Source organism: Octopus sinensis, linkage group LG6 (genome assembly GCF_006345805.1).
Source record: "Octopus sinensis linkage group LG6, ASM634580v1, whole genome shotgun sequence".
NCBI lineage: Eukaryota > Metazoa > Mollusca > Cephalopoda > Octopoda > Octopodidae > Octopus > Octopus sinensis.
The window spans coordinates 19,310,245-19,382,333 of record NC_043002.1 but is presented as its reverse complement, the minus strand read 5'-3'; the positions used below and the strand labels follow the sequence as shown (position 1 = coordinate 19,382,333).

Sequence of the window (72,089 nt, the reverse complement as noted above, 5' to 3'; positions counted from 1 at the left end):
TCCATGAACGCTGATAGATACATGAGTAAAATGTATAGGAAGGTAAGAAATAAGAGTGAGTGAAAATGTTCTTGGAAGAGAGTAAAGAGCGACAGAGCGATTTGAGGAAGACTTTACATTAAATAACGGTAGTTGCATTGTCAAATGAAGAGGAGTGACAGAGTACTGGAGGAAATAGGGTGAGGTAGGAAGATGGCCCCCTAGCAACCACACATTTTAAGATAGGGATTTCTAAGGTAGCCCACGCGCATCGTCACCTCATTCTACATGTCCGTGTAAATTTTGGAGCGAATCGGACGGGATGTAGTGGCATTGAAAGCGAACCAAGCGGTAAAAACGCATTTCAGTTTTATATATAGAGATTTAGATATAGATATATATATATATATATATATATATTATATATATATGTGTGTGTGTGTGTGTGTGTGTGTGTGTGTGTGTGTGTGTGTGTGTGTATATATATATATATCTTATATATATTCTTTTAACAGCCAAGGGAAATAATCCATTCATTTTCCTAAATCATTTGGTATAAATCAAATTGAGTATGCTTATTTCTTAGTATTTGAACTGTTAGAGTTACTTTCGCAATTTATCTAGTACAAAAATTAATCAAGTAAATAGCATTTTCCTAAATAATAGATCCACTTATTTCTGTTAGTGACTTATTCACGAATATTCTAACACTAGCGTTGCTGAGGGTAATATTCTCTGGGAACGCACAAAAGCCCTTTTCAGAGTTATTTACGTTGAATTGTTATTATCTCATTATCTGATTAGCCTGTTATTACGTAACATACTTCACGATTTTAGTTTACATGCCTTATTAGTATTTCCTCCTAATTTCTATATACTCAGGGAACACATTAAATCCCATTTTGGTATAAGAGCCAATAATTTGAGTTCTTAGTATCGGGTAACTAATTTCATGTTATTACGTAACTGACTTCACCATTTGGGTATTCATAACTTATTGGGAATTCCTAAAAACAAGACCGTGTGTAACACAGTTCGGTATTCTCTGTAAATGCACAAAAACCGTTTTAAGGGCTGCATACTTTGTATCGTTGTTATTGGATTAGCGAAAGAATTAAGAGAACGGACCCAAAGTATAAGCCCCGTTTTCCCGGGAATTACCGGACACGTCAGCTATTATCGAATAAGAGAGACAAATACTGCCAGATCATTGATGTAGCTGTACCAAATGACATGAATGTTGTGAGTGAAGAGGTTGAAAAAAATCACCGAGTACTCCGAATTGAAAGTGGTAATGGCAAGACTGTATGAAATGCGAGAGGGTAATGTAAAAGTGATACCAGTGGTGACCGGAACGTTGGGCTCAATCCCATTGAAACTTCAAGACTTCTTAAGGCAACTGGAAATCCCAGGCAAAATTGATGCCTTGCAGCCTTATTGGGCACAGCGCACATCTTAAGGAAAGTATTATTTCTAATGAGGTCGTTGTTGTGACTTGACAAATGACTAAAGACTCTGGTGCATTTTTACCTACACTGTGTTATGAAGGAATAATAATAATAATAATAATAATGATAATAATAATAATAATAATAATAATAATAATAATAATAATAATAATAATAATAATAATAATAATAATAGTAATAATAATAATAATAATAATAATAATAATAATAATAATAATAATAATAATATGGAATCTGAATGTGGAATCTGAAAACAGAAACAATTCCTATCATAGTAGGTGCATTAGGCATGATAAAAAAATATTCAGACAAATACATAACAAAAACACCAGGACTTAGAAACACATATAACATACAGAAAATTGCACTACTAGGCACTGCACACATCCTACGCAGAACACTTTCCATACAATAACCATCAGAGCATCACAACAAATCACAGCACATACCCAAGGCACACAGAGCTGCGCTCGGTAGTGAAGTGAAAGCACGCTATAAAAATAAAACTACTGAATAATAATAATAATAATAATAATAATAATAATAATAATAATAATAATAATAATAATAATACAATCCCTTAAGCTTTGAAATTGCAAGAATTTGGAGTATGAAAATTGTAAAGATTGTACCTATAATAATTGGTGCAATGGGAATTGTAAGCAAAGATATAAACCAATGGTTAAAGGAGATTGAGGTTCTACAGGAAGTTTACCTCTTAGGGACAGGAAAGATTATCAGGAGGCTTCCAAGACTATTACAGGTAGTAACCCGCTACCAACATAAATCCTACCAGGAATAAGACTGATCCTAAGTCAAATCAATAATAATAATAATATAGTTACGAATTTCCAAAGATTAATTTTTTTTTAATAATTTTAGCCAATCAAACCATTCCAATGCAGAAAATCCACCATTTGTATTTGTTTCCATATCAGCTAATAGATACCATCAAGGGATTAGATGAGGGGTTTAGGGTTTAAGATTATGTTTGTGATTTATGGTTAAGGTGTGCAGTGCATAGCAAAGCCTCAAGTTGATTTGTTTTCTTTCATTAGGTGCTTCCATCTTTAAAGGTTTGTGTAACGTAAACTGAGTGGATTATGTTACAGGTTGTTACAGTCCTGCTGCGTTGTACTTGATTTTCATTGTACTTTGTTATCTATCTATCTATCTATCTATCTATCTATCTATCTATCTATCTATCTATCTATCTATCTATCTATCTATCTATCTATCTATTTTTTCCCCTCTTTTGTCTTCTTTTTTCATTTTTCTTTTCTTTTGGTCCTTTTCCCTTTTTTTCTCCTTTTTTTTCTTTTTTCCCTTTTGATCGAAAACCTACGCCATCTTTTTTTTTCTCCCCCAAAAGAAAAGCTCTACCTTGTAACTTGTCCCATCTGTGTGCAGTCCTGTGTGGCCAATAAAGAAACTTTATCTATCTATCTATCTATCTATCTATCTATCTATCTATCTATCTATATCTATCTATCTATCTATCTGTCTGTCTGTCTGTCTATCTATCTATCTATCTATCTATCTATCTATCTATCTATCTCTATCTATCTATCTATCTATCTATCTATCTATCTATCTATCTATCTGTCTGTCTGTCTGTCTGTCTATCTATCTATCTATCTATCTATCTATCTATCTATCTATCTATCTATATATATATATATATATATAATATATATATATATATATATTATATATATATATATAGTCTAAAAAAGTTAGTTGTCAGAATGAAAACATTAATAACCAAGAATTAGGCTGATTTTTCCATTTTATTTCTTTTCCGTAAAACCTCAACTTGTCAAAATGTGGTTATTAGTTGGCGTAAAGTTACGCTGTGTCAGTAGCGAAACCATTTAATTAATCTCCTGTTCATCTAACTGTAAACAGGCACTGTGTGAGAGTCACAACCTACAAATATAAGTAGTATGAGAGCTTTTGGTCCGCTTCCTATCATTGCTTTAACCCGTTTGATACCAATCCGATTGAAAGCGTCTCTGGCTCTGCAGTACAAATGTCATCCTTTCAAAAGTTCTGAATTAAAATCTTCCACCAAACCTTAGTCACAATTTACGTTACTAATACTAGCTTAATGATAAGTAAGTTATTTTACTAAATTCTTTGTTATATTTAAAATTAAGTAAAAGAAATACAGAGCATCTCAACAGAAATATGATAACAAGAGGGTTGGATTCGTTAGATCGCCATGCTATGTTTAACCACTTTACAACCTTGGGTCTGTGAAAAGCAACGAAACCACCCCAGTGAATGGTTATTCATTGGAAAGAGAGTTCGCAAGTATTTCCGTTAATTTTGTCATTGAAACTGTGTCTCAGTTTCTAATTAAAGGCTGAGTACGATGGCTGAAGATATATATGTGTGATGATTGATGATGTGTTGTAATACCATGTAATATATCATACGGTAATAAGGGGTTTATCTACAACAGTTAATACTATATCCTTCTCTTCATTCCGCGTCTCTATAGTTACCATTACGTCTTCCTGAGAAAACTTGATGCCTGGGTTGAAAATAAAAAGCAGCAGACAAACAGAAGATGGTGGAGATATTCCGTCACCAAAAATGCATTGCATTCTTTAAAACTAAAGAAAATTTTATTTTCATATAAACATGTACATCTTTAAGAACATTGTCATTTTATAAGATTTTGCTGGCAAATTTTTAAATTAACATAAACATTTATTTACATGAAAGAAAATTACTGGAGAACTTTCATCTAATTCTTCCCAATCTTTGTGTTTAAACTGTATTGAAAACATTTGTAGGGAATTTTAATTTTTTTTTTACAAACCAACTGGTCACACACCACAAGGTTTAATGGAACTTACTGAAGCAAGCCAGTAATCTCGCAGCATTACCATGGGCGATGGTGAGGCGTTGGGAAAGCTAAGCACCCTCACGAGCATCACCTGACACCTCGGTGATGCGAGCTGCCAAACTCTCAAAGGCTGAAGTCATCTGACTCTAAGAAGATTGTTACTGTTGCTTTTGGTTTTTGTTAATGCCCAACGCAGTTCTGATTGAGTAGATTCTGGCACCACAAGGAGGCCATCTACATATCTAACATTCCAGATATACCGTGCATCTACATACCGAAGGACCAGGACCGACTCCAGGAATTTTTGGTGCTCTGGGTTGACAAGAATTTCTAACGTCATTGATCGATAATTTTTTAAAAATTTACTTAAATTTTAAAAACATTTCAAACAGCAGACGTATAAAAAGTATTAAATGCAACAAGATGGTGAGCCTATAACAACAGAGTCACACTGCTCTGAACAGTTTCTCTCACTCGTCTTCTGACAAAGGGAGTTTAGTCCCGAAATATTAGGACAAATAGATAAAATAAATAACACACTAACATCTTTGTTGCCTTCGATTTTTCAAAATTTATTGTCCATTTCGCATTGTTGTAGCTTTCGAATAATACCACTTTATTTTTTGCATTATTTCTTTATGTTACCCTAAGTATTTCTTGGAATATTTCAAACACATGACGTGACGCCTCCAAATACATGGTGCCCCAGATGACTGCTTAAGTTGCTAGTACGTTCAACCAGCTCTGCGAATGACCATATTGTATACTGAGATATACATGGATTTTGTCTAACGAATACAGAAGTTTGGGTCGTGGCTTTTTCCCAATATCCTATCGGTATGTGTCTGTAGTTTCTGGTAGTGATCAAAATATAGATGGTCTTAGTCGAATCGCAACAATTGCTTCTCTTCAGTATTTATTATTGGTTCTTTGTATCCTTGATCTTTGACTGAGGCTAATGATATAGTTGAGGGTGGTATTACTGTTTAATGGGCATGTGTTTCTTTTATACATATAGAGCACAAGAAACCAGAGATAATCATTCGATTCATGTATCATAGGTAGGTTATTTCATTGCCGAGATTGTAATCGCAGTAAGAGAAAGAAACTAGAAATTTAGTGATAGATTATCGTCTGTCTGTGTTTCTTCTTGATTGCAACTAATTTTATCAGCGAACATTCAGTCCAATTGACAATACATAGCTCAGAGGCAGTTCTCCTTTGATTAGTCACTAATCAACTGTGCTTTCTCAATTTTTTAAAATTCAATATTTGTTATGATTTTAACGTTTTTGTTTCGTTGAATAAAATTTGACATCAACAACAGTAACAAGAACCCGAAGGAAAAAAATGGATGCATAGTGGTTACAACAGTAGATAATTGTGTGTGTGAGTACATACATAAATGTATGTATGTATGTATGTATGTATGTATGTATGTATGTATGTATACGTATACATACACACATATATATGTATGTATGTATATATGTATGTATACACATACTTACACATATGTATGTATTACATACACAAGTATGTATGCGTAGTATATATACATACATAAACAAATATATATGCATATGTACGTACGTGCGCGCGTGTGCGTGCATGTGTATGTGTGTGTGTGTGCGTGCGTGCGTGTGTTTGTGTGTGTGTGTGTGTGTGTGTGTGTAAAGTGATGAATTGGCAGAGTAGTTGGGACGTTGGAAAGAGTATCTCATGGTATTTGTTCCGACTCTCTTTGCTCTGTGTTCAAATCCTACCAAGGTCGATTTTGCCTTTCACTTTTTAAGGTCGATAAAAAAAAAGTACCAATCCAATTCAATCCAATCCAAAGCGATGGTTTGGCGGAACTGTTAGAGCTGTCCTCTGCATTCTTACAGCAACGCTTAGAATGACATTGGAGCCAATCTGTATAGGCTCTAAGGCTTTCTCTCGAATAGCATCAGTGGTGTGAAGTGGACTGACATGCTTTATTACACACACACACACACATACAAACATGTTCAGAGTTGTGCGTACACGAGCAGATACATAGAAAACTCTGACCCATGGCTAAACGTTATCTCTGGAAATCTAAATACGAATCGCGCATGCACGAAATTGGATCGTAAAATATTTTTGAAGGATCTTTTCTGTTTGGCTTTCATTCTTTGAAATTTTAAAAATAAATGAAAATTTTCAAATTTGGTATGTCGATGTAATTTTTCACGCTAATTCTTGTCCCAGAAAAATTTTTGAAAAATGCTCCAAAGGTTTAAAGTTTAATTATTTTTTCCTAATAAGAAAACAGGATTTGGAAGCTGGTATTTTCTGCGTGATAACTTTTGATAAACAAAACGAAAGTAATATATAACGACGACAAAAGATGAAAGAAGTTTTGAAGTTTCAGCTGAATACATGTCATTGATTGGCTGAAATTGCCGAATTAGGACTACTTTAACGTGAAATTACTTCGTAAATATAAGTGAAACGTTGGAATAGGCAATATAAAAAGGAAAAATTATCTATGAAATTTTTCTACTTTTTTTTTTTTTTGGCGGAAAATTACGAAATAACAAATTGTATGTTACACTACTGTAGTTCAGTTCATGTAAACAATCAATAGCGGAAATTCAAAACACCAAAGTTAGAGATAAACTAAGGTTAGAGCTAGGGTTTAGGGTTGGATTTTAGAGTTAGGGTTTAGGGTTGGAGTTTGGGGTTAGGATTTAGCGTTGGAGTTTAGGGTAAGGGTTTAGAGTTAGGGTTTAGGTTTGGAATTAAGGTTTAGGGTTAAAGTTAAGGTTTAAGTTTGGGGTTTAGTGTAAAAATTAAGGTTTAGAGTTAGAGATTAGGGTTGGGGTTTAGGGTGAGTATTAGGGTTTAGGGTTAGAATTAGGGTTAGAGTTAGGGTTGGAGTTTTGGATTAGAATTAATGTTTAGTGTTTGAGTTAGAGTTTAGCATTAGAAATAGGGTTTAGGGTAAATCAGACCAGTGAATGACTAGCGGTTAATACTAACGGTATCAGGGCGTGTATAAGTCTTGAAAAAATTACAAAAATCGATTCCAGGTGAGAATGCGATCGATAGAGCCGTGGGAACGTGCATTTGTACGCGCAAGTATATCAGTCGAAATCCGTCTTTTTCTGGTGTCTCAAATTTAGGTTAAATCAGTGTTTCTCAAAGGGGGCGGCCTATGGGACGGTCGGACAAGTTGTTTTGAGAAAATTTGGTTTAGATATTTGACAACTCAGTACCGTCCTTTGGACGGGGGGCATTTTGCTCGTCCTGTTATAAATTTGAGTGATGTTTGTCTGGTCGTTGCGTTTTTATATTCGTTAACTCCTCCTAGACCGTTGATGCAAGGATAATGAAACTCAAACCGGCAACTCCCTTAATCCCTGGGAATGTCCTATTTTTACTGCATTTACTTCGCTCCTACGCTTATTGATTAAACCATGATCAGCATCAGTGCTTCGTATATTTTCAGAAATAAATGTAACGTTTGAAGATTTGTTTGACGAAGGTTGAGATTTATTTGCAACGGCATGTTGTAAGATGTGAAAGATGAACAATGCATGAAGTTTTAAGGAAATATTTATTTTATCGTTACGTTATACAATACCTTGCCTCGACGGGCAGGGGATGAAAATCGTAAAGCATGCGAAGTAAAGTTAGATGTAGGTTTTCCTTGCACAGTTTGTGTTCTCATCATTGTTTAGTAGTAATTACAGAGAGAGATAGAATGATGTTGTAAGAGAACAGAATTAGAGCTAGTGAGAGTGAGAGAGTGTGGGACGTTGTTTTTCTTTTTCCCTCTGGCCGTTTGTCTGCCTGATTCCATGATTCTAGTGGTTGGTTCACTAACTGATGTTAGCTCTCTCTCAACTCAAGAGTTGTCACTAAAGTGACTAACTCATTGAGTCGTCACCAAATGACTAACTGGTTTTTGCTTGGGGTTCTTGCTTTTACAACTAACCAGAAGGATAGACATATCGTTGAGAACAATGGACTTCGTTGGTAGTGCTGTGATATCTCTCTTCTAGCTTTTGGTGAAATAGAAGAGGTTAGAAAAGGCCAAGTGGTGAAGACATTATTTCGGCCTAGCTAAGGCAATCTGGCAAATGTAAAACTGCTGTCACAGAAAAACTATTGTTTTACTGTGAGAAAAGTTCTGTTGAACTGTTAATTTTACCGGTGAGTGTGTTAAATTATAAGGCACAAAAAGAAAATGACTCTCCCTAGACACAACAAAATTGGAATAAATTTTACCTTTTCTCAAACATATGAAAATAGACTGCGAAATAGAAGGAAACGAACGAATTTATCTAACAACCCAATATAAGTGTATCAGTGATTTAAGTGGATAACGTTGTTGTGGTGGAAAAGGAGAGAAAATAAGCATATGTTTTGCGAAAAGCTGTTACAAGATGCGATACTGTGAACTGGGAAGAAGCGATACTGAGTTTATTCATTCAGCTTTAACATAATTAATATTTTTTATTTGCTGAAAAGAGATACATACAATGAAGAGAGTTTGTTGGTCCCTGTGAACGACTTTTTTTTAATTAATAAAATAAAGATAAAAAAAGTAAAACCGCTTACTAATGGTTCATGACTTGATAATCCTCGAACTTACTTTGCTATACTTGATTGCTTGTAAGACTTATTAGTAAAAAAAAAGAAAAAGAAAAAAGAGACTTATTAGTAACGGAGTTTTAACAGTAATAAAAGTGAGGTTGTGTGCTGTCTGTTTCCTACGATTTAGATTCCTAACTACTCCCACATTTTGCGGTGCAGTTTAACCAAAACCGGGTATCTTATAGTCGTGATTCATATCGAGCCTTTCTGGGTATTAGCGCGCGTCTACAATGAGTCTACGATTTTAAAAACAATTTACCATCAATTTTTCACATTTTTAATCCATTTTTGGCATATATAAGGGAAGTAACTCTCTAAAAATTTATTATTAAATCTCAGAACGTAAAAAGCTACAGTAACCCCCCCCCCTTTGTGGTTAGCCATATTGAGATGGCTATTATACTTTACATCTCTAAAAATGCTTATATAGTTATTTCCCTTACAAACCCGAGCAACGCCGGGTGATACTGCTAGTACGCAATAATTAATGAAATTGCAATTTGTTGCCTTTGACTGGAGTGATGTGCATACAACCTGTCGAAAGACTGACATGTCATAGCTGTCGAAGTTGCAATGGTCGTGACTATAATTTGGTGAATCCAAACGAAGCAATGTGCATGTAACTTATTGAAGTTTGTGTCGGAAATATAAAGAATTGTTGGTAAGGATAGCAACAATAATGAATTTTGTCAATTCTTTTTTTTTCTTTTATTTCCTACATACTAACGAAAATAGACCACTCCCGATCTTGTTCAGAGAGAGAGAGAGAGAAAGAGAGAGAGAGAGAGAGAGAGAGAGAGAGAGAGAGAGAGAGAGAGAGAGAGAGAGAGAGAGAGAGAGAGTATAAAATAATACGTCGGCACTCCGTCGGTTGCGACGACGAGGGTTCCAGTTGATCCGATCAACGGAACTGCCTGCTTCTGAAATTAACGTGCAAGTGGCTGTGCACTCAACAGACACATGTACCCTTAATGTAGCTCTCGGGGAGATTCAGCGTGACACAGAGTGTGACAAGGCTGGCTCTTTGAAATACGGGTACAACAGAAACAGGAAGAAAGAGTGAGAGAAAGTTGTGGTGAAAGAGTACAGCAGGGTTCGCCACCACCGGAGCCTCGTGGAGCCTTAGGTGTTTTCGCTCAATAAACACTCACAACGCCCAGTCTGGGAATCGAAACCGCGATCCGAATCTTTTCCTTTTGACCTACAGATTTAAAAAATAAATTTTTGTAACTAAACACTTTCAAACACTGGTAGAATGTATCATATAAAACATTTTTTACTCTTAGCATTTTTGAGAAAAACTTATATTTACGAAGTAATTTCACGTTAAAGTAGTCCTAATTCGGCAATTTCAACCAATCAATGACGCGTATTCAGCTGAATAAAATTACTGCTGTTGTTTGTCAACAACTATCGGCGGTGTATTTTTCGTTTGTCACTGTATTTTTCGTTATGACAACCTTAACCCTAACCCTAACCCTAAAACTCTAACCCTAAAACCCTAACTTTAACACCCTAATCCTAAAACCCTAACCCTAACCCTAAAAACCTTAAAGCTAAAACCAGTACAAACGCACGAACGAAGTCATAAATAACTGTGACAAACGAAAAATACACAGCCGATAGTTGTTGTTGACAAACAACGGCAGTAATTTATTCAACTGAATACACGTCATTGATTGGCTGAAATTGCCGAATTAGGACTACTTTAACGTGAAATTACTTCGTAAATATAAGTTTTTCTCAAAAATGCTAGGAGTAAAACATGTTTTATATGATACATTCTACCAGTATCCGAAGTTTGAAAGTGTTTAGTTACAAAAAATTATTTTTTAAATCTGTAGGTCAAAAGGTAAAGATCCGAGCGGACTCTACTGCGATTCCTTAAACCCAAGAGGACATCTCCTTTAACTAGTTAACGATGCACAGCGGCATGCGAGCAGAGGAGCGAACCCATACCATCTACTAACGACGGGACTAGTAGAGCCGTCCTGACCCGAAACCAGGACTATAATAATTATTATGGTAGTTTTGATTTTAAGAGTCCCTCCTAACGCGAGGCATTTATGTATAGTAATGCCCTTAATATAAATAAATATATTTAAAGGGAATAATTAATAAATTTTTCCCTAACAAGGTTTTTCACGCTAACAACTTGATAATTTCTTATAAAGATTTTATCCTATTTTAAAATTATATATATAGGCTACATATACATATATGTGTATTTGTGTGTGTGTGTTTTATGTATGCACACACATACACACACTATAGACATGGTCATGTGTGAGCGCTCGGGAAATATTGAAAAACTATCAAAATACCGAGGGCTCGTATAATGTAAGGGAGAAAACTCTGTACGACTATGTGTTTCTATGTCATTGCTTGTTTATTGTTCTTGGATCCAATTCATTAATTTTTTTTTATTTAAGCATTTTTCTTTTCCTTACCCACTACACATTTTGAACTTTTTCTGAAACAGGAATGCTAGAGAGAATTTTTATTTCTATCCTTTCACGGAACCCCACACTTCACTGTGATGATTTTGTGTCATTATGTGGATGATAGACAAATTTTAGGTAGACGTAAAGAATGTGGACCGCACTCGCTTTCGTTATTTAAAAAAAAAAAAATTTTACAGAATCTCCCTAATTTCGGGTACGGAGATTTATTCTGCAAAAAATAAAAAATGGCATTTAAAAATTTTTACCCTCCACCCCCATTCTTCAATTTTCACTTTTTTCAGAAAATTTTCTTAGCGGAATACGTAGAAAAATACGGAGATTATGATTGTAAAAAAAAAAAAATTCTGAAAAACGTGAAAATTGAAGAATTTGGTGGGTGGAGAATTAAAATTTTAAAATTTGTCTTTTTTTTTTTGCAGAATCTCCGTACTAAAAAAAAAAAAAGTGGAGTCCACATTCTTTACGTCTGCCCAAACTTTACGCAGCGGTACAACTTTTTATAAACATACCACGAGGTCTTTTCTCTTTTATTTGTTTCAGCAATGCTGGGGCACCACATTGAAGGGTTTTAGTTGAAGAAATCGATCTCAGGACTTATTTGTTAAGCCTAGTATTTATTCTAGCGGTCTCTTTCATCGAACCGGAGATGTAAATACACATACACCAGTTGTCAAGTGGTGGTCACACACACACACATGATGGGCTTCTTTCAGTTTCCGTCTACTAAATAAATTCATTCACAAGGGTTAGGTCGACTTGAGGTTACAGTAGGAGACACATTCGCCCACCATGTCATGTAGAAGGACTGAATCCTGAACCATGTGGTTAGAAAGCAAGCTTCCTACCACACCGAAGCTGTCCACATTTTTAGTCTCCCTTTAAGGCGGCGAGCTGGCAGAAACGTTAACACGCCGGGCGAAATGCGTAGCCGTATTTCGTCTGCTGTTACGTTCTGAGTTCAAATTCCGCCGAGGTCGACTTTGCCTTTCATCCTTTCGGGGTCGATAAATTAAGTACCAGTTACTCACTGAGATCGATATAATCGACTTAATCCGTTTGTCTGCCCTTGTTTGTCCCCTCTATTTTTAGCCCCTTGTGGGTAGTAAAGAAATAGGTATTTCGTCTGTCGCTATGTTCTGAGTTCAAATTCCGCCGAGGTCGACTTTGCCGTTCATCCTTCCGGGGTCGATTAAATAAGTACCAGTTACGCACTGGGATCGATATAATCGACTTAATCCGTTTGTCTGTCCTTGTTTGTCCTCTCTGTGTTTAGCTACTTGCGGGTTGTAAAGAAATAGGTATTTCGCCTGTCTTTATGTTCTGAGTTCAAATTCCGCCGAGGTCGACTTTGTCTTTCATCCTTTCGGGGTCGATAGAGTACTAGTTGTGAACTGGGGTCGATCTAATCGCCTGGAACCCACTTCCCCAAAATTTCGGGCCTTGTGCCTAGAGTAGAAAAGATTATTTTCAGTTTCTTTATTTTATGTAACTTTTCTTTTCGTTTCTTGGTTTCGCGACTAAAAAAAGGAAATTCCTTCTTGATTATCATTGCCTGATTAAATATACTTGACCATGAATATAGCATTTTATAACTACATATGTTATACTCTTTTACTATTTTTACTCTTTTATTTGTTTCAGTCATTTGACTGTGGCCATGCTGGAGCACCGCCTTTAGTCGAGCAAATCGACCCCAGGACTTATTCTTTGTAAGCTTAGTACTTATTCTATCCGTCTGTTTCGCCGAACCGCTAAGTTACGGGGACGTAAACACACCAGCATCGGTAGTCAAGCGATGTTGAGGAGACAAACACAGACACACTAACATATACACACATATGCATACATATATATATATATACATATACATATATACGACGGGCTTCTTTCAGTTTCCGTCCACCAAATCCACTCACAAGGCTTTGGTCGGCTCGAGGCTATAGTAGAAGACACTTGCCTAAGGTGCCACGCAGTGGGACCGAACCCGGAATCATGTGGTTGATAAGCAAGCTAGGCGATCTTTCCGTCGATTTCCGTAAAAAATTTTTTTTTTTACATATGGGCTTGCGGGAACTTTTGAAGTAATATACATACATATACACATACCGAGTAAAAAATTTCAGTTATCTCTTTCTTTCACACACACTAACAGAAGCACTTCACTTACACAACATACTGTCTGTCTCCCACACCCCATCAAACACACACATGTACGTCAATGCTTCCCTTGCACGGTAACTTCAAAAGAACTTCCCTCGTCATACAATCGCTTTCTCTTAGTCTCTTTCGCTCTCATTACTTCAAAAGTTCCCGCAATCCCATATGTAAAAAAAAAAAAAATTTTTACGGAAATCGACGGAAAGGTCTACTAGAGACGAAAGATTGCCGCAAGCTACTTACCATGCATCCACTCCTACGCACATATACCAATAAAATATTAATTCATCAGTTTGTCTATTTATTTCTCAGTCAATATTCCCATCCAGCCACCTATCTGTCTGTCTGTCCGTCTGTCCAGGATTGACCTGTAGCTACACAACAGCGGACAGCACAAGCTTCATAAATTCACCGGGTACACGAACTAGCGATAGATTTTCTATGCGCTCACGCAAACTACAAGAAAACTTTTAATCCCACACTAACACTTTAAAAGGAAAAGGAAGGTTGCATTAAATAACGTTGTTTTATATACACTGTATGGATTAAAAGCCAGGATGGGATCCGCTTGAATGTCTTTGATTAATATAGCATCGAACATTTACGTCGGTTGTCATGGAACCAGCCAGGGGCAGATCACTCTAGCACGTTTTATCGCTACATTGAAAATGGCTGACGACGTGGAGTCGGAGAACAGTCCGGTGGTTATTTCTGCCAAACAACATACGCAAAAGGTTTTTTCCGGAGGTAGTCTTTTAGATTTTGCTATGTTACCTAATCATATGAGTATTTTGTAATATTACTTTTATAATTTGATCTTCTCTTTCATATTATATCATATACACGTGTTTATGTTATGGGAAAGCGATGTCTCACACACGAGGTAAAATCGCAGTAAGCCGAAAAGGCAGAACGGTTTCTAACCTAGGTCAAAGATAGTTCAATTTACTAGGTTCTTTCGGAAAACATTGGGTCTTGTCTCAGCATCACTGCTCCCTGTTTTCTTTCTCCTTATATTTTGTCTTACATGTCTCTTAATTATTTAGTTTTTTATCAAGACAATCTTTCAGTAAAAGATCTCTAACATAATATGTACCTGATATTCAGTTCAATCAGCCGAGTGTTTGTTGTTTATAGCTCCAGCAACACGAAAAATACAGGATGATCAGGGCTGGAATGTCTTTTGTTCATAGATCTGCTTGGTCAGATCTAGTCTGGGGTTAAACAACGGCACATTCTCTCCACTGTCAACAACAGATAAACTTATTTAACTCACTTATTAGTCATTTCTTCTTTGTAAAAGAGAAAAGGAGTAATTGTGGATAAAAGAAACAATTATCTTGAAGTGCAACAAAAGATTATAGCTTGTTGTGATTTTACGTCTCAATTAAATGTAATTTAACCAACTTAGCAGCTCAAATAACCGTATCTTTCGTATATGTTTTGTTAAAGCTATTGTTGTTTAAATCCAGACTAGCTCTGCTCTATCAGAACTATGATCAAAGGTATTCCATTTGTGACCCTCCCCTCTTTTTGTATATCTATAACTACAGTATACAACACGTCCTTCCATTAAAAAAAAAGATAATAGAGTGTGATTTTAGGATATTTGTTTACTATTTCTAGCATACGGAGCAACTGCATAGAAGCTCCTTCTTTAAGCTATTTAATTAGTTATCTGAAACAGTTTATACATCTCACAATGTTTTTATATTCTGTTTGAAAACGAAAAAAAAAGCTGCTCTTATCCCAGAAGATCTAACTATGGCAAAAGGAAAGCATAAGTGATATTAATCAATGTTAATGCCGAAAGCAGGTTACAAAGGCAGCCTTCTGTTGACAAACCAATAAGGATAAGAAATTATTAAGGATTCTCCAGTTAATTCAATTGACCCAGTAATACAGTGATTCTTGTTTTATGAACCCCAGAAAACAAAAAGCAATCTTGGTGGGATTTTAACTAAAAAAATTACATCAACAGCTGTAACGAATTACTGATGGTTTACTAATTCTGACAATCTATTGTCCTGACAACAACAACAACAATAATAATAATATATTTCTTTATTGTTCACAGGGGGCTCAACATAGAGGGGGCAAACAAGGATAGACAATGGGATTAAGTCGATTACATCAACCCCAGTGCATAACTGGTACTTATTTAATTGACCCCAAAAGGGTGACAGGCAAAGTCAACCTTGTTCCTATTCTTTCACAGCGAGGTTGTCTGACATCTGCAACAGATTCAAAATCACAAGCCATGAACTAGTAATCTCACAACGGGATTATGTCGATTACATTAACCCCATTGCATAACTGGTACTTATTTAATTGACCCCAAAAGGGTGACAGGCAAAGTCAACCTTGTTCCTATTCTTTCACAGTGAGGTTGTCTGACATCTGCAACAGATTCAAAATCACAAGCCATGAACTAGTAATCTCACAACGGGATTATGTCGATTACATTAACCCCAGTGCATAACTGGTACTTATTTAATTGACCCCAAAAGGGTGACAGGCAAAGTCAACCTTGTTCCTATTCTTTCACAGCGAGGTTGTCTAACATCTGCAACAGATTCAAAATCACAAGCCATGAACTAGTAATCTCACAACGGGATTATGTCGATTACATTAACCCCAGTGCATAACTGGTACTTATTAATTGACCCCAAAAGGGTGACAGGTAAAGTCAACCTTGTTGTTCCTATTCTTTCACAGCGAGGTTGTCTGACATCTGCAACAGATTCAAAATCACAAGCCATGAACTAGTAATCTCACAACGGGATTATGTCGATTACATTAACCCCAGTGCATAACTGGTACTTATTTAATTGACCCCAAAAGGGTGACAGGCAAAGTCAACCTTGTTCCTATTCTTTCACAGCGAGGTTGTCTGACATCTGCAACAGATTCAAAATCACAAGCCATGAACTAGTAATCTCACAACGGGATTATGTCGATTACATTAACCCCAGTGCATAACTGGTACTTATTTAATTGACCCCAAAAGGGTGACAGGTAAAGTCAACCTTGTTGTTCCTATTCTTTCACAGCGAGGTTGTCTGACATCTGCAACAGATTCAAAATCACAAGCCATGAACTAGTAATCTCACAACGGGATTATGTCGATTACATTAACCCCAGTGCATAACTGGTACTTATTTAATTGACCCCACAAGGGTGACAGGTAAAGTCAACCTTGTTGTTCCTATTCTTTCACAGTGAGGTTGTCTGACATCTGCAACAGATTCAAAATAACAAGCCATGAACTAGTAATCTCACAACGGGATTATGTCGATTACATTAACCCCAGTGCATAACTGGTACTTATTTAATTGACCCCAAAAGGGTGACAGGCAAAGTCAACCTTGTTGTTCCTATTCTTTCACAGCGAGGTTGTCTGACATCTGCAACAGATTCAAAATCACAAGCCATGAACTAGTAATCTCACAACGGGATTATGTCGATTACATTAACCCCAGTGCATAACTGGTACTTATTTAATTGACCCCAAAAGGGTGACAGGCAAAGTCAACCTTGTTGTTCCTATTCTTTCACAGTGAGGTTGTCTGACATCTGCAACAGATTCAAAATCACAAGCCATGAACTAGTAATCTCACAACTTGCCAAGTCAACCAGTCTGTATTGTCTTCAGGCTCAACAAAATACTAACACAAGGCAAATGATATCATCATCATCATCATCGTCGTTTAACGTCCGTTCTCCATGCTAGCATGGGTTGGACGGTTCGACCGGGGTTCTGGGCAGCCAGAAGGCTGCACCAGGCTCCAGTCTAATTTGGCAATGTTTCTACAGCTGGATGCCCTTCCTAACGCCAACCACTCCGTGAGTGTAGTGGGTGCTTTTTACGTGCCACCTGCACAGGTGCCAGGCGGGGCTGGCAACGGCCACGGTCAGATTGGTGTATTTTATGTGCCACCGGCACGGAAGCCAGTCGAGGCGGTGCTGGCATCGGCCACGAGTTGGATAGTGCTTTTTACGTACCACCAGACCAGGGATCCTGGCTGGTTCAATTCGATTTCGATTTCGCTTGCCCCAACATGTCTTCACAAGCAAAGGAGGTTGGCATGGGTGCCTGTCGTACGGTCGCATTGGAGTATTTTACGTGCCACGGCCACGAGTCGGATAGTGCTTTTTACGTACCACCAGGCATGGGATCCTGGCTGGTTCAATTCGGTTTCGATTTCGATTTCGCTTGCCCCAACATGTCTTCGCAAGCATGGGGGGTTGGCATGGGTGTCTGTCGTCGGATGAGGTTCTATATCGACTTCGCTTGCTTCAGCCGGTCTTTGTGTCCAAGGGAGGAAAGGCATTCATAAGTGGGCTGGGCTCACTTGTCCTGCCTGGTCTTCTCACGTACAGAATATTTCCAAAGGTCTCGGTCTCTGGTCATTTCCTCAGTGAGGCCTAGAGTTCGAAGGTCATGCTTCACCACCTCGTCCCAGGTTTTCCTGGGTCTACCTCTCCCACAGGTTCCCTCAACTGCTAGGGATTGGCACTTTCTCACACACCTATCTTCATCCATTCTCGCCACATGACCATACCAGCGCAATCGTCTCTCTTGCACACCACAACTGATGCTACTTAGGTACAACATTTCTCTCAAGGTGCTAACGCTCTGTCGAGTATGTACACTGACATTACACATCCATCGGAGCATACTGGCTTCATTCCTCACGAGCTTACGCATGTCCTCAGCAGTCACGGCCCATGTTTCGCTGCCATGTAGCATGGCTGTTCGTACACACGCATCATACAGTCTGCCTTTTACTCTGAGCGAGAGGCCTTTAGTCACCAGCAGAGGTAAGAGCTCCCTAAACTTTGCCCAGGCTATTCTTATTCTAGCAGTTACACTTTCAGCGCACCCACCCCCACTACTGACTTGGTCACCTAGATAACGGAAGCTATCAACTACTTCTAGTTTTTCCCCCTGGAAAGTGACGGAAGTTGTTTTCTGCAGATTTTCGGAGGTTAATGCTCCCGAGCATCTGCCACATACAAAAACTATCTTCCCAGTTAGCCTACCTTTGACATTGCTGCACCTCTTATGTGTCCATAGCTTACACTGGGTACATCTTATAGAGTTTCTACCTACACCTTTTCTACAGATCGAGCAGGGCCATCTTCCTGAAGATATTGTGGATTGTCTACCTTTCTACTTATTAGTACTTTGGTTTTAGCTAGGTTGACTCTAAGGCCCCTTGATTCTAAACCCTCCTTCCACACCTGGAACTTCTCCTCCAGTTCTGATAGTGACTCAGCAATAAGAGCAAGGTCGTCAGCGTAGAGGAGCTCCCAGGGACAGCCTGTCTTGAATTCCTCCGTAATTGCCTGGAGTACTATGATAAATAGGAGGGGGCTGAGTACTGAACCCTGGTGGACCCCAACCTCTACTTTGAATTCTTCTGTGTACATGTTGCCAACCCTAACCTTACTTACGGCATCTCTGTACATGGCTTGCACAGTCCTCACCAGCCATTCATCTATCCCTAGTTTCCTCATTGACCACCAGATAAGGGATCGGGGGACCCTATCAAAAGCTTTCTCCATGTCAACGAAAGCCAGGTACAGGGGCTTATCTTTGGCTAGGTATTTCTCCTGCAGCTGCCTTACCAGGAATATAGCATCAGTGGTACTTTTCCCTGGCACGAACCCAAACTGCATCTCATCTAAACTAACTCTCTCTCTAATTAGTTGGGCTATGACCCTCTCCGTAACCTTCATTACTTGATCCAACAGCTTGATACCTCTGTAGTTATTTGTATCTAGGGCATCACCTTTACCTTTGTAGCAGTTGACTAGTATGCTGCTGCACCAGTCATTGGGTATGACTCCTTCGTGTATCACCTGGTTGACTATACGGGTGACTAGGTTATAGCCGACACTGCCAGATATTTTGAGCATCTCTGCAGTAATTCCTGATGGGCCTGGCGCTTTCCCTGTCTTCATGCTTCTAATTGCCTTAGCTACCACGGAACTATCAACTCGGATAGCTGGTCCCTCTGTAGGGTCAACATTCGGCAGACTCTCTTTATCCCATTCATTTTCCTCATTCAGTAACCTTTCATAGTGGCGTCTCCAAGCTTCTCTCTTTGCATCCTCATTTAGCGCAAGTGAACCATCCTCCATGCGAACACATTTCTCTCCTACCACATCACGATTCTCTCTCACACACTGTCTTGCAACACGAAATACCTCAAGTCTTTCATCCTCACGGCGCAGGACATTGGCAAATTTTCTCTTATCTGCTTCCCCTCTGGCTAGATAGACCTGTCTCCTAGCTTCCCTTCTGGCAGTCTGATACCCTTCCCTGCTACCACCGTTCTTCCAGGCCTTCCAAGCCTGTTTCTTTTGTCTAATAGCCCTGTCAACAATATTGTTCCACCACCACGTTATTTTGGGTCTTAAGGGGACTTTGCACCAGCCACAGATCTGGTCAGCGGCTTTCAGCAGGTTGTCCCTCAGAAACGTCCAGTTGTCTTCTACCCCATGTGTAGCTATACCCCCTTCCACTTCGTCAAAGGCTTCAAGTAACATATCTCTAAATCTCTGTCCATTCGCAGGGGCTTTAAGCTTCCAGACCCTTCTTCTCCATGTTGGTCGTCTTCTAGTCGCCCTCTTAGTCCTGATCCTAAAGTCACTAACTACCAGTCTATGTTGTGGGGTGCATTCTTCGCCTGGGAAGGTTTTGGCATTTTTAAGCAGCCATCTTTCCCTTTTTCTGGCAAGGATGTAGTCGATTTGGCTAGTATGCCGGCCCGATCGGTAGGTGACCAGGTGGCTTGTTGGTTTCCTGAAGTTAGTGTTGCAGACCATAAGACTATTCGCATCGCAGAACTCCAGCAGCCTGGTTCCCTCCTCGTTGCGGGAACCATAACCGTAGCCTCCATGTACGCCATGGAAGCCCCCAGCATGTCGTCCAACATGCCCATTGAAATCACCAGGCAAAATTGTTTATAAGGTATATAAAGATGATGAAAATATATGTAAGTATTTTTCTATATGGAATTTATAGATACATCCTAAATGGTATTTATAGATTTATTTGGAATAGTGTATATGCTTTTATTTACATCCTTCTTTTATTGTTATTTTTTCTATTTCAGCTGGGAAGAGACGTGCAACTAACAAGATCCCAGAGGATATTCTAAATGATCCTCAACTGCAAAGTGCTATTGATGAAGTAAATATTATTTTTCTTTTGCTGGTTTTAATCTTTGGACAGCAGCCATACAAGAACACCACTTTAAAGATTTTTAGTCAATTAGGCACAGGCATAGCTGTGTGATAAGAAGTTTGCTTTCTAACTACATGGTCTCAGGTTCAGTTCTACCATGAAGCACCTTGGGCAAGTGTCTTTTGCTATAGCTCTGAACCAACCAAAGCCTTGTGAGTGGATTTGGTAGACGGAATCTGAAAGAATCCCGTATATGTGTTACTGTCTCCTTGCCTAGAGTTCATGTGTAGTTGTAAACAAAGGTCACCATCAAGGAAATGGTGTCTTTCAATTTTAGTCTCCCATGGAAACATGTCTGGTCACAGGGAATGTTACTTCAGTTGGGAACAGGAGAGGGTTGGCACGGGAAGGGCATCCAGCTGTAGAAGATCTAGCTCAACAAAATTCTGTTCGTCCCATGCAAGCATGGAAAAGAGGACATTGAATAATGATGACAATGATGATGATATCAATCGCAGTATTTATTTCACTATAATACTTATTTTATTGATCTTTGTTTGTCAAACTGCTAATTTACAAGACAGTTACTTTATTTTATTTAACTAAAGCAAGCATTCTAATGTCCTTTTTTAATACTTTTTTAATATCAAAGCTGTAGAAAGGTAATTAAAATCCATAAGTAACACTTTCATTTATTATTTAATTAGATTTAAGATGGTGAGCTGGCAGAATTGTTAGCATGTCAGTTAAAATACTTGGCAACATTTTGTCCATTTTTATGTTCTGAGTTCAAATTCCGCTGAGGTTGTCTTTACCTTTCATCCTTTTGAGGTCAATAAAATAAGTACCAGTCCAGCACTGGGGGCCAATGTAATCGACTAACTCACTCCCCCTGAAACTGTTGGCCTTGCGCCAAAATTTGAAACCATTATTTAGTTGTATATGAAGATAATGGAGCAGCAGAAAATGGTAGATTACTAGACTAGACACCTTACATTATTTAGTCATTCTGAAGATGGTGGATTGGTAGAATTGTTAAAACATTAAGAAAAAATGCTTTATGGTATTTATTCTGACTCTTTACATTCTGAGTTCAAATCTCACTAAGGTTAACTTTGTCTTTCCTCCCTCTTGGGTTGATAAAATAAAGTACCAGTCAAGTACTGTGGTTAATGTAATCGACTAAAAAGTGCCGGCCTTGTTCCTTAATTGACAACAGTTAGTTATTTCTAAAGTTTGAGTTCAATTCCTGATAGTTGATTTCACTTTTCATTTTCCTGGAGGTCAATAAATTATGCACCACACATCTAATAGAACTAATCTAATCAGTTACAACTATATCCTTTGACCTACAAAAAGAGATGATGTTGTTGTGATGTCAGAAACCCATATTTGATTCTATTTAAATGATGTTCGTATGAAATAATTAAATTCATCCCCAAAACAATCCACATCTGGTTGAGTTGATAGGGTGATGGATTAGCAACAGAAGGGTCAGTGGTTTATATTCTGCTATTCTGATATCAAAAGATATCTAACTTTGGCTGATTTTCTCTAATTTCTTGTATACAGCTTGCAGCTTACCACGGTCAACAATGAGCATACTATATAACTAGCAGTGTCTTGTTCAGTTCACAACTAGAAACAGTGGATAAAGTGTGTGACTAGCATCTCCCAGCTCACAACTATGAATATACTATGAAACTAGCAGCTCCCAGTTCACAACTTAACATACTCTCTTACTAACAGCCCCCACTTAAAACTGTAAGCATTTTGTATAATTAGCAACCCCCAATTCACAACTAAGCAGTGGAAAAAGTGTATAACTAGGAACTTTAGGCTCACAGCTGTAAACATACTGTGTAACTCGCTGCTGTCAGCTCACAACTATAAGCTGTGAATATACTATAACTAGCAGTACTGAGTTCAAGTCCTACACTCATGGAGAGAAAACAATAAGAAGGTACTTAACCTCACTATTTAAATGTCCTTTGCTTTTAAATCCAGGACTTGATGAGGCAGTTTGTTAGCAATGGACATCTCACTAAAAATTCATGCAGAGGTATCCACCACCGTATGCTTGGATATCTTACCCAAATGTGAAGAATTCCAAGACAAAATTCATGTTTTTAATTTAACGATGCACATAATAATGAATTTTTCTCTTTGTTTCTTTTATTCATTTATTTATTTATCATTTTCCTGATAATTTTTTACCAGCTTCCAAGGAATTATAATTTTGAAATTCATAAAAGTATCTGGAGAATCAGAAGCACAGGAGCTCAAAGAGGTGAGTTGTGCTAGAAACATGTTCATATTTATATAGGTGAATGTGTTGCTATGTGGTTAAGAATTTCTCTTCACAATCATGTAATTCTAAGTTTTATTCTGCTGCAAGTACCTTGAGCAAGTGTCTTCTGTCTATAGCCCTGTCCAACCAATACCTTGTGAGTGAAATTTGTTAAACAGAAACTGTAGATGGCTGTTGCATTTATGCATGTGTGTCTGTGTGTGTGCATGTATGCATTCTATGTCCACTCTATTTTCACTAGTCTAAACATACAATCTTTGTATTGCTCTATCCTAAGTCCACTCATTACACTGGCCTTCTATCCCCACTTCTGTTTTCATCTCCTCTATCTCTTAGATTTTGCACTACATCTATAATCTTGTTTTACTCTTGTGCTTTTTTTTTTTAATATAGTATTTAAAGGGTAAAGATCAGCAGTTATGAACATTTATAGAGTCTTCCAAGACTGGTGTGTGGAAATGGAAGAAGAAACCACAACACATGAAGTGCTTCAATAGGACAAACATTTTGAGTTACCCCTAGATTGTAGATTTGATCTAAATGTTTGCAATAGGGAACCTCACCAAAGGTAACTGATGGCCAGATTGTGATGTTTAACTGGGCAACATTAAGTCTATCACTCAAGGACATGTACAGACCCTTCAGTGAGTTTTCTCACAATCTCACTCACAATTATGAGTGAAATTAGGTTTCCTCTACATAACATGACTCACAATGCTTAGGTTGTCTTGAAGCAGTAGTAGGAGAGGTACTTGCTGTGTATTAAGATCAAACCTACAACTATATGATTGCAAACTTCTTAACCATACAGCTCCTTTCTTCAGACCAAATCAATATAAAAAATAAACATACCTGTCTTTATTGATACCATAACTGCATTCCTCTATGTACACTTAACTGTTTTGCCACCAATCCCTAACCAGTAAACATGCAAACTGACCATTACAAAACTGAATTGTCTCTCCTGTTTCAGTAATATTAGAAGTAAGGTGAAACTAGGCATGAATCAGATCAAATTTGAAGAAAAAAGAAAAGTATACTATTTAATAGCTCTAACTGAATTCGTTTTCTTCCATTCACTGCTAGAGAACATGAAACGTAGGCAACCACCATACTGAACACAAAAAAGACAAAAGATACCAATAATTATATGTATTTTCACAACATTCACAGACTGTTCAGAAGACAGTGAAAAAATCAAAACATAGGTGCAGACATGGCTTTGTGGTTAAGACTCTCTCTTTGTAACCATGTGGTTTTGGATTTAGTCCCACTGTGTGACACTTTCAGTGTGGGGCAATATAGAGCCCCTTCCCTATATCTGTCTGTTTGTTTAACTGTATATCTATCTGTCCTTATATATTGGGTTGCCCAGAAAGTTTGTGCCGATTTTTAAAGGAAAGAAAAAGGTCAATAAATACTTGCCATTACATTTTTAATCAACCAAATATGAACCAGTTTGTTGCACAATGCGTCCCCATCTTTCCTTTAACTTGAAAATACCCTCTTCCCAGAATTGAGGTACTTTCATGGCAAAGAATTCATCAAGGTATCTTTTTACATCATCTAAGAAATTGAAATTTTTACCATTAAGACTATTCTGGTGAATATGGAAGGTTGGGTAACTCATTCCAGCCAAGCTGCAGCAATTTTTGTTTGGTTCTCAAAGGATCAAGTGCCGAAAATGAAATTTATCTTCCATTTTAAAGGGTTACAGAATTAACACAAATTATAAGAACAGAAACCTTCTTCCATGAAAAGATAGTTTAAAATGTGCTCTAGATGGGGGTGTAGTAAAATCCTATTTTATGGACTCAACCATGTTCTAAAATAAGTAAAAAAGTAAGCTACTATAAATTGGCATGAACTTTCCGGACAACCCAATATGCGTGTGTGTGCACATTACTTGTTTATTATCCTACTCTTGTATGATTAACTCTATTTGGTTAATGTTGAATTTTCTGTTTTCTGTTCTAGTTGCACTCCAGTTCCCTGAAGGCCTCCTTATTTATGCCTGTGTTATCTCTGATATTATCAAACAGTAGGTATTTATATATGAAATTAAAAAAATTTTTTAAATCTATCTTCATCCATTCTTTGTTACTGATTTTATGAAATTTTTTTTTAATGTTCTGTAAGTCATTATTTAGTCTTGGGTCTTTAAAAATGTAGACTACCGTTATAAGTGTTGTGGCTGGAAGGTCTCTGATCATAGATCTACTTGGTTGGGCTGGTCTGGAGCCAGCCACAAAACATGACTTTTTATTTATTTGTGGCATCACATAACAGCATCCATGTGGTGACATGTAAAGCATCTGTGTAATACCACATAAAAGCACCCAGCACACTCTGTATGTTGGTTTGTATTAGGAAGGACATCCAGCTGTAGAAACCATGCCAAATCAGACTGGAGTCTGGTGCAGACCCCCAGCTTGCCAGCTCTAGTCAAACCATCCAACCCATGCCAGCATGGACAACAAACATTAAATGATGATGATTCATTTACTGATACTTCTTTTCTTCAGGTTCACTGATGCAGAAACCCTTATCATGGGAGATGTCACCTATGGTGCATGCTGTGTTGATGACTTCACTGCAAAAGCTCTCGGGGCAGATTTTATGATCCACTATGGACATAGTTGTCTTGGTAAGTAAACAAAGTTGTATTTTTATATGAGGTTGGTTGAGACAGTTTACATCTCCCCAATTTGCAATGACTTGATCTGCTTTTATTCTATTTAAAGAATCAGTATTAGTAAATGCTAATGCTAGAAATGTGGTTCAAATAAATTAAAAAACCCAATCTTCACTGTTAATTATAAATTATAATAATAATAATAGTTTTACATCATGGCAACAGACACCTATGTATGTTATTACCATCATTATCATTACATCTGTTTTCCCATGATGGTATGACTTGGATAGGTTAGCATCTCTCTGGCTGCAGTCCTTGTAAAGTTCAATGTCCTGAGGTCATCCCTGACCACTTCTGTCCATATCCTCTTCAAACCTCCTCTATAGGTTCCTTCCACTTGAATTGCCTCACATTCCTGTTCTCAACCATCATTTCTAACACACATCACATGTCCACACTATTGTAGTCCTTAACTCTTTTGCATCAGATGATATATGAGTCAATATAGGAACTTTTAAATAACTGCTTGATGTACTAGAAACAGCAGCTAAAAAACATACTCTACTCCTTTAAAACATATTCTGCCATCTTATATCAGAGAAAATACTTTGGATAAAAATAGTCCTAGACAAACAATGCCTTCCTCCAACAACAACAAAAAAAATGGCTGGAATACTTTTCAGCTTAGTTATAGTGATTATTGCAGGCATTAAAAAAGTACAATGTCAGTGTGCATGTACAACAGAGTGTAAGCACCTTGAGAGGAAAGTTGGGCATAAGAGGCATCAGATGTTGTATGCAAGAGAGGCAACTGTGCTGGTATGGTCATGTGATGCACATGGACAAGGACAGTCATGTAAAGAAGTGCCAATCTCTAACTATGGAGGGAACCTGTGGAAGAGGTAGACCCAGGAAGACATGGGATGAGGTGGCAAAGCATGATTTTCGAATGTTGGGCCTCACAGAGGCAATGACTAGTGACTGAGACCTTTGGTGATATGCCATGCTTGAGAAGACCCATCAAGCTAAGTGGAATCGCAGTCATGGCCGATGCTGGTGTCGCATAACTGGTACCCGTGCCAGTGACACATAAAATGTGCCTATGGATCACTGGGCCTCATGGAGGCAATGTGGCTGAGCTGGTGGCACTTAAAAAAAGCACCTGTTGAGTGTTGGGCCTCACAGAGGTAATGTAGCCAATGCCAGTGTTGCATAACTGGCACCTGTGTTGGTGGCACTTAAAAAGCACCTGTTGAGCATTGGGCCTCACAGAGGCAATGTAGCTAATGACAGTGTTGCATAACTGGCACCTGTGTCGGTGGCAAGTAAAAAGCACCTGTTGAGCATTGGGCCTCACGGAGTCAGTGACAAATGACCAAGACCTTTGGCAATATGCCATGCTTGAGAAGAAGACCCATCAAATCAAGTGAAATTGTAGTCATGGTGGATACTGGTGTCATGCAACTGGCACCCATACCGGTGGTACATAAAAGCACCCATTACACTCTTGGAGTGGTTGGCGTTAGGAAGGGCATCCAGCTGTAGAAACCATGCCAAACCAGACTGAAGTCTGGTGCAGCCTCTCAGCTTACCAGCCCTAGTCAAACCATCCAACCCATGCCAGCATGGACTGTGGATGTTAAAAGATATTGATGATGATGATGACAAATAGCAACTCATGTCAAACATTTAGACAACAGCAAATGACTACAAGTATTGGAGCATGAGAAAAAAAAGTTTTGTTAGGAAGGTGAATGCTGCAAACCAGCCTCTGAAAGGAAGAAAAATGATCCAAAATGGGCAGGATCTTGATGGTAAATATTTCCTGCTTTTTGCCAACAAAAGACCCAATCTTGTCATAAGTGCAAAGAAAGGAAGGTGATGAAAATGGTGGAGATGGTAGCTCCCTGGGAAGTGAACAAAGACATTTTCCTCAAGAAAGACAGAAAATACAGTGAGTTGTTTGAACTCTGTGAAAACAATGGATTGGAGGCAAATATGCCTTCCTGTAGAGATAGGTGTTAAAGGACTTGTTGGAATCAGGTTCCACTTGATATTCATGAGTCTTGGACAAGCTATAAAGAAAAGGAAAGATGCTGCCAGAAAATTGTCAGAAGTCACTGAGAAAGTGAGTGAAGAAATCTATTTCAAGGGAGGTGTGGTGCAGCAAGAACAAGCATTGAGGAATGATAGCAACATCTGTGGGAGTTTTGTCATCTACACTAGTGAGTGGCCCTAGGCAGCTCTGGTGTTGCAATGGAAGGGGCCAAAACACCAAAGCTGCTTTACCACCTGAACTCCTGCATTTGAAGACAGAGAACAGCATCAGCCTCAGCAAACAAGTGTTTGCTTTAAAATATTATCTTATAACCAAAATCGAAATCAAATTTGATGACTGGCATCCATGCTAGTGGAGTGCTAAGAGCACCATCTAAGCTTGATCGTTGCCAGAGCAACAAGTTAGCCTCTGTGCTGGTGGCACGTAAAAAGCACCATTTGAGCATGATCGTTACCAGCATCGCCTAACTGGCACTTGTGCTGGTGGCACATGAAAAAGCATTTGAGCGAGGTCATTGTCAATGCTGCTGGACTGGCTCCTGTGCAGGTGGCATCTAAAACACACCATTTGAGCGTGGCCGTTGCCAGTACTGCCTGACTGGCCCTCGTGCCGGTGGCACATAAAAGCACCCACTACACTCTCGGAGCGGTTGGCATTAGAAAGGGCATCCAGCTGTAGAAATTCTGCCAGATCAGATTGGAGCCTGGTGCAGCCATCTGGTTCGTCAGCCCTTAGTCAAATCATCCAACCCATGCTAGCATGGAAAGCAGACATTAAACGATGATGATGATGATGATGATGATGATGAACAACATCTCAGACATTTAGACATTTCATCAAAACAGAGCTTATTCAGTAATGATGTCTCATTCTCTTACTTTCTAGTGCCCATCACTGTGACTCAAGATATACATATGCTCTACGTATTTGTGGACATCAAGATTGACAATACGCATTTTGTTGAGACAATCAAGTACAATCTGCCTGCTGACTCATGTATTGCACTGGTTAGTACAATACAATTTGTAGCCGCCCTACAGGTAAAGTTACTTTTATTAATTACCTCTTCATTTATGTATTTTTTATTAACGTCTTCCTTTCCCTTGCTCATCTTCTCTAATATTCTTTTTATTCCTACTTCAGACTTCTGGAAGTCACTGTTATTCTTCTTCCTTAACTCTTCTCCAGTTTTCTCCTTTCATCTTCATTCCTACTTCAGTTCTCTTTTCTTTCTACATTATTCTGAAGTAGTAGTAGTAGTAGTAGTAGTAGTAGTAGTGGCGGCAGCAGCAGCAGTGGTGGTTGTGGTGGTGGTAGTAGTGGCGGTGGCAGCAGCAGCTGCAGTGGTGGTGGTGGTAGTAGTTGTAGTAGTAGTGGTGGTGGCGGCAGCAGCAGCTGCAGCAGTGGTGGTGGTGGTGGTGGTGGTGGTGGTAGTAGTAGTAGTAGTAGTAGTAGTAGTACAAGGCATACTGCAGATGTTTTCGGACTTTTTAAGCATATCATTTATTAATTTCAAGGAAATACAAAGCTCTAATCTCCTTCAAAGTAAGATCTTCTGGCTTCAATGCACTTGCAGTACTCCAGCCACTTTGTCAAGGCACCCATCAAAGTCCTCTAGAACCCTTCTCACAGCCTCCTCCATCTTCAAAACAACTGCCCCTTAGGTTTTCCTTCAGCTTGGGGAACAGCCAAGAGTCACAGGGAGTAAAGTCTGGGCTGTAAGGAGGGTGAGAGACAGGTTTGATGCCCATCTCTATCAAGCAGCTGGTTACCAGGATACCCATCATTCTAAACTTTATCTTTATAGACACACAATGGCCTTCGTCAGAAATTGTCTTTCACCTCCTTTCTACCATCCTTGAACCGCTTGTGAAAGCAGTTGGGAGCATTCCATATGTTTCTGTAGTGTTTTTTTTTACCGAATTTAAGAGAAAGCTTTATTTCATAGTGAGCTTCTAAAGTGTCCCAACTGCATTCTGCAAATTAGTTAACTGTAACAAGCAGTGTTTAGTAGAGTGTGTTCAAAGTGTTGTTACAACTGTCTCCTTCAATCATCATCATCATCATCATCGTTTAGCGTCCGTTTTCCATGCTAGCATGGGTTGGACGGATCTGGAACAAAAAAAAGTCTGCAGAGTAGCTTATTAGATATATAGTAATGATCGCTTCCAAATATCTAAAGAAGAAATACGCACAGATCATGAATGGCTAAAGCTAAGTGACTCGTTCAGCCTCGCTACAACTACCTTCTATCCTTGCACTTATCATCATTATTCTTTCACTATTCTTCGATTACCATCTCATTGTATTGTTCCTCATTCTTTCAGTATTCCCTCATTACCCTGTCTAGCTCAGACATTTTTTTCGTTTAGTCTTGTCTCCCGGTTCATATCCACTCTGATTTTTCAAACCTATTTTCTAGCTCACACGATTAACAGAACCTCTTTGATTTTCAAACCTATTTTCTAGCTCACACGATTAACAGAACCTCTTACTAAGTTACGGTGTTATATTAGTTATCAATAATGATTATTCCCTCTGATTTTTCAAACCTACTTGCTAGCTCACACGATTAACAGAACCTCTTTGATTTTCAAACCTATTTTCTAGCTCACACGATTAACAGAACCTCTTACTAAGTTACGGTGTTATATTAGTTATCAATAATGATTATTCCCTCTGATTTTTCAAACCTACTTGCTAGCTCACATGATTAACAGAACCTCTTTGATTTTCAAACCTATTTTCTAGCTCACACGATTAACAGAACCTCTTACTAAGTTACGGTGTTATATTAGTTATCAATAATGATTATTCCCTCTGATTTTTCAAACCTATTTTCTAGCTCACACGATTAACAGAACCTCTTTGATTTTCAAACCTATTTATCAAATAATGTTTAATATCGATAATGCCGTCCCCAGTCAAATTTCCTCACACCGCTTTATTCCCACGTGTTCCTCGACCTCCTCTCTCCACCCCTCTCTAACTAACCCTATCTCTCTCCCTATGTTTCTCTATGTCCCCCCACTTTCCATAACCATCATCGCCATATCTCTCTCCCTATGTTTCTCTATGTCCCCTCCCTTTCCATAACCATCATCGCCATATATAAAGAGCGATCGCATTATCGTTAACCCCACTCGCTTCCAAATATCTAAAGAAGAAATACGCACAGATCATGAATGGCTAAAGCTAAGTGACTCGTTCAGCCTCGCTACAACTACCTTCTATCCTTGCACTTATCATCATTATTCTTTCACTATTCTTCGATTACCATCTCATTGTATTGTTCCTCATTCTTTCAGTATTCCCTCATTACCCTGTCTAGCTCAAACATTTTTTTCATTTAGTCTTGTCTCCCGGTTCATATCCACTCTGATTTTTCAAACCTATTTTCTAGCTCACACGATTAACAGAACCTCTTTGATTTTCAAACCTATTTGCTAGCTCACACGATTAACAGAACCTCTTACTAAGTTACGGTGCACCCGCCCTCCCACCCCATCCACACATGCCGAAAGTTCCTATTCTTTGCCATCCCGGGGTTGCTTCCCATGAAGACTGCAAATGCTCTTTCACCATCCCTACCCCTCCCTACCCCTAGTCTCGACCTTGGTAAGGTAATGTTCATACAGTGCAAAATATGAAAGGCTAGTGTTATGCAGGTTGTACTGAAGGCTACTTTACTACTTCATTACTTGCACATGAATTCTGCCAAATGCGAGCTTCCTTTTCAGGTACACGAAGCTACTGTCCACCGTCCCAGGGTCTCTAGAGCCCATGCCTCCCACACCCTCAGGGTTGGCACCCTCAACGTTGGCACACTGAAAGGTATGTCTGGTGAGATAGTCGAGATGCTTGAACGGAGATGTGTGGATATATGTTGCATGCAAGAAATAAGGTGGAGAGGAGGATCAGCTAGGTTCCTCACAGGAAAGGAACGCAGGTACAAGATTTTCTGGGCAGGGAACACTGACGGGGTTGGTGGCGTGGGTATACTTATCGCTGAGAAATGGGTAGATAAAGTAATTGAGGTAATCAGAGTATGTGACAGAATACTTAAGATTAGATTAGTGCTTCATCATAGTTTAGCAACCATTATATCAGCCTATGCTCCTCAGTCGGGGCTACCTGATGGACAGAAAGACCGATTCTATGACACTCTACTGCAGACTACCTCATTGACGAACAACAGAGACCTTCTCTTTGTGGCTGGTGACTTCAATGGTCACGTTGGACGACATGCTGGGGGCTTCCATGGCGTACATGGAGGCTATGGCTATGGCTCCCACAATGAGGAGGGAACCAGGCTGCTGGAGTTCTGCGATGCAAATAATCTTATGATTGCAACACTAACTTCAGGAAACCTACCAGCCACCTAGTCACTTACCGATCGGGCCAACATACCAGCCAAATTGACTACATCCTTGCAAGGCAAAGGGAGAGATGGCTGCTTATAAATGCCAAAACCTTCCCAGGCGAAGAATGTACCCCACAACATAGACTGGTAGTTAATGACTTTAGGATCAGGACTAGGAGGACAACCAGAAGATGACCAATATGGAGAAGAAGGATCTGGAAGCTTAAAGATCCTGCAAATGGACAGAGATTTAGGGACATATTACTTGAAGCCTTTGACGAAGTAGAAGGGGATAGAGCATCACAGGGGGTAGAAGACAACTGGACGTTTCTAAGGGACAACCTGCTGAGAGCCACTGACCAGATCTGTGGCTGGTGCAAAGTCCCCTCTCGACCTAGAATAACGTGGTGGTGGAACAATATTGTAGACAGGGCTATTAGAGAAAAGAGACAGGCTTGGAAGGTCTGGAAAAATGGGGGTAGCAGGGAATTGTATCAGACTGCCAAAAGAGAAGCTAGGAGACAGGTTTATTTAGCCAGAGGGGAAGCAGATAAGAAAAAATTTGCCAATGTTCTGCGCCGTGAGGACCAAAGACTGGAGGTGTTTCGCGTTGCAAGACAGTGTGTGAGAGAGAATCGTGATGTGGTAGGAGAGAAGTGTGTTCGCATGGAAGATGGTTCACTTGCGCTAAATGAGAATGCAAAGAGAGAGGTTTGGAGACGCCACTATGAAAGGTTGCTGAATAAAGAAAATAAATGGGATAAAGAGAGTCTGCCGAATGTTGACCCAACAGAGGGACCAGCTATCCGAGTTGATAGTTCCGTGGTAGCTAAGGCAATAAGAAGCATGAAGACAGGGAAAGCCCCAGGCCCATCAGGAATCACTGCAGAGATGCTCAAAATGTCTGGTAGTGTCGGCTATAGCCTAGTCACCCGTATAGTTAATCAGGTGATACACAAAGGAGTCATACCCAATGACTGGTGTAGCAGCATAATAGTCAACTGCTACAAAGGTAATGGTGACGCCCTAGATACAAATAACTACAGAGGTATCAAGCTGTTGGATCAGGTGATGAAGGTTACGGAGAGGGTCATAGCCCAACTAATTAGAGAGAGAGTTAGTTTAGATGAGATGCAGTTTGGGTTTGTGCCAGGGAAAAGTACCACTGATGCTATATTCCTGGTAAGGCAGCTGCAGGAGAAATACCTAGCCAAAGATAAGCCCCTGTACCTGGCTTTTGTTGACATGGAGAAAGCCTTCGACAGGGTCCCCCGATCCCTTATCTGGTGGTCAATGAGGAAACTAGGGATAGATGAATGGTCAGTGAGAGCTGTGCGGGCCATGTATAGGGACGCTGCTAGTAAGGTGAGGGTTGGCAATAAGTACAGTGAAGAATTCCGGGTAGAGGTAGGAGTCCACCAAGGCTCAGTCCTCAGCCCCCTCCTATTTATCATAGTCCCCCAGGCAATAACGGAGGAATTCAAGACAGGATGCCCTTGGGAGCTCCTCTATGCTGATGACCTTGCTCTAATTGCTGAGTCGCTATCAGAACTGGAGGAGAAGTTTCAGGTGTGGAAACAAGGATTAGAATCGAAGGGCCTCAGAGTCAATCTAGCTAAAACCAAAGTCGTAATCAGTAGGAAGGTAGACAAATCACAAATGCCTTCAGGTAGATGGCCCTGCTCAATCTGTAGAAAAGGTGTAGGTAGAAACTCTATAAGATGCACCAAGTGTAAGCTATGGACACATAAGAGGTGCAGCAATGTCAAAGGAAGGCTAACTAGGAAGATGGTTTTTGTATGTGGCAGATGCTCAGGAACAATAAACACTGAAAATGCTCTGAGACCAACTTCCGTCACTTTCCAGGGAGAAAAACTAGAAATAGTTGATAGTTTCCGTTACCTAGGTGACCAAGTCAGCAGCGGGGGCGGGTGTGCTGAAAGTGTAACTGCTAGAGTAAGAATAGCTTGGGCAAAGTTCAGAGAGCTCCTCTGCTGGTGACAAAAGGCCTCTCGCACAGAGTGAAAGGCAGACTGTATGATGTGTGTGTACGAACAGCATGCTACATGGCAGTGAAACATGGGCCGTGACTGCTGAGGATATGCGTAAGATCGCAAGAAATGAAGCCAGTATGCTCCGATAGATGGTGAAGCACGACCTTCGAACTTTAGGTCTCACTGAGGAAATGACTAGAGACTGAGACCTCTGGAAGTGTGCTGTGCGCGAGAAGACCCGGCAGGACAAGTGAGTGCATAACCCGTGGCCTTCTACATGGGATGGAGCCAGCCTACGTATGCATACCTTCCCTTCTTGGGACACAAAACTCTACTTGTGAAGACCTGTTGAGGCAAGTGAGGATCAGAATCGAAATTGATCAATGGAAATTGCAGATGTGTTACCAGTGCCGGTGGCATGTAAGAGAACCTTCCGTTTCGCGACCGTTGCCAGCGCCGCCCCAACTGGCCTCGTGCCGGTGGCACGTAAAAAGCACCATCCATTCGTGTCCGTTGCCAGCCTCGCCTGGCCCCCGTGCCGGTGGCACATAAAAAGCACCATCCATTCATGGCTGTTTGCCAGCTCTGTCTGGCACCTGTGCGGGTGGCACGTAAAAAGCACCCACTACACTCACGGAGTGGTTGGCGTTAGGAAGGGCATCCAGCCGTAGAAACACTGCCAGATTTGACTGGGTCTGATGAAGCCTTCTGGCTTCACAGACCCCAGTAGAACCGTCCAACCCATGCTAGCATGGAAAACGGACGCTAAACGATGATGATGATAGTAAAATTGCAATAACCTGGGACAGTTATAATTGCCTCTCCAAAAATGTCTCAAAACTACTGGAATGCACCTCATATGTGTAAGATTCCAAAATCAGAATCATTTCTGGTTTGGGTTTGCTTAGCTCCTTAAGTGGCTGTTTCTTGTGGTGACTCTCTTCTTTGTTGCTGCATAGTGAAGGTGCATGGCTCAGTGGTTAGAGCGTCAAGCTTACGATCGTGAGGTTGTGAGCTCGAATCCCGGTCCGGGCTGCATGTTGTGTTCTTGAGCAAGACCCTTTATTTCACTGAGTTGCGATGTCACAGGTGCCAAGCTGTATTGGCCCTTACCTTTCCCTTGGATAACAATGGTGGCATGGAGAGGAGAGGCCGGTATGCATGGGCAACTGCTGGTCTTCCATAAACCACCTTGCCCAGACTTGTGACTAGGAGGGTAACTTTCTAGGTGCAATCCCATGGTCAGTGTCGTGGCCGAAGGGGGTCTCCCCCGAGTTTTTTGACTGAGGGAGATATTGATTGTTGGACACCTCACCTAAATGGTCTTTATTTCAAATAGTCTGTAGTAGTGTGGTTGTTGCATTTATCCCAGTATCAGCGTTGATTAAAGACAACCCAGTCATGACCAGCTTGTCTTATTGAAGGCCAGGTCCCCCCCACACACACACACATAATCTGTCCTCTGTCAAAACCATCTTCTTACCCACTCCCCATTCCCCCACCCATGATCACCACCTGTTGTAGGTCCCTCCACTAGCCTTCACATGCCCACCCACACACTATTCATGCTCTCACATATCTACCATACTCCACTCCCAACCACTCCAATTTCCCTTGCTACCACTTGCTAGCGTCACCTCTTCTGCCTCTCTAAACATCTCACCTCATAGTCTTATGGAACATTCTCCTGTATTCCCTCTGTACCACTTACACTCCCTCTCGCTGTTTATCTATTTCTCCCTTTCTCTCTCTCATTCTGTCCGTTTAGCTGTATCTCTCTTTCTTCTTTCTTTTCCTACTGGGATACCCAAGTGTCTCCTCTACAGTAAGACATCTACTATCTGCCTATTATACTTTAACTCTCAACTGGCACAAAATCACCCCCGCCTTCAGTTCCATTCCCTTTCCCAGCTCTGAGGTCTTCAACTTGCAAGTTACTTGACTGATGACCCTGCTGGTGTTGGTGCCACATAAAAAGCACCCAGTGCCCTCTGTAAAATGGTTGATGAGAGGAAGGACATCCAGCTATAGAAATCATGCCAGAGCAGACAATGGAATCTGGTGTAGCTCTCCAGCTTGCCTGGCTCTTGTCAAACCGTCCATCGCATACCAGCATGGAAAATGGACATTAAATGATGATATGTCTGCCTTTTTTAAAGACAGTAAGAATGATTTGAAGAAGATTTAGCTGTTATTTCTTATAAGTTAATTGACCACATGCAGGTTCCTTCATTAGTTTGCTGGTGTTTTGTTATGTGTCTGGTCAGCAGCTAAATTATACTTCGTCTCTGTTCATCCCAAATAATTAGAGAATGTTAGTGGTTGGCATTAGGAAGGGCATCCAGCTGTAGAAACTCTGCCAGATCAAGATTGGTGCCTGGTGCAGCCATCTGGTTCACCAGCCCTCAGCCAAATCGTCCAACCATGGAAAGTGAACGTTAAACAATGATGATGATGATGTTACTAGAAATGAGCTTGTACCTGTGTGTGAGTTATCTCTCATCCACTTAACTGTATATAAGCTCCATAGGTGTGCTATCTACATTTTGTAAACCAAATAGACAGCCACTAACCAATACTGATCTGACTTCTCTCTTTTTCTCTTGCTTGTTTCCCTCTAATACAAATGCTACAACCAGTGAGACATCCTCACATCAGTGGCTCTCAACCAGGGTCCATATAAAACTTTTGGGAGTCCATGCAACAAAATAGTAAATTGGGGATCTACAATAGTATTTTAAAGGACCCTGAAAATATCTTCCTTTGGTTGTATGTGTTGATATGTATTGCAAGAAATAGCTGGGTTTCTTTCTCAAACATTTTACGTAGTTCAACCTACTCAAGTTGATGTGTGAAAAACAAAATAGGAATTTTGAAAGAAGTTTCTATAAAACTAGTTTTTAAACATCGAATGGCTATGGGGGTCCACCAGAATAAAATAGTAATCAAAGGGGTCCATGGATAAAAAATGGTTGAGAACCCCTGCTCTCTTTGGTCACTGAACTACTAGAAATAGTGACCAAATTACACCCCACACCATAAAAAGAAAGGACAAATTAGAGACTGTTGTCTAGAAATAGTATGTTTGAGAATAAGAGACTGGATGCTTGTGGCTGGAATATCTTTGATCATTGATCTGGTGGATCAGGGCTGGCCTGTGGCTAAACAACAACTATCACCACCACCACCACCACCACCACTAGTACAATGGCCTTTGTTTCTCTGAATATTACTTACTCAACAGAGTGCAATCATGCTAAAACCACTTGAATCAAGTGGTCTGTTTTGAAACTCCCATGAATCCACAGCTAATTCCCAGCCCTTGTTATCATCTCAATGCTTCTGAAATATTTAAATTAGATGGTAGGAAATCAGTACTACAAACTAACAATTGACATATAAATTCTACACTTGTCAACACACTTCTGTTTCCTCTGCGTTATGCTGTATGCATACAATTGGCAAGGCTCCTATTTCCAATCTATTCTTTGATGTTATTAGTCCACAGATGTCTTTGATGGCCTCTCACTCTCTTTTCTTCCACATGTCCTCTCACTGGTGCATTATGTTTAAAATATGATAGCTTTGTGTTCTTCATTATCATCATCATCATTTAACCTCTATTTACCATGCTGGCATGGGTTGGATGGGTTTGACAGGGCTTGAAATGCCAGGGACTGCACCAGGTTTCATAGTCATCATCATTTAATGTCCATCTTCCATGCTGGCATGGGTTGGATAGTTTGGCATGGGTTGACAAGAGCTAGGCAAGCCAGAGGGCTACACCAGATTCCACTGTCTGCTTTGGCATGGTTTCTGCAGCTTGATGCTCTTCCTAATGCCAACCACTTTACAGAATGTACCGGATGCTTTTCATGTGGCACCATCACCAGTGTTATTTACATGGCACCAGCACCGATGCTTTTTATATCTCACCGTGATTTTAGGATCTCAATTCTGTTGTGTTTGGTGGGTCTTCTTGAGTATAGCAATCAATGCAGCACATATCTTGTTAATAAATATTTTTAGACTTCCAGTTTTTCTAGTACTGTAGCATTTGTTATGCTGTCTGTCCAGCTTATTCTACCCAAAAGATCCACTTCTGAAGGGCATCTATTTTCTTTCCATTTCTGAAAGCCACCAACACAGCATGATGTGTTAGAGTTTAAAATATCATCATCATTATGTTCTTTTTACATCTTTTCTATACTTGGATGGGTTCTCATGGTCTGAATTAGTTCTTATTTCTGGGTTACTACCTTCCTGAACAGATTGGAGAATATGTCTCACTTGTACATACCATTAGAGATTGGACATTTTTTATCCTTTAGCAATGGAGTAGTAGAATGGTAGAACATACGGTGATTCTGTGCAATGAATGCAAATATTGCTTTACTTTTATCTCACAGTAGTTGATGAAATAAATACCAGTTCTATATAGGGATCAATTCAATTGACTTTACTCCTCTCCTAAAACACTGTAGCCTTATATTAATGCAATAAATCAAAATTTTATTTTTTGCTTCCAAAATTCATAGCAAACTTTTGTTACAGCTTGTTATAAACATGTGATAGTTTATTTAATGCCACTATTATCTATTGTTTTTCATGCAGATGATGTCTTTAAGTAATTTATTCTCTATCTGTCATATTCTTTTGATTGTTCCAGGGTGTTGCTAAAGAGCTCAGGAACACATTCAATGTCGTCATTCCGCAAGTGAAGCCGCTGTCGCCTGGTGAAATACTTGGTTGTACGTCCCCTAAACTTGGTGATGATGTTGACACCTTAATGTATGTTACCTTTAAAAATTATTTTGCTTCCTTACATTTTGATAACATTTTGTTCACTATTAACCAAAATACTAGGATAAAAAAAAAAAGGAAAATGGAAATTCTATACAAATCTATTTACGATATTAAAATTTTTCTTTTCATTATTGTCATCATGATTGTTTCAATGTCTATTTTACCATGCTTTCATGGGTCTTATTGAGACAGATTTTCTGTAGCTAGATTACCTTCCCCTTACCAACTCTTACCTTTTTTCCAAGCAAGGTAATATTTCCCCATGGCCAGATGAATGGATGAGGACAGCTGTGTGAAAAAGTGTCACACCCTAGCAGTAGAGGGAACCTGTGGAAGAGGTAAATCTAGGAAGACCTGGGATGAGGTGGTGAAGCACGACCTTTGAACATTGGGCCTCACCGAGGCAATGACAAGTGACTAAGACCTTTGGAGATATTTTGTGCTTGAGAAGACCCGGCAAGCCAAGTTAGACCATAACCTTGTGGCCTATGCCAATGCTGTATAACTAGCCCATTTAAGAGTACCCTTCAATCATCGGACAATAAACTGTGCTTGTGAAGACCTGTTGAGGCAAGTGAAATCGTTGTCATGGCCAATGATAGTACCGCCTGATTGGCACCCATGCCAGTGACATGTAAAAAGCACCATTCGAGCGTGATTGTTGCCAGTGCTGCCTGACTGGCTGCTGTGCCAGTGGTATGTAAAAAACACCATTCAAGTGTGACTGTTGCCAGTGCCACCTGATTGGCTCCCATGCTGGTGGCATGTAAAAAGCACCATTTGAGCATGGTCACTGCTAGTACCACCCAACTGGCCCTCGTGTTGGTGGCACGTAAAAAGCACCCACCACACTCTCGAAGTGGTTGGCATTTGGAAGGGTATCCAGCTATAGAAACTTTGCCAGATAGATTGGAACCTGGTGCAGCTGTCTGGCTTGCCATACCTCAGTCAAACTGTCCAACCCATGCCAGCATGGAAATCAGACATTAAACAATTATGATGATGATGATGATTCTATACATCAATCTAAAACAACAGGCTTACTAAAGGAAAACCGGAATTTAAAAGAAGAGAAAACCAAAGTTTCTCATGATATTCATTGACGGATTTTATTTCAGATGTTCTCATTTTAACAATCATCTCCGGTTAATCGTTGAGAGGATGTTGGTGTTGCGTTGGCGGAGGTTTGTGCTCTCTGAGTGCTCTTATTATTATCATTGTTGTTATTATTGTTATAGAAACAAAGCTCCGGTTTGGTCTTATTCCTGGTAGGATTTACGTGGGTAGCAGGTTACTATCTGTAACCTTATTATCTACATGTTTTTGGCAGTCTTTCAAGTGCTTAGAATTCTCCTAATAATCCTTGCTGTTGCTAAGAGGTAAACTTTCTGTAGGAGCTCTACCAAGCATTCTATTTCAATCTCTTTTAGCCATTTGTCTAAAGCTTGGCTTACTGTTCCCAATGCACCAATTATTATCGGCATAGCCATTACTGTTCGCATGCTCCTAATTCTTCCTATTTCAAATTTTAAGGGATTGTATTTTCTATATTTTTTGTCTTCTTCCTTTATATTATTTTATTAAAATAATATAATATGATATTATTTCATTATTATTATTATTTGCCTTAGCGAATGCGGAGGTATTGTTTTCAGTCATGTTTGTGTGTTTGTCTGTGGACAAGATATCTCAAGAACTGCTGGATGGATTCAGGTGAAACTTTCAGGGATGTTTGGCCTCGTGACTGACATGAACTGATTAGATTCTGGGATCGATCCGGTATCAGATAAGGATTCTGGATTATTTTTCCCTTTGTTTTTTTACTTAATTTTTGAGAGCAGTTGGGTTCATTTTTAGTATTCTCATTTGTGAAAGCAGTTGAGTTTATTTCAGATATTCTCATTTTAAAATCATCTCCAGCTAATCGTTGAGAGGATGTTGGTGTTGCCTTGGCAGAGGTTTGTGCTCTCTGAGTGCTCTTGTTATTATTATCATAATAATAACTACAACAACAACAACAACTCAAAAGTACATTGTCTTCAACACTAACTGAAAATTCATCTCCCTCTTCAGTGATATATTTTTGCTACTTTTGAATTCCCAAGCTGACTCAAATCAGCTGGCTTAAGGCTTGATTAATGGCAGTATATATGAAACCAACTATGTATTCTTAATGTAGATTTAATTCCTTTTTTTTTTTGTTTTCTCTGTAAGGACGGTCTTTTTTTCTTTCTTTTTTTTTTGAAATGTTATAACTTCTATATATTGCAACTCTCTCCCTCTCACTTGCTTGCCCTCTCTTAGTGGTAATTCTGTTGTGTTACCTCTCTATCTCTCTCTGATATTTTTGTTGTTTGTTTTGTTTCTCTTAACACACAGTAACACACTAACACATCTTCCCTCACCAGCGGTGCACTCACCCCTCCAGTATAGACCTGCCTCTCTAGTTGGCAAGTTGCAGGCCCTTTTACTTTCTCAGATAGATTTTTCTATTCCCATTACCACCTTGCACTCTCTTAGAGCATTGCTGATCACCTTGATGTGCTTGCTGTCTAACAGTATTATGGTGAGGTCATCTGTGTGTGCAAGTACAGATCTTCATCATCCTAGTTCATGTGGGATACACCTCATTGTATCTAATTACCAAAACAGTAGCAAAAGAATCAGTGCACAGAGGGGAGATGATGTGGCACACTTTAGAAGGATTGTGTGCCAGAATACTGAATGGCTGTGAGAGGTGGCCATTCACCCTTGCCACTAAGCAAATGTTGCTATACACAGTACCAATCCAGACCCTGAAGAATTCACTGAAACCAGCTGTTGTGAGGACTACTGCCAAATATCGATGGGCGAGACTTTTGAATCCTTCCTATTGACCTGTAGAGGTCTCTCTTGTTTTTGTTCTTTCTGAGTACAGGTCTTCTGCATCCTAGTTTGTGTGGGATGCACCTCAATGACTCTAGTTTCCATAGTGGTGGCTAAAGATTCAATGTATACAGAAGGGAGGGTACATCTGTCAGGCTCATTACTCTGCTCTCTATGATGTACTGTATGACGTGGCAGTTGTAATGTATAGATTTGTTCAGGATTCTTCATGTTTGCACACCACCAGTCACATTATTGAGGACAGTGTCAAACTCTTTGCTAATATCTTGGCCAAAAATCTTGAAATCTACTTTGAGTAAAAGTTATGTGCTGAAAATTATCGATGTGTTCCCTCTTGTTTCAGTTTTTTCTCAGCAACAATACTGCTCCTAAGCTCACACAGTGTTGGGTCTCTCCCATTCTATTTTATTGTTTTTTGTATACACCTGCCAAAAGATTATCTAACAACTGTGGCATAAGATGTATGCAAGCCTGTTGAGCAACCTATCTAAAGTAGATGATTTTCCCTAAATGTTGGCCACTTTTCACGACACTGTTCCCCCATTGCCAAGAGTCATGACTCACTGATGAGATAGTCATTGTAGTCCACTGTGCAATTACGGATACCACTTATACCGAATAGTGAAGTACCATAGTGTTTGTATCATACTTCCGACAAATTTTCTAAATTTGTCTAATATTGTGATACTAGATTCTAAGTTGAATCTGTTAAGTTAAACAAAGCAAGATGTCTATTTAATCTGTAAGCATATATAAGCAGACCTCCGCATAAGCTATTGCATAGTATTCTGATAGTTCTTTACGGATGTTTACTTCACTTTGTAATTATATTTGTGTAAGAACTCAACTGCAACAACAGAACAAAAAGAATATCATCTCCAGTATACAACTTTGGATTACAAATGATGTTAATGCACTAATCAGTTTGCTTACCTACAAGTACATCACTGAAATCTTTGCAACACCAGTCTATATATATATACATATACAAATAGCCCAGTCACACTGAAAGCATATATATATACAAACAGAAAGCATATATATATATATATATATATATATATATCAACAATCAACATATATACTTTATATTTACTAAACAAGAAACTATACACGTGTTTCAATATGAATGCAACCCATTTGTCTGATCCTATTTTGAATTCAAGATTAGTTGTTTTTAGTATCATACCTTTCTTCCTAATTGTGGGACTCGTTGGTAACATATTTGTGGTATATATTTATGCACGACAGTCCCAGAAAAGCAATGTAGAAACATTCATCCTTGTATTAGCTGTTATTGATCTCATTGGATGTATCTTTGGAATGCCTCTGGAAATGGCTGAACTCTCCCTCGCAATTCATTCAAAATATTTGTGTAAATTATACACTTTTATTACTGTCACCTATTCTATCTTGTCATCCTTCATTCTTCTCACAATTGCCATTGAAAGGTACAGAAGTATATGTTGTCCACTCAGTAAACAACTGGATCCCAAACTACTCAATACTATTATTATTTTCTTAATTGTAACATCTGTTTCATTGGTACTGCTACCTCTTGTCTATATTGAAAGTGTTCCCTTTTCCCATGAAGAGAGGTATATCTGTGGCTTTCAAGGGTCATTCCTCTGGCCATATATTCTTACAGCATTTATTATTCAATGTATTTTTGTGCTAAGCATGACTGTGCTCTATTCATTTGTTCAGAAGAATATTAAACAGCATTTGATGAAAAAGCAAAGTAAAAAACCTTTTCAACAAGAACAAATCAATCATATAAGCATTATACTTTTCTCCATCTCAGTTTTATACTTTGTTAGTTTCACACCAAACCTTCTCTTTCGTGCCTTGTATCCATATTGCAGAGATTCTATCCTGTTACAAATTTTTAAAGTAATTTTATATCGTACTTGGATATTAAGTTCATCCTTAAATTCCATAGTGTATGGATTCTGTAACAAAATTTTCTGGAAAAGTTTTGTAAATATATTTAGTAGGGATAAAAGTGACTTTGAAATGGATAAGAAATTTTAGGATTTGGTTTAGACCACACTTCAGGAGAGAGGAATTCTTTCACATACCAGAAGTATTTTCTTTGCTGACCATTTCCAACAAAATGCATTTAAAAAATTTTTTTGTAATATCGAAAATACGAGCTCAAAGCTTGAGGTATTTAATGAAATAACCAACTTTTCCATTTTATTCTGTTCTAATGTTTGGAGAATTATATTTTCTTTCATAAAATTGGAAAGTTTTGATTTCAACCCATGCCAGCATGGAAAGCAGGTGTTAAATGATGATAATGATGATGATGATGATAAGCCTTTTAAAATATGCTGTTTATATCCTTGATCCAGTGTCGGTCTAAGGTAGGTTAGTATCAGAAAGGTCTATTTGAACACTTCAACAGTTTCTCTATTGCATGTTTATTTTAGTTCCTGTTGTTTTATACTTTCTATTAACCCATAACTGTGTATCTGAGTCCTCTTTTAAACTCCAAACTGTTTGGATCCTACAGTTTCTGAATTACATATTAAATCTGCATTAAAAAATACTGGAAACCCCCCCCTCCAAATTGTTGCTCTTGTTGCAGTCATCATCATCATTGTCATCGTCATCACCATTTTTGTGTTTGTCTGTTAATATGTTTGATATACTCAATTTATGGAACATATCCTGTTCTTAAATGTGCAGAGATTAATAATTTTGTATTTTGGAGATTGTAGTTAATGGATGTGTTGAATTTTGTTTTCTATATTTTATCTTGTTTAGCTCCACATCATTCTGAATTGACAAGGCCTATTTTTTTTTCCCTGCCAAATCCTTTATTTTATCATACCCTTCCAGTGCTAGATAAAATATTGTACTGGTGTGGTTAGCATCAATTTACTTCAACTCCTCAGAACTGTTGGCCTTGTATCTAAATTAGAAATTATTATTGATGTTGTTAAGGTGGTGAGCTGGCAGAATCATTTACATGCTTAAATTCTGTTGAGGTCTATTTTGTCTTTCATCCTTTCAAGGTCAAGGAAATAAATGCCAATCAACCATTGTGGTCTTTGTTAATTATCTATACCCCTTGCCCAAAATTTAAGGCATGTGCCTAATAGTAGAAATATTTATTGCTGCTGTTGTTTTTGGCTTGCCTTGTGTGAAAATCTTCTTTCCCTCTCTTTTTGAGACATGATTCATTCAAGCATTATTAAATTAATTTTTCTGTAGAGAACTTGCAAAAATGACCTATGATCATTTGTTTTAAAATCTTTAGAAAATGTTTTTAAGCACATTACACTTTCATGTCAAAAATGATTTCTATGAGGTTGAACATTGCAGTAGCAACAAATAATAATAATAACATTAATAATAATAATAATAATAATAATAATAATAACAATAGTAATAATAATAATAATAATAACAACAACAACAACAACAACAACAACAACAACAACAATAATAATAATAAAAATAATAATAATAATAATAATAATAATAATAATAATAATAATAATCCATTCTACTATAGGCACAAGGCCTGAAATTTGTGGGGAGGGGTAAGTCGATCATATTGACCTCAATGTTCAACTGGTACTTCATTTAGAGAGTAACCAAGCTTCACCCTTCAAAAAACTGAACAAAAAAATTATATTAGATATAGTTTCTCATCTGTGGTACTACAGACATTCCAAAGAAGTTAGAATGATACACAAAGTGATAAGTTCAAAATATGAACAACATGTAAAAGATAGATTCTTAGTAAAATTAAAATAAAGTCACTACAAGCAACTTAGGACATAATCCCAAATATATCAAAAATGCTTACTGGTTGATTTAGTTGCACACTGAGACAACTCAAGAAATATTTAAACAAACAGTTTCATGGCTTGCCCTTGCTCAACCTATGAAGTAATCTTTCATGTTCATTTCTTTTCAATTATATCTTTTTTAAATTAATGTTTTGTCATAATTTTCCATGCAAATATACACACATACATGCATGTATGAGTGAATGCAAATGCTTTTAAAATCTTAATACATTCTTCCATATTTGATATAATATTGCCCATCCCCTCTTTTTTTTTTGTATTTGGCATCACTCCAACATTTCAATAATCTCCCTACTACCTCCTTTTATTGTGCCCCCATTGATGGTAAGGGACCTAATACTGTGTATATGGGAGTGACAGTGTGAAGACAGTCGTGACACTTTTGTTATCATCTGGAAAGAAGAGGATCTGCACAAAGACTTCAGTACATAATTTATTCAATGAATTACAGTGTTTTACAAACTTTCTCATTCCCATACAATATCCAGAGCAAGAGCCAGCAAGGAAGTGATGAGGAGGATATAAGAAGAGTGCGTGTAGGCTGACCAGGAAGAGAGGATAGGGAGACTACACTGGACTGTTTAGGTACTAATATGTCTAAATATTCATATATGCGGTAACCTTAGGTGTGTATGGCACTCATATGGATGCCTGCATGCAGGCATATAGTAGAAAGAGGGAAGTAAGCAAAATATGTACCCTTACCCTCATCACAGGAGGGGTGTACGAATTGCCAGTTGAAACTGTTCATTTACATTTAAATTAAAATGGCAGTGGTAGGGGAGGGCAGGTGGGCATAAAGGGTGTACAAACATGGACATTGTGTTCATGATCTGTGCGAATGAATATTAGTCTCCTGATTATTAATACCATGTTAATACACATATACATTCTAATCAGCATATTTATTGCATACCATAAATAATCCGCATTTTTTCCCCCAAAATTTAAAGGTCAAAATCCTGAGTGCGTACTATATACGAGATTAAAAATGAAAAATATTTTCTAAGCAATGTCCGAGTCTCTATTTGCTGTGAGACTCATTTTGTGATGTTGGGTGCGAAAATACCTTAAGCTAAGCCTGAAAGCAATGAAGTCATAAAAGAATCGTCCATAACTTGCAGTAAGCAAGATTTATTAAATGTTATTACTGTTATTTCTTTATTTTCTGCAAACAAAATGCACAGAAATGCTACACATTTGCATTATGTTATATATACAATAACGATAAAGAATGTTACCATATACATTTTTACAAATCAAGGACATTATATAGACCTCCTTGACTCAAGTTAGAGAAGGGGTGCGTATTATGCACAAGGTTTAAGTTTTTCAGAGGTACAGCCCCCTAAAAATCCCCTGCGTATTATACTCAAGGGCGGACTATACTCGAGGATTTACGGTAAACATTATAAAATTAGAGGGGGAGAGTGACATGTGGCTTTGGCAAATGGGATATTTATTGAGAAAGGGGAAGTTTATAAAGACATCGACTGAGTCACATTTAAATAAAATTAAAACTTAGGAACTTAACTGTTAATTCAAGATGCGTTGTTACATGAATGGCAATTGAACAAGTGAGGATATTAGTGAAAAAAACTATTCCTTAAATATACGATCGAATGGAGTGCTAAGGGCCCTATCTGAACGGATGTGTCTCCACATACTTAAACAGATGGGGTCGATAAAATAAGTACCAGTCAAGCATTGGGTTGATATAATTGACTTACCCTCTCCCACGAAACTGCTGGCCTTGTGCCAAAATTTGAGATCATTATTATTATTATTATTATTATAATTATAATCATTATTAAGACAGCAAGCTGGCAGAATTGTTGGCATGCTGGGCAAAATGCAGAGTGGCATTTTGTCTATCTTTACATTCTGAGTTCAAATTCTGCTGTGGTTAATTTTGACTTTTATCCTTTCAGGGTTGATAAAATAAGTACCAGTTGCATACTGTGATCAATGTAACTGACTGCTTTCTTTCCCACAAAACTTCAGGCCTTGTGCCTTTAGCAGAACGGATCATTATTATCATTATTATTATTATTATTATTATTATTATTATTATTATTATTATTATAACATGATAATGTATAATGATAAATATGCTGATTAAAATGTACATGCATATTAATATGGTATTAATAATTGATTATAATAATAATATTATTATTATTAATAATAATAATGATGGTGATGATGATAATAGTAATGATAATAGTAATTAAATATTATGACATCTTAATTCTTGTGTATATTCTTGTGTGTATTTCACTGGAGATTCTGGTCTGTCTGTGTGTGCTTGTGTATACTTAACTGGATATTTTGGGTTATCTGGGATATTTTTGTATTTTTGCTGTAATGGAATGTGCTGTGTGGGTGTTTGTATGTTACTTACTTCCTTCTTTTTCGAGTTTTTCGGAGGTGGTGGAGAGTTTTTAAAATCCTTCCTCTTTTGCACTTCCTGGAATCCTTCATCTCTGCTTTCTACATTTGCTTCTTCTGTGTTTTCCTTTAATTCCTCATTTCTGTTATTTTCTTCTTGTATCTCCTCTCCTGGTGTCTGGCTGTTAAGAAGGGGACAATTCACCCTTACGTGCCTCTTCTTTCTACAGTGGTAGCAGATGGGAGGTCTTCCATCCACCACCACTCGCAACTTCACCTCATCTGGTAGCTCTATCTCTTTGGTAATTTCTTGTAGGCCCAGTGGGGTGGCCTGCATTATAACTTCCAGGCCGTGTCCCTGTCAGTTGATTTGTTTGGTGCGGCTGACTTGCAGCACTTCTGGGTCCTCCTTTGTTTCTATTAAGATAGCTGCAAGCAGCCACATCTCATTAGTCTTGTGGCACACCCTGCCAATCCTCACTCTCGCCACTCATTTACTGAGGCAGGTTGGCAGGAGTGCCCCTTCTTCTGTTTTCAACGTTACAATGGAGTACTTTACTGCCTCCTCCACAGTAGGAAGTGCACCTCCACTGTACCAAACTTTCTTCCTCTGCAGTAAAATTCAGTTTCACTTCTTATATCTTCCAAGCATTCTTCTATAGCTTCCTTACTAGCCATTTCTATCTTCTTGCTTCTCAGTGATTAGAATCTATAAACTACCATTTTTTCCCTTTTTACTTCAGTGGAATTTGAACTCAGTATACACAAGCACACACAGACAGACCAGCATCTCCAGTCAAGTATACACAAGCACACACAGACAGACCAGCATCTCCAGTTAAATACACACAAGCAGACACACAAGCATTACAGGCCAGTTGTAAACATAGGGAGTATCTGATGCACTAGTGGTCGAACACAGCAATTTGAGGAAAAAATTGCGAAAATGAAGACGGTAATAAAAATTATAGAGGAGGGTGATTTACGCATACCAGGCATGGAGTGTATAATAATAGACTTAAACAATTATAAAAAAATTGAAGGCAAGCTTTGGCGATGATGTGAACCCACTAGGGAGCGAGGTAAAATATGGTTATCTACCACCTGTGATGGAATTTGAACAATCGAAACAATATTACATATATTAAGATAAATTAAATTGATGAATGTTGGTATAAAAAAAATGAGGAAAAAATATAATGAAATGGTACTACTCAAGAGTGAGGTTAGAGTAGCTATTACACCTCCCTTCATTATATAAATCTATTTTCATTCATTCATTTCATATTTTTGACCCCACTTGTATTGTTCTGTTGGCTCTTGTACCATTCCCTCTGTGTTCAGGCCATTGTGCCTAATAAAAAATCAGAGAGCATCTTAGAAGTCTCACGAAGTACGTTGTGTAAACACATTGATTAAACCTCCGCTGCAAAATTTATCTATACCAACCTGTGGCAGGATATAAAAGTGGGACGGAAATTGTAGTTGTGATACCTGTGCCGGTGGCACGTAAAAAGCACCATCCGAATGTGGCCAATGCCAGCGCCTCCTTGACTGGCTTCCGTGTCGGTGGCACGTAAAAAGCACCAACTGATCATGGCCGTTGCCAGCCTCCACTGGCACCTGTGCCGGTGGGACATAAAAAGCACCCACTACACTCACAGAGTGGTTGGCATTAGGAAGGGCATCCAGCTGTAGAAACCCTGCCAGATCAGACTGGAGCCTGGTGCAGTTTCCTGGCTTCCCAGACCCCAGTCGAACCGTCCAACCCATGATAGCATGGAAAACGGACGTTAAACGATGATGATGATGATTTTGCCTGCCCTGCTAATATTTCTGCTAGCTCACCACCCTATATAATAATAATAATAATGATAATAATAATAATAATGGTTTCAAATTTTGTCACAAGGGTAGCAATTTGGGGGAGGGGATGAGTTGATTACATCAACCCCAGTGTTCAACTGCTACTTATTTTATCAACCCCCAAAAGGCTGAAAGGCAAAGTTAACCTCAGTGGAATTTCAACTCAGAACATAAAGAGGGACAAAATACTACCATGCATTTTGCCCAGTGTGCTAACATTTCTGCTAGCTTGCCACCCTATATAATAATAACGATGACAGCGATGATGGTGGCGGCGGCCGTAGCTGCCCTGATGCAGTACCAGGCAGTGGCTCTCATGGCTTCTGATCTTAACTGATTGGAAGTGTTATCATGTACATTGTTTTGTTTTGGTATATAAGATGGACTACAGCAAATATTCTGCTCAGTACTACAGATTTGCTTGTCAGCTGTTTGATCATAACCAGTTGAGCATGTCCCTTAGTGGCTGACGATATGTGCATCTCTGATCACAAGCAGAGGTAGTGGGGGAGCATCCTAGCCACATGTTGAGAGGAATTCTTTGGGGTTTGAATAATTCACCTCTGGAAACAATGTTTCATTCAACATCCTTAAACAACCCTCATTCAGGGACCTTTTGAGCTGGATGGCCTACTTGACCTGATGAAAATTCTAACTGGGCTCACCTGCTAGGTCATGTGCTGTTTATCTTGATATTAGATCACCATGTCATGCACATACGGTTGTGATGCATGTGCCTGGTGTACTCTTATGAGTTGGGTAGTCATGGTGGGTATACTGGTCTTCGTATATTTTACAACAGCGTCACTTTGATGGCATGCACTGTTCTTTCACTCAATAATAATAATAATAATAATTATAAATTCTGACATCAGCACAAAGGAATTTATATTGTATGTGGAGCATATAATTGTGATCCTGTTGGCCTCATCTACATGATGGATTCTTATATCATTAATAAACATAGAAAGATGAAATGTTGTGTTCATGCTATGAGGGAATTAGTCAGTACCAGTAGTCCCAGGACTTCACTGGTACTTTAATCCACCCCTGAAAGAATAAAACGCCAACTTGAAATTTTCTGGTTAGGGACCCAGACCATAAAGTGCTGACACAAATACCACAAAAGTTTTCTCCTATGTTCTAAAGATTGTGCCAGCTTACTGCCTTTAAATGGGTCTTTGATTTAGACAGAAGGCCAACAGTTTGAAGATGAGGGTGTTAGTAAATACCATTGGTACCAGTTCTTGATTGGTACTTTGTTTCAACCATAGAGATTTGAAAGGCAAATTTGGCCTCAGCAAGGTTTGAACTTACTTGGAAGAAATATCTGAATGAATTTTTTTCCACTGATATTTTGTTCCTGGTCGTCATCCCTAAATAGTGTAATTTAGTAAAGTGATAGTATTAAAATCCTTGTTGTTACTTAGGTTTCATAACTTAGTACATATTTGTGATGCGATGATCTACTTTGAAACTAATTAGTAAAATTAAGCAGGATGTCTTTTAGTCTGTATAATATCTATTTAAGCAACTTATCAGACAAATTTTTGCAAATTCCTTTGAAATCTCTGTCAGATAAGTTTATTCCACATTCTAATTGTATTTGTATAAGGACTCAACTACAAGAACAGAATTCCAATATCATCTCCAACATAGAAGTTTGGATTACAAATGATTTTCACTCTACCGGTAATGGACTAATCAAGTTAATTACCATACAATATATATATATATATATATATATGTACTAATACAAGCATACACATATATACATTTCAACAATCAACATATACACGTTAAACGTACTAAACTATAAACTACCCTCTTGTTTCAACATGAATGCAACCCATTTGTCTGATCCTGTTTTGATTTCAAGATTAATTGTTTTTAGTATCATACCTTTCTTCCTAATTGTGGGACTCGTTGGTAACATATTTGTGATATATATTTATGCACGACAGTCCAAGAAAAGCAATGTAGAAGCATTCATCCTTGTACTGGCTGTTATTGATCTTATAGGATGTATCTTTGGAATGCCTCTGGAAATAGCTGAACTTTATCCTGCAATTCAATCAAATTATTTGTGTAAATCATACAGGTATATTGTCTTCTCCTGTTCTATGATGTCATCCCTCATTCTTCTCACAGTTGCCGTTGAAAGGTTCAGAAAAATATGTCGTCCACATGGAAAACAAATTACCCAAAACCTACGCCAGAGACTTATTGTTTCCATAGCAATAACATCGGTCATACTAATATTACCAATTATTATCTATACTGAAGGTGTTCCCTTTACCTATGAAAACAAGATGTACATGATATGTGGTAGTGACCTTAGAAGGTCATCTGTCTGGTCATATACTCTAGTAGCCTTAATTCTTCACACTATACTTCTCCTAGCCTTGACTGTACTTTATTCCTTTGTTTGGAAAACTATTACTCAGCGTCTCATGAAAAAGCAAAGTAAAGAAGAAGCTCCCAGACAACAAGGAATCAATCACACCATCATTGTACTTTTCTCAATCTCTGTTTTGTATTCTGTCAGTTTTTCGCCATTCCTCATCTTCTTTGTCATATATCCATACTGCAAAGATTCTAATTTGTTGCAGATCTTTAAAGTGGTTTTATACCGTACTTGGATACTAAATTCCTCCTTAAATCCCATGGTGTATGGATTCTGCAATAAAATATTCCGGAAAAGTTTTGTAAATATTTTTACTAGGGGTAAAATTATTTTTGAAATTGAGGAGAAATTTTAGGATTTGGTTTACACTACACTTTCAATACAGAGGAATTCTTTCAAGTCGAAGAAACATTTTCTTTACTGACTATTTCCAAAGAAGAATACTGTTGTTGTTTTTTGAACAATATTGAAAATAACTCAGTTTCAGGTATTTTTATAAAATAACCAACTTTCTCATTATTTTTATGATGTTTGGAGAATTATATTTTCTTTCATAAAATTGGAAAATTTTGATTTCAACCCATGCCAGCATGGAAAGCGGATGTTAAATGATGATGATGATAACGATGAGCCTTTTAAAATATGCCGTTTATATCCTTGATCCAGTGCCGGTCAAAGGTAGGTTAGTATCGGAAAGGTCTATTTGAACACCAACAGTTTCTCTGTTACATATTTATTCTAGTTTCTGTTGTTTTATACTTTCTATAGACCCATAACTGTGTATCTGAGTTCTCTTTTAAACTCCAAACTATTTGGATTCTACAGTTTCTGAATTACATATTAAATCTGCATTAAAAAAATACTGGGAAAAAAAAAATTGTTGCTATTATCACAGTCATCATCATTATTGCCACTGTCATCATCATCATAACTCTTACGTAAACTTTTCGTCCTTGAGTTTGTTGGTCAAGTCTTCCACACAGAATTATGTTATTCCTGTCTTTGTATCAACTTTTTTAAATCACAGAATTTTTAGACTGGCCAACCCATGGAGATCATCATTAATATCTACACGGACATGTTACCTATGCATGTTATATGCTGCTAATAAAGTATTTACTTCTTTTGTGCAATTCATTTGTCAGAGAAAGGATTTAAAATTAATCCCCTGTGCTTTTAGCAATTCTAATACAATTTCAAAAATAGCAATTAAAATTCTCTTTCAATGAAAATGTTTGATATTCTTTGCTGAGCAAAAAATTATTTTGAAACCCACCAACTCTTCAATCTTTTATTTTGCATACAGCATTAGCAACTTTTCTACTTATTTAAGAAATAAACACTTTTAGTTTTGTGATTAACATTGTTCTCATTGTCTCACATTTCAACATTTATTTACATGTCTTTGGTACACACAGTGTATTATATATATGTGTGTGTGTGTGTGTGTATTAATATGTTTGATACGTTCAATTTATGGAATATATCCTGTTAGTAAATGTATTAAACCTAGTAATTTTATGTTTTGGAAATTGTTGTTAATGGATGTGTTGAATTTTACATATATTTTCCTATTTTATTATTGTTGTTTATTTCCATATGACTCCAAATTGAGAAGACTTATTTTATCCACCACTTTTGGTACTCATTTCATTTATCTTCATTTTATCTAACCCTATCCAGGGGTAGAGAACATAAAGTACCATTCAAGTATTGGAATAGTTGGCATCAATTTACCTCCCCCTGTCAAAACTGTTGGCCTTAAGGTGGTGAACCGGCAGAATCATTAGCATGCTGGATCAGGTGATGAAGGTCATGGAGAGGGTCATAGCCCCACTAATTAGGGAGAGAGTCTGCTTAGATGAGATGTAGTTCAGTTTTGTGCCAGGTAGAAGCACGACTGATGCTATATTCCTGGTACAGCAACTGCAGGAGAAATACCTAGCCAAAGATAAACCCCTATACTTGGCTTTTGTGGACTTGGAGAAAGCCTTTGACAGGGTCCCCCGGTCCCTTATCTGGTGGGCGATGCGGAAACTAGGGATTGATGAGTGGTTAATAAGAGCTGTACAGGCCCTGTACAGAGGTGCCGTTAGTAAAGGTAGGGGTGGCAATGAGTATAGTGAAGAATTCTGGGTAGAACTAGGGGTCCACCAAGGTCAGCCCTCAGCCCCCTCTTATTCATCATATTCCTCCAGGCAATAACAGAGGAATTCAAGACATGTTGCCCCTGGGAGCTCCTCTATGCTGATGACCTTGCTCTCATAGCAGAATCACTACCAGAACTAGAAAAAAAATTTCAAGTGTGGAAGCAAGGTTTAGAATCTAAGGGCCTTGGAGTCAATGTTACAAAAACCAAAGTCCTAGTAAGTAGGAAGGCGAACACATCACAAGCTCATTCACATAGATGGCCCTACTTGATCTGTAGAAAAGGTGTAGGTAGAAACTCCATAAGATGTACCTAGTATAAGCTATGGATACATAAGAGGTGCAGCAACATCAAAGGAAGGTTAACTGGGAAGATAGCTTTCATGTGTGGCAGATGCACAGGGGCAATAAATTCCATCACATGCTAGTGGGAGAAACTAGAAGTAGTCAATAGCTTCCGCTACCTAGGTGACCAAGTCTGTAGTGGAGGATAGATGCTCAGAGTGCGTCACCACTAGAATAAAAATAGCCTGGGCAAATCTCAGAGAGCTCCTACCTCTACTGGTGACAAAGGGCCTCTCGCTCAGAGTGAAAGGTAGATTATACAATGCATGCATGTGTGCAAACTGCCATGCTTTACGGCAGTGAAACATGGGCTACAACTGCTAAGGACATGCGTAGTCGTGAAAGAAATGAAGCTAGCATGATCCACTGGATGTGTAATGTCAGTGTGCACACACGACAGATTGTAAGCACCCTGAGAGAAATGTTGGACATAAGAAGCATCAGATGTGGCATGCAGGAGAGATGACTGCACTGGTATGGTCATGTGTTACATATGGATGAGGAGAGCTGTGTGAAGAAGTGTCACTCCCAAACAGTACAAGGAGCCAGTTGTAGAGGAAGACCCATGAAGACATGGGATGAGGTGGTGATGCAATGACGAAAGACCGAGACAGATATACTGTGAATGAGAAGACCTGGCAAGAAAAGTGATATCACAGCTGTAGCCTACACCAGTGTCGCATAACCAACCTACTTAAAAATGTACCTTTGGATCATTGGGCGACATGCCATGCTTGAGGAGACCTATTGAGTCAAGCAAATCAAAATCTAATCAAATGCAAATTGTAGTTGTGGCTGATGCCAGTGCCGCCTGGCTGGCTCCCATGCTGGTGGCTCGCAATTAGCACCATTCATGCGTGTGTCATTGCCAGTGCCGCCTGACTGGCTCCCATGCTGGTAGCACCTAAAAAGCACCATCTGAATGTGGTTAATGCCAGCGCCTTCACCCCGACTGGCTCCTGTGCTGATGGCACATAAAAAGCACCATCCTAACGTGGCTGATGCCAGTGCCGCCTGACTGGCTCTCGTGCTGGTGGCATGTAAAAAGCACCCACTATACTCTCAGAATGGTTGGCATTAGGAAGGGCATCCAGGTGTAGAAATATTGCCAGATAAGATTGGAGCCTGGTGCAGTCTCCTGGCTTGCCAGTCCCCAGTCAAACCATCCAGCCCGTGGCAGCATGGAAAACGGACGCTAAACGATGATGATGATGATGCTGAGCAAAATGCTTAGTGGTATTTCGTCTGCTTTTACAAACTGAGTTTAATTTCTACCAAGGATGCATTATTAAATGAATTTTTCCGGTAGAGAATTTGTAAAAATGACCTACAGCCATGTAAGGAAACCCTGAGATAGACAAAGACAACAAAAAGTCGATTTTTTACATAGTTTTTAATTATTGTATTTTGCCTTATTTTTCCATGCTAATACACATACATATACATATATAGGCATAAGTATGTGTGTTCATGTATGTATGTATGAAGATGCTTTTAAGCTCTTTATACATTCTTCCATATTTAGTATAATATCATCCATCCCCTCTTTTCGTATTTGACTTCTCTTTCACTCTCTACTTTTTTTCTTTCTTTGTAATTCCTAGTGAAAGTTTTATGTGTTTTGTATCTCTCTGAGACCTTGAAGCTAATAAATAAAAGATTGTTATTAGGGAGTGAAGGAGCAGTGCATACCACCAAAGTGACACTGGGGTACAAGTATACGAAGCCCAATATACCCGTCATAACTACCTGTCTGATAAGGGTACATCAGACACAAGCATCACAACCATATGTGCATGACGGTGCTATGATTTTTCGTCTGGCGTCACTTCATCTAATGTCACTTTGTCTGTCTTTTTGTCAAATGTTTTCTTTGTCCAACTTTTTGTCAATTTTAAATAAACTCTTTAGAAAACAAGGTGAAATATCTCTAATGATATATTCTCCGAAATCTAAGAAGCCTCATTATAGGATTGTTATTATCATTCTTTTTCCTTCTGTGTTAACAGTTTTACTTCCTCTTTTTCCTTCTCTCTCTTAAGTACGGTTCTGTGTGTAGAGAGTGCTGCAAATTTAGAGTACACATTTTTAATTTACCCATCCCGAAATAACAAAGCAGTTCATGTAAGTAATTACATCTATGATTTTCATTCAAGCATAACAAAACTAGGAAAAGGATACTGGAGATGTGAGAAAAGAAAGCTATGTTCAGTGCATATTCACACCGTAATGGAAAACAATGAGCCAAAAATTATTTATTTTTCTAGTGAGCACCTCCATCCAGCTGATGTAGATTCGTTAAATGCTAGAAAAGCAGTTGCAGAAATAAAGTATGAAGCTGTGGAAAACATTGCAGCAATTTCGCATAGCATAATAGCAGCTAATTTTACGCGGCTAACAGAAAATACTTACTTACAACTTCCTTGCTTGCCTCTGCTTTCCAGGATTATTCAAAGGTGCTAACAAAAATTCAAGATTTCCCACTAATCAGGGGCTAGGACTGGTTTTGAAATACCTGAAGAATATTGTAAACTTGATAATGGCGAACAGTTTCTGAGATACAATTTGGGTATCGAGGATCAACAGCGTATACTAGTATTTGCATCAGAAAGTGCTCTTCAGGGTATAGCATCATATCATCATTGGGCATGTGATGGAACATTCAAAAAAATGTGATGGAACATTCATTCAGTGGTTTCAGCTGTTTAGCATTTGTGTACAAGTTAAAGGTAGCAGTTTTCCATGGGTCTTTGCATTGCTGCCGAATAAAACAAAGCAGATATACTTTTTTTACTTTTACTTTTACTTGTTTCAGTCATTTGACTGCGGCCATGCTGGAGCACCACCTTTAGTCGACCAAATCGACCCCAGGACTTATTCTTTGTAAGCCCAGTACTTATTCTATCGGTCTCTTTTTGCCGAACCGCTAAGTGACGGGGACGTAAACACACCAGCATCGGTTGTCAAGCAATGCTAGGGGGACAAACACAGACACACAAACACACACACATACATATATATATATATATATATATACACACATATGACAGGCTTCTTTCAGTTTCCGTCTACCAAATCCACTCACAAGGCTTTGGTCGGCCCGAGGCTTTAGTAGAAGACATTTGCCCAAGATGCCATGCAGTGGGACTGAACCCGGAACCATGTAGTTCATAAGCAAGCTACTTACCACACAGCCATTCGAGAAATTGAAAATTATGCAACCTAATGCATATCCACTTGATCTCATGGCAGATTTCGGAGTTGCAGTTCATAAGGCATTTAATTCATCATTCCCTAATTCATCTATGATGGCATGTTTGTTTCATTTGAGTCAGATTTAGGCCTAAAAGAAAAAAACAAAAAAACTCTGAATTCTGTCTTAAAATTCAATGTTTTTCAGCATTAGCCTTGCTACCCATCAATCGACCTGACTTACATAGGCGTTGTGAGAGGATGTGGTGCTAGAGGAAGGAGAGAACTACCTACATTCCCGATAGCTGTATGGAATGTTAATCAGTGTGTTCTTCAAGATCTTCCCAGAACAAATAATGCTGCGGAGGGGTTTCCTTCTGCGATAAAGTATTCGGCGGGTAGAGCACATTTGAATATTTGGAAACTAATCAAAACTCTGAAAGAAGAGTAAGTGTTCGTTCAAGGTAAAATGACTCAAATTCTTCAAGGAGATCCGTCAAATTCATGTACACAATATTGAAGAATAATTGAAAACCTCAAAAGATTGTTCATTGAATATGGGTCAACAAGAAAAATTGATTTTTTGAAGAGTGTAGTCTATAATTTGCATCAATTTTAAGTGATCATGATAAATCATTAGTTATATCTTCTTACTTTTTAAAATGACTTTTTTTAAAATAAATTTTTCCAAAGTAGTTTACTTGAATCCTATCAATAAAATTCTCAACAATTATTTGATTTTCATGTTCACCTTGTTTTCTAAAGAGTTTATTTAAAATTGGACAAAATGTCATTAGACAGAAAATCATTGGACAAAAAGTCAGGTCACAGTGCATGACATGGTGAACTCATATCAAGATAAACTGCACATGACCTTGCAGGTGGGGCCCAGTTAGGATTTTCTTCTGGTCGAGTAGCCCATCCCACTCAGTCCCTAAATAGGATTGTTTAAGGATGTTGAACAAAAAAAAAACCCATGTTTCCAGAGGAGAATTATTTAAACTCCATAGAATTGCTCTCAACACATGCTTAAGATGCTCCCTAACTACTTCTGCTAAAGACGAGGAAAATCTTCTGTGTGTTGCTAAAGATGAGGAAAATCTTCAATGCACCACACATCCAAATAGAAAAATGCTTAACCCTTTCATTACTAAACCACCCAAAGCCGCCCGAAAAAAATTTTGGTTAATGTGACCAAACCGCCCAAACCTGCCCGAATTTACCGATTCATATTTAAATGAGAATATCAGAGCAAATCTCTTTAGTACATTCGTGAAAACACGTGATTATGCTTCGTAAACAGTTAATCTACAGTTTTGTACAATGATCGACGTATAATTTTAATTCCCTGAATTTTGGGAGATTTTTTTCCACATTTTTTTCAGCATTGATTTTTCTTCAACTTTGAAAATGGATAGGAGTTTCATGTTATCAAGCATTGATTCCGAATTGGAAAATTTGTGAAACAAATACTGGGTACTGTTGTGGATTTAGTTTTTATACAGGGAAACTAATGTTAGTCAGCATGGCTTAGGGTATGATGTGGTCTGGAAGTTATTGTTTGAAGCGATCAATGCGGAAACAAACTTACACAGATTACAAACAAACACAAAATGGGAGTTTAAATTTCGGAAAATTTGTGAAGCAAATACTGGGTACTGCATGGATTTAGTTTTTATACAGGGAAAATAATGTTAGTCAGCATGGCCTAGGGAACGATGTGGTCTGGAATTTATCACTTCCATACCATAACCAGGGCCGTATATTATTTTTTGACCGATTTCTTTAGTTTGGTCAAACTTACGGCTTTATGGTACACCTGTTGTGCATTAAATTCAACTGATGATATAGTGATGTGCACATTTCTTCTTTATCAAAATTTTGTTGCATACCCATTTGAATATTAGCTGATGATTCATTTTCTATGGTGATGTTTAAACAAAATTTTAATATTTTTACCTTTTGCTCAATTTACCTAGATTTACCTGTAATTAAAGTCACTTTGAGACAAAAGTTATGCAATAGAATTGATTAAGAACCCTTTCTTTAATTATGTTCCAAATATCACATTAATATGTTGATAAGTAAAAAAGTTACAGTTATTTAATGAAACAAGCCTAGATTCATCATTATTTTAGAATTTAATTGAAACTCATGAGGGGTGTATTTTAGTCAGAAATATAGTAACGAAAGGGTTAAAGGGCATTTGGACTGATATTGATTTCCTCACACAAGGGAGACAATATGGTACTGTTGATGTTAGGATCCTCGCAGAGGCACTGCCCCAAAACACCCAATGGTCCAGTATAAATGTGAAGATCTTCTTCTCCTTCCCACCTACCTTGAACAGCATGTGGTGAAAATTAAAATATCAGATGTGCCACAAGAATTAGACATTTGGTGGTTGGTTGCATGCACTGTAGTCAAAGGTCCAGATTTGCTTCTAGAAATTAAAAAATATTGGAAGGAGAACTGGTCCAGAATCAGGTTGGAAATTTTGATCCAGGTAAAACAGGAATCCCTGGACAAGGTCCCCGACCTTATTGAGCTGCCCAATGGAGCACAACTCCAAGTCGTGGTGGGAAGGCAGAAAGCCAAGTTGCTACACTTGTGGGTCTAACACTCATTTGAAGGTCAACTGCAAACAAAATCAACAAAATGGAACTCGAGAAACGGCAGCTCTGCAACCACCACCACCACCACAAGAAGGCCAAAAGCTGCAATAGCAATCAATGCAGCATCAACCATTAAAGAAACATTTTCAAAAGCTGAATCACACCACCACAATGACACCGACAACTGCAGTGGTGGAAACAAGCAACACCTGACCATCCCTACCGGCAGGCGACATAGATACACCACATACTCCTGACACGGGCAATTCAGAAGCCTTATGCGACGAGGACGAACTGAATCCTGTGTTGGGGAAAAGCGAAAAAATAATTCCAAAAAAGACCGTTCTAAGCTAAAAGTGAAAAGACAGGACGAGGACAATTCACCTAATCCATTAGCTACACTAACAACACTGACACACTCACCCAGATCCCAACAATAAAAGCAATGCACACTCATTCAGCTACAACCGCAACTACAAAAAGCACCAAAACAGAGACAAATACACAAAGAGAAGCAACATTCACAAGAAAACCCATGCAACTGACTACAGAACCTGAACGTGTCATCAACTTCACAGTCATTTGCAAGAGCAACAGCAAACTGATGCAGGAAGTAAGGGAAAACACAAACATTCACACAAAAGGAGTAGGGTTTGACAAATTACTGTCGAAATCCCCCTATGACAGACAGCTAATAACAACGGGCATAAACACTTGTCTAGAACTTTAAAAAAATACCCAAAGACAGTGGGCCTTTAAAGGCTAAAAACAGATAAGAGGACTTTAGGAAGGCCCTTCATTAAGATTATGCTTCAGATTAGGTAGCTGAATCAGCTGACCCTCCCAAAATCCAAGGTAAGTGACCTTGTGCCATTTTGTTTCTCCAATAAACATGGTTGTTTTCAGAGGAGGGTGTGTGAATGTTCGTGGCCTGGGGTCAGCTTGGAAGCAAGGTCACTTGGTAAATGACCTCAGGTTGCTCAATTTAGATGTGGTTGCAATTAGCAAGACAAGGATTTCTAATGTACAAGCATTAGCGCCCATTTTCGATGACTATGAGGTATTCTTATCATGTGGTCTGTCGGGAGCTGGTGGTGGGGTAGCAGTGCTTTTCCGAAAATCCTTAGATCTCGAAGTAAAGGCTCTTGTACCTGGGTGGCAGGTTAGTGGTCCTAGGTGTTTTTGTTAGCAAAGGTGGCACCTTTAGACTGGTCGTCTATGCCCTAACTGGAGCTGGAAGGCCAGAATTCTTCAGGTGTCTAGAAACTTTCCTGGGAACATCTCACAGTTTAGTACTAGTAGGGGACTGGAATGGGGTTTTGGATGCCTGAAAGGACTGTGGGGCAAGTACACAGAAGGGGATGCAAAAACCTTGTAAATCTACTCAGAGACTTTCAATTGTCTGACAGGTATCGACTGGATTTCCCTGATGTGCGCCGGTATAGACATGGAGCAATGACAATGGATCATCTAGATAGAGTATTTATTAGGTCAGAGGGTAGGGATAGTGTAGGCTGTCCACAATTTGAATTGGTTAACTACACAGGTCACAAGTTTGTGATCTGCACAGTCGAGTTAGATAGGACTTATAGTCAGGGACCTGGTTACTAGAAGTTAAACATGTCCTTTCTGGCTCACAAAGACTATGGGGACCGGATTAGTGAACTTGGTAAGTGGCAGTTGATGGGGCTAATCATCAACAACCGGTGGTGGACTACCCTGAAGAATGTGATTAGAGCAGAATCGATAGTGTTTAGAAAAGAGTTAGCAATAGAAAGGAATAGATTAGAGGGTGAACTAGTTAGCAAATTAGAAGAAACAATTAAAAAGGGCATTGTGACCTGTGTGTTAGCAATAAGAATGACCTTTGATCATTTCTTCAAAGCAAAACATGAAGGTTGCATTGTTAGAGCTAAGGCCTGTGCACTCAAATAGGAAGGAACTAAAACTGTCCAATAGACTCGAACGGTGGAGATGCAACATGGAAACAAAACCACGATCAGGTCTTTGATGGATCGAAATGGGTGCCTGCTATGTGACTCCAAGCAGATGTGTGTGGATTTTCAGCAGCACTTCGTACAGTTGTTTGGAGAGGGCGATGGGTCAACAGCAGCTGACACGAGGTTATGTGAAAGGCCAATAACAGCCACTGAAATTTGGGAGGCGATGAGCGATTGCACAAGTCGCAGATTGCTCAGTTTGGATGGTCTAACCTACAAATTCTATATATTCATGCCAGATTTGTTAGGTGACCTCTTAGCAGACGTCTACTGCAACTGGCAACAGAACAAGAGAATTCCTAGTACTGTTAGCAGAGGTATGGGGACACTGCTGAGGAAGAATGCCAACAACGGGGGACATACTAGAGAATTTTCGGCCCATAAGTCTGCTAAACACAGGGTTTAAGATTTTGGCCAAGGTGTTAGCAAAAAGGTTGGCAATTGTAGTTAGTAGCCTGGTCGGAGAAATGCAAACATGTGCAATCCAGAGCAGGTCTATCCACAACAACCTCCACTTTATGCGATACATCATAGAGGGGGCTGGGACCACAGCCGGCTTTGGTGGATGCTCTGATCCATTTGGATCAATCAAAAGCATTCAGTAGGGTTGACCATCACTACTTGGAAGCCGTCCTGAAAGCAGGTGGGTTTAGACCTGTTTTCAGAGGCTGGATTGCTGCAATGCATAGCGGCACCTGTTCAGTGGGCAAAGTAAACGGCCACCTATCGGAGCCATTTGGCATAGCATGCTCAGTCCATCAGGGCTGCCCGCTGTCACCTCTTCTATACATATTGGCACTCAAGCCACTGTTGCAGAAGTTGGAACACCTAAGGGGCATCCCTTTTGAACTGGGACAAGGAAGGGCAATGTCAGCATATACGGATAATGTCACTGTCATGGTGTTGGATGCCTCCGAAGTGGAGACAGTTGGCACCATCCTAAAGGAATATCAGTTGGTTTGCAGTTGGGCTCTTGGAGAGGCAAGATGATGCCATCAGATGGTGTCATTGGATGCTGGACTGATGAACCAGTTAAAGTGCTCGAGGTCTTGTTTGCTCCTGACTTCCAGGTTGATAAGAACTGGGATGAGGTGGCAAATAGGGTGGCCAGTCTTACCCAGAAATGGGCTGAAAGAGGTGGCAAATGCTTACATCGCTTCCATTATCATTTATTGCCTGACCATCATGCCTTGTCCTGGTTACTGCTTAACCAAGTTGGAGCATCTCTTATTTAAATTCTTGTGGAAGGGATGCATTCCAATGGCCAAGCAGTCAGTCTGTTGCTAGCATCCTCTGAGTAGCAGATTAGGTATGCTGTGGCTCCTAATGTGCAGACACACGCTTAGATTATGCCACATGCAATGATTTCTGGAAGGTGAGCATGTGTGGGTTCCATTTGTGAGGCTCGTCTTTCTGCAGCTCATCTCCTTGACAGAGCTGCAGTCATGGGTTAAGAAAAGACCGAGACTGGGCGTCTCTACCAGTCAGGCAACCCTCTACAAGTTGGGCAATGGAATTGGTGGATGTTCCACTTTAGAAATTTATGGAGGAGTAGTGGCGGGGAAGTGTGACAACATTCTCAGGGGAACTCTGGGCACCAACGAGAACAAACTGGCTAGTCTGTTCCAGAGGACTTTCTGGTCAGGAACTATCATGGATAATTTCCAGATGTCTTTGGCTTGGCAGTGCTACCAGGGAGACGCTACCAGTTTGAGACAAGCTCTACAGGTACAGATGCACTGTCTGATGGACTTGTCCAAGGTGCACGTAGAATGCCAAAACCATTCTGCATGCTCTCCTTCAGTGTCCAGGCATTGCTGACTTGTGGGGTTATGTTGAACAGCCACTGTCATGTGTGGGACATATCCGTCTGTTGGCTGAGTTTGTAGTGATTAATGCACCACTGCCCTTCTTCAATCAAGCAGGGAAGGTAGTTTTCCTTTGCCTGGTGGCTGTGGCAAAAGAGGTTGTTTGGTGGACAAGGCTGAAAGGCACGAGGACAGATACATTCCTCTTTAGTAGTGCTCTCATGATTGGATGGTACTTTTTGCATACCACCTGCATGGAAGCCAGTCAAAGCGGCACTGGCATCGGTCACATTCCGATGATTCTTATTATGTGCTACCAGCACAGGGCTCACAACTACAATTTCCATTTGATTTGATTTTAATATTGCTGTTGATGTTGATGTACTTGACTCAATAGGTCTCCTCAAGCACAGCATGTTGCCCTACGATCCAAGGTACTTTTGAGTGGGCTGGTTATGCACCACTGGTGTAGGTTACAGCTGTGGACTCACTTTATTTGCTGGGTCTTCTCGGTCACAGCATATCTCCAGAGTCTCGGTCTTTTGTCATAGCCTCTGTGAGGCCCAACATTTGAAGGTCATGCTTCACCACCTCATCCCATGTCTTCCTGGGTCTCCCTCTACCCTGGATTCCTTCCACTGTTTGGGAATGGCACTTCTTCACATAGCTCTCCTCATCCATCTGCAGTACATGACATACCAACGCAAACGTCTCTCATGCACGCCACATCTGATGCTTCTTATGTCTAACATTTCTCTCAGGGCACTTACACTCTGAGCAAAAGTTATGTCCTGAAAATTATCCATGTGGTTCCCCTTGTTTCAGTTTTTTCTCATCAAAACTACTGTTGCGAGTTTTGGTATCCCACTGCCAAAAGGTTATTGAACAAGTCTGACATATAAATATATATATATAGACCATACAGTAATCTGTCTAAATCAGGTGATTTTCTCTCCCTGCAGCTATATATTGCTGGAATGTCGCCTGATTATCACAGCACTCTGCCTCCATTGCCAAGAGTCACAACACACTGATGAAGTGATCATTTAAGTCCATTGTGTAACTAGGGATGCCACTTCTAAACAGTGAAGCACCACAGAAAAGTTGCAATATTAAAAATAGCAAATAGATGAAATGTAAGAGTTTGAATCATCCTTCCTGCTTAAATTTCCTGATTTTAATGAGTCAAATATTCTGATGCTATATCATAAGTTGAATATAAGTTTAAAAAGGCAGGATGTATCTGTAACCTTATATAGGGAGAATACAACTCTAGCTATTGCATATTACTTTGATAATTCTCTGTGGATGTTTACTTCACATTGTAATTGCATTTGTGTAAGAACTCAACTACAACAGAACAAAACACATATCATCCTCAGTATACAAGTTTGGATTACAGATGATGTTAATGCACTAACCAAGTTACCAAACTGTAAGGATATCTCTGAAATCACTGCTTCATCAGTCATTTATACAGGTATATATATATAATATATATATATATATATATATATATATATATATACACACACACAGAGCCAGATTTATATATATATATAACGACAATCAACATATATACATTGTACTTATTAAACTAGAAACTACACACTTGTTTCAACATGAATGCAACCTATTTGGCTGATCCTGTTATATATTCAAGATTTGTTGCTTTGAATATCATACTTGTATTCCTAATTGTGGGACTCATAGGTAACTTATGTGTGATATATATTTATGCACGACAGTCCCAGAAAAGCAATGTAGAAACATTCATCCTTGTACTGGCTGTTATTGATCTCATTGGATGTATCCTTGGAATGCCTCTGGAAATGGCTGAACTCTACCTGGCAATACAATCAAAATATTTGTGTAAATTATACAAGTTTGTTGTCTTCATGTGTTCTGCCATGTCGTCCTTGATTTTGTTTACTATTGCTGTTGAAAGATTCAGAAAAGTATGTTGTCCACATGGCAAACAAATTACTCCAAAACTACGGCAAACTCTTATTATTTTCATAATTGTAACATCAGTTGCATTGGTATTGCCAGTTCTGATTTACTTTGAATATGTTCCCTTTACCTATGAAGATAAGGTGTATATGATATGTTGCTGTGACCTTAGAAGGTCACCTGCCTGGTCATACATTCTAGCAGCATTAATTCTTCACATTATGCTATTCTCAACCATGACTGTACTTTATTCGCTTGTTCAGAAGACTATTACTCAGCATTTCAAGAACAAGCAAAGTAAAGAAGCAGCTTTCAAACAAGACCAATTTAGTCGCACAAACATTGTACTTATTTCAATTTCTGTTTTGTTTTTTGTCAGTTTTTTACCAGTTCTTGTTTTTATTGTCATACATCCATACTTCAAAGATTCTAACTTGTTGCAGATTTTGAAAGTAGTTTTATACCGTACTTGGATACTAAATTCATCTTTAAATCCCTTTGTGTATGGGTTTTGTAACAAAATATTCCGCAAAAGTTTTGTAAATATATTTACTCGGGATAAAATTGTCTTTGAAATGGAGGAGAAATTTTAAGATTTGGTTTACACCACACTTTTTAATATCGAGGAATACTTTCAAGTAGCAGAAACATTTCCTTTGCTTACGATTTCATAGGAAATGCACTAGATTGAAAATAACTCAAGGATTGAGGTGTTTAATGAAATAATTACTTTTTCCATTTTTATTTTAATATTTAGAAAATTATATTTTCTTTCATAAAATTGGAATGTTTCGATAGAAATGTGAACGTTTTAAAATATGCTGTTTGTATCCTTATCACAGAGTCAGTCTAAGGTAGGTATGTATCAGAAAGATCAATTTGAACACCCGAACACTTTCTCTATAACATATTTATACTAGTTTCTGTTGTTGTTTTACACTTTCTATGGGAACATAGCTGTTTATGCAAGTTCTACTATAAACTGAAAACTATTTGAATCCCACAGTTTTTATATTACATTTTAGATCTACATTTGAAAAATTCAGGAAAGTACGAGAAAATTGTTGTTGTTGTTATCATCATCATCATCATCATTATCATGATGAGAAAATTTAAGTTGTTAATATTTTTGAAGTTGTGTCAAAACTGCTAAAGCTTAGTAGATTAATAAAGGATGGCTTAAATTTTTGATGTTTGTTTTATTATGTATTTTTCTTTGTTTTTTGTTTTTATCACCTCCTCACTACTAATTGAGAAGAGATCTTTTTTCTTGCTCTTGAGGATCTGATTTCATCTCAGGCTTTTTTTTAAATGAAGTACCATTCAAGGAGTTGTGTTTATGGTATCGGTTTACTTCCTCCCCTTTAAACTTTTGACCTTATACCTAAATTAGAAATTATTATTGTTGTCATCATCACCAACTCTTCAATCTTTTATTTTACAAACATCATTAGCAATTTTTATACTTATTTAAGAAACAAACCCTTCTAGAGTTGTGATCAACATTATCATCATTGTTTCACTTTTCAACATTTTCCCATGTCTTTGGTACATACAATGTATTTTATTTGTGTGTGTGTATGTGTGTGTATTAATCATCATCATCATCATCATCATCGTTTAGCGTCCGTTTTCCATGCTAGCATGGGTTGGACGGTTCTACTGGGGTCTGTGAAGCCAGAAGGCTTCATCAGGCCCAGTCAAATCTGGCAGTGTTTCTACGGCTGGATGCCCTTCCTAATATGTTTGATATATTCAATTTATGGAACACTTCCTGTTTGTAAATGTGTTGAGTATAGTAATGTTATGTTCTGAAGATTATAGTAATGGATGTGTTGAAATTTACATATTTCTTTACCTGTGTTGTTTGTTGCTTAACTTTTAAGAAAGTTATCCTCTGCTGAACTTGGAAAGTATTGTAATTATATTCTGCCAAAGAAAACAAGTATAGCATTTTCTTTTACTTGAAACTTCGCCTTTGTTTTGGCACAAAGACTTAATTCATCAGAAAAAACTTCAGGAAAAATCTTTTTTAATTCTATTTTTAACTCCTCTAACACCTTACTTGTACTGGTAGAAGAACCATTTACATTTCTACAAAGAATATTTATGGGGAGGTCCCATGACTTAAATAACTCCATCCAGTCTATTCCAAATAAATTTGTCATATTATTCAGTACAAAAACTTTGGCTTTCAAGGTTTTTCCATGAAACATAACATCACTTATCATTTCATCCTTAAAATACAACTTTTTCTTAAAACACCACATGCAATTTTTGAAGTTTCTTTTATTCTAGGTTTCCGATTTTTCTCCATGTATCTTTGTTAATTATCATGATATCACTGCTCATATCCAATTATATCCAATTATAACCTGACATTCACATTATTCATTTTTATGAAATCAATTTTTTTTTCTCAGCCTTGCTTAGAATTTTTGTTGACAGTACATTCTTGCCAAAATTCTTTTCATTAGATTTTTTTTTTGTTATGAGCTTTTATGTCCAGTTTTTCCACACTCAAAACATATTAGATTTTTAAAAGGCAAACCTCCATATCCATAGCATGAATTGGGTCTTGATGTTTGTTTTTCTTTTTTCTTATCTGTTATAGGTTGATAGACTTGAATATGAGAGCAATCTTTTTCTTCAATTTTATCCATGTCCTGTCTTAAATTTATAATTCTCTAGCATTCTTCTGCTACTGCCTGTAGAGTTAATTTTTGGTCCTGTTCTAATTTTGTTAATATCTGGAAACATATACTTTGCATCTTTGCTTGCAGCTAGACCTTGAACAAAAATTAGTCATTTGAACATGTCCAGAGTTAATTCATTTAATTTGAATTTTTCACACTCTCTGTTAACAATCCCAGCATAGGTGACAAAATCTTCATCATCTTTTTTAAAGAAATTTAAACACTGCCAGCGAGTATTGAAAAAGGAACTTCTTTCACTGAAAATTTTCAATAAAAAGCTCTTTCATCAAAACAAATCTCACTTGTTTTCTTTGGCAGAATATAATTACAATACTTTCTATGTTCAGCAGAGGATAACTTTCTTAAAAGTAGTTGCGTTTTATTCTTGTCAGTCCAATTTCTACATTCATTGAAGATTTCTTCATATCTTCAAAAATTTGCAGAGAAACTATCTTCTTCTGGATTATAAATGAACTCTCCAATTGAGTTTGCTATGCCATCCGGCAGGATCAAACTTGAAGTATTTTCAGACTTCTTCAACATTCCAGCAACTGTTGATGTTCTTGTTGTTGCTGTTGCAGCTGCTGTTGTTGTTGCTTCTGTTGCAACTGCACCACGCAGGCCAATAAGTCCTCCATATTAATGATTTTTTTCATGGGTTTCGTGTCCAATGCAAGCTTCAAATATTTCATTGCCACTTTTATATCCTTACGTTTGGATAACCCATGCTGGCATGGAAAACGGACGTTAAACAATGATGATGATGATGATGATGATTTAACAAAGCAGAGGTAAAGTAATGTCTTCACATGACGTACTTCTACTACTGCTTACACGAAACTCCAAAATGCCTTCTGTTGTCTGAATGATATATGTTACTCTTTTTAAGAAATTCAATGAGTCCATCTTTTAAACATCCAGGGGTGTTAATGTCTATCACCACAAAGATATTGAACATATTTCCCTGAATGTTGTCTGCTTTTCACAACACTCTGTCCTCATTGCTATGAATCATAACTCACTGGTAGGTCATTATTACAGTTCATTGTGTGATTAGGGACACCACTAGTGTCACAGTAAAACTCCAATATTAAAGAAATCAAATTGGGAAAATGTAAGTGTTTGAATCATCTTTCCTACTTAAGTTTCCTAATTTTGTCCCATATTGTGATACTAGATTGTAAGATGAATCTATTAAGTTAAACCAAGTAGAATATATATTAATCTGTAACTTGATACAAGCAGAATACCACTCCTTTTGATGATAGTCAATAAAGACAGTATTTTTGCTTCCCAAAAAACTGAGGCCATCGCCTTCTCTGCACATGAAACATCTTAGTCTACTTTGGGGCAGATGAGAAGGGATATTTCTACTGCCTTGATTGTCTCTTTGTCTCGGGCTGAAAGTGATGAATCCAACACTCATCCTAACTTAGAACTGTTCAAGGAAATCAGTTGGATCTGCCTCAAACAATATCAGATTTTGCTGTGATGCGATCAGCCTGGTGTGGATCTATTATCAGAAGACATTGCATTTGCTGAGCAGAAGTGTTCATCATGCCAAGTTCCCTGTGCAGAATATTTTCAACTGTTTCACAAGATATGCTAATTAATACTTTCAAAAGTACAATACTATCAACAGCAACAACAGTTAATTTTAAAAAAAATCATCCCAAACACTCAGATAGATAGTTTGGAAGATGGGAATACTAAGAAGAAGAAGCAGAACAACAACAACAATAATAGCAGTAAACAACATTCCATAGAGTGAAACGCTACTATAGTCCATTTGTATAGGAGTTGCATGAAAGTGAATGTTTTCTTAACAGAAATTGGACAAACAGGTAGTGAGCTGGGCGAAATGCTTTGTGGTATTTCATCCGCCGCTGCTTTCTGAGTTCAAATTCCGCCGAGGTTGACTTTGCCTTTCATCCTTTCAGGGTCGATAAATTAAGTACCAGTTACGCACTGGGGTCAATGTAATCGACATAATCTGTTTGAAATGAAAATGGCATACCTATTTAAGAAATAAATACTTATTTAAGAAATAAACCCTTCTAGGGTGTGTGTTAATAAGTTTAATATATTCAATTTATGGCACAAATCCTGTTTGTGAAGGTGCTGAGCCTAGTAATTTTATGCTTTGAAAATTGTAGTTATGGATATTTTCAATTTCTTATAAATGTTTTATTATGTTTTTTTGTTGTTTAGCTCCACATAACACCTAGTTGAGAAGACCTATTTTTTCCAGCTCTTTAGGTTCTGGCTGCAAAATAAAGTGCCATTCAGTTACTGGAGTCACTGGCATCAGATACCACCTCCATTCAAAATTGCTGGCCTTGTACCTAAATTCAAAATTATTATTGTTGTTATTATCATTATTCTGTCATTTGGCTTGCATAGTATCAGAATGTTATTCTCTTCTCCTTTTGAGTCATAATAGGGATAGATGAATGGTAGGTGAGAGCTGTAGAAGCCATGTTCAGGGATGCTGTCAGTAAGGTGAGGGTCGGCTACAAGTATTGCATATGAATTCAGTGTACATGTAGGGCTTCACTAAGGATCAGTCCTTAACACCCTTTTGTTCACTCCTCTGTGCTGTTGACCTTGTTTTTATAGCTAATTGACTACCAGAACTAGAGAAAAAATTTCAGGTGTGGAAGCAAGGTCTAGAATTTGAGCTAATTTAGCAAAAACCAAAGTCTTAGTACGTAGGAAAGCAGACAAGTCACAGATGCCTTTAGGGAGATGGTCCTGCTCAATTTGTAGAAAAGGTGTAAGTAGAAACTCCAGAAGATGTACTCAGTGCAAGCTATGGATGCATAAGAAGTGCAGCAATATCTGAGGAAGGTTAACAGGGAAAATGGTCTTTGTGTGTGGCAGATGCACTGGTAAAATAAACACTAGAAATATAAAGAAAATAGACTCCATCAAATGCCAGGGGTGATACCTAGAAGTAGTTGATAGCTTACATTAGCTTTGTAAATGAACAATCTAGTGTGTATATTTTAATGGCCTACTAATGAACACAGT

General features: G+C 38.4%; 2 protein-coding genes across 8 annotated transcripts; both read left to right on the top strand.

The window, feature by feature from the left end:
- Window positions 1-14,110: 14,110 nt before the first annotated feature.
- On the top strand, window positions 14,111-56,680 carry LOC115212882 (2-(3-amino-3-carboxypropyl)histidine synthase subunit 1). Of its 7 annotated transcripts, none has more exons than XM_029781677.2 (8): window positions 14,111-14,300; window positions 20,681-20,757; window positions 22,972-23,041; window positions 25,040-25,103; window positions 25,588-25,709; window positions 28,645-28,799; window positions 38,786-38,907; window positions 56,397-56,680. In XM_029781677.2, the coding sequence occupies exons 1-8, from the start codon at window positions 14,126-14,128 to the stop codon at window positions 56,425-56,427; spliced, it is 816 nt and encodes a 271-aa protein (XP_029637537.1). In that variant the 5' UTR covers window positions 14,111-14,125; the 3' UTR covers window positions 56,428-56,680. The 7 variants fall into 7 exon arrangements, with proteins under 7 accessions (XP_029637537.1, XP_036359568.1, XP_036359566.1 ...); XM_036503675.1 differs by lacking the exon at window positions 56,397-56,680 and adding an exon at window positions 53,258-53,599 and having other exon boundaries at window positions 20,684-20,757; XM_036503673.1 differs by lacking the exon at window positions 56,397-56,680 and adding an exon at window positions 53,258-53,595.
- On the top strand, window positions 42,856-67,346 carry LOC118763830 (neuropeptide FF receptor 2-like). Its single transcript, XM_036503680.1, has 2 exons — window positions 42,856-43,175; window positions 66,272-67,346. Exons 1-2 carry the CDS (start codon window positions 42,934-42,936, stop codon window positions 66,951-66,953), a joined length of 924 nt encoding a protein of 307 aa, XP_036359573.1. The 5' UTR covers window positions 42,856-42,933; the 3' UTR covers window positions 66,954-67,346.
- Window positions 67,347-72,089: the final 4,743 nt, after the last annotated feature.

Coding starts and splice junctions, on each gene's coding strand:
- LOC115212882 (XM_036503673.1), top strand. CDS start 14,126: ATGTCTTTGATTAATATAGCATCGAACATTTACGTCGGTTGTCATGGA. Junction 14,301..20,680: donor GCAAAAGGTTTTTTCCGGAG/GTAGTCTTTTAG, acceptor TTTCTATTTCAG/CTGGGAAGAGACGTGCAACT. Junction 25,710..28,644: donor CTATGGACATAGTTGTCTTG/GTAAGTAAACAA, acceptor CTTACTTTCTAG/TGCCCATCACTGTGACTCAA.
- LOC118763830 (XM_036503680.1), top strand. CDS start 42,934: ATGAATGCAACCCATTTGTCTGATCCTATTTTGAATTCAAGATTAGTT. Junction 43,176..66,271: donor TCCCTCGCAATTCATTCAAA/ATATTTGTGTAA, acceptor AATACAATCAAA/ATATTTGTGTAAATTATACA.